This window comes from Carex rostrata, chromosome 11 (genome assembly GCF_964058835.1).
Source record: "Carex rostrata chromosome 11, lpCarRost1.2, whole genome shotgun sequence".
NCBI lineage: Eukaryota > Viridiplantae > Streptophyta > Magnoliopsida > Poales > Cyperaceae > Carex > Carex rostrata.
This window is the reverse complement of record NC_135928.1, coordinates 10,161,584-10,225,687: the sequence shown is the minus strand read 5'-3', so window position 1 is coordinate 10,225,687 and position 64,104 is coordinate 10,161,584. Positions and strand designations below refer to the sequence as shown.

Genomic DNA, 64,104 nt, shown 5'->3' with positions numbered 1-64,104 from the left:
TGGTTAATTCTTATTACGTACTATCGGTTCAAATGGTATATTCACATCTAGATTATCAAGAACAAACACCATTACCATGAATGCAAATGGCATTAAACCCTAATTCCAAAACTCAATTCAAACGGATGATTTAATCAAATAACATGAATTGAGATGTTCAAACGATTATAACTCGATATATTCATACCCAAATGGTGCATAATCCATGAAATTTAGCAAGTTTACACATCCCAAACCCTAATTCACCATTTCCAAATCTCACAAGTAAAATTGAACACAATTGAAACCAAATATCGAGTTATACCAATTCAATCAAACTTTAATTCGAATTTTCAACGAAATACCACAATCCAATCAAATTAGGGTTTTCAAAAGATTACAAGGAATGAAAATATACCAAATTGACGCTTTAGAATTGATCAACGATCGTCTATTCAGTTCGAATCTCCGATTTCCGACAATTCCGACCAGATTCCACGCTCGATTTCTCTCTTTCCCTCTCTTTCCCTTTTTTTTGGTTCGGCACCCTAATTCTCTCTTACGTAACTTAGACGGTAAATAATGAAAGGAAAGATTAAGAAGAAAGGTTTTAATTAATATTTGGAATTTTTGCAAATTAGCCCTCCAAGTTTGTAAATATTGCATAACTTTAAAATGTTTACAATTAGGCCCTTTTTCATATATTTTTATTTACGCAAAGATCATAATGTGACACTTAAAGTTAAATTATAGCTTAAAGTATTCATTGTTTGGTTAGAGTTGGTGGAGAACTAAAGTTTTGAAAGCTTAAATTGGTTAATTATTTATAATAAGATATTAATTATATAATATTTATATATTAATAATAACTATAATATATTATATTATTATTATAAAATTTATTTAATATATTAATAATATAAAATATTAATTATATAATTATATATTAATAATAATTAATAATAAAGTACTAATTATATAATTATAAATTAATAATAATTATTAATAAAAAGATACTAATTATATAATATTATTAAAATAATTATTTAATTTATTAACAATATAAAATATTAATTATATAATTAGAATAACACATGTTCCTGATAACCAGTGTTCTAAATAGCGCGCTATAGCGTTTTTGGACCCTAAACGCTAAGCTATGCATAATAACACGCTATTTGAGCTACGGACGCTATAGCGGTAATAGCGGTCCGCTATAGCGCATAGCGTATAGCGCAAATAGCGCATAGCGTATAGCGCAAATAGCGCCCGCTTTGCAACATTTGCTGTTTTTTTTCAATTTATATGAGCTTTAAAATAAATAAATGGTGAAGATATTTTTTAATTTTGATGAATATTACATTATATCAAATTCAGGTCCGCTATAATAATTTTTTTCATTTTGATCTTGGTTTTTTTTTAACTGATGATAAATCAAATAAATAATTGTTAAATTTTGGAAATTTTAGGGACTAACAAGAATTTCTTCAAGGATCATCTGTTTATTTTACTAGAAGTATGATTTTGTTTTTCTTTTCAATTTCTAGGTTAGTTTGAAATTTAAATAGAAAAAAGATAAATTATGTTATGATGTTGAAGATATTTTAAATAGAAAAAGATCGATAGTTTATGATATTAGTATTACTATAGATATTTTGAGTCGCAATTTGGACTTTGTATTGGTTCAATATGAATATTATAATTTTTTAATCAATTTGATATTATTTATTGTTCTATGAGACTAAATAATGTTGATATTTAATACAAATATATAATATAATTTTTATAAAAAAAAAAAAACACTATTTGGGATAGCTTTCTCTATAGTGTCGCTATTCGCTATAGCTTTTTTTAGATGCTCTCCGCTATGACGCGATAAACGCTATTTAGAACCTTGCTGATAACACATGTTATAGAATTAGGATAACACGTGTTTTTTATTTAGGATGGAGCCAAAACTTTATAATATAGAAATGGATCAAATTATATTTATTATTATCTTTGATCTCTCTTGCAAAATTTATGTTGTAAAATTTAAGTATCATGGATATAATTAATAGACACATCGTTTTTTAAAATTTTCATTCAAAAATAAAAGTGAAGTTTTCATAATATTTTTTCAACTGTTTTTGTATGTATAAAAAGTGATAAGTTTGGACATCTATGCCATAAAATAAAATTTATATGCTTTGGTCTATAAAGAAGTAATATAATAAGAAATAACTTTATATATCAATAAAGAATCATAGACCTAAATTAATTTTAAAATGATGATAATAGAACATCAATGTATTTACTTAAAAATGATGATTTATCCTGCCACTTTCTACAAAAAAAAAAAAAAAAAAATCATTGAACCAATGTATTGTATATCAATGAACAACTCGTACACAATCGTATATTTCATTTTGGGCTTATATTATTTTCTGGGGGAAGCAAAGAGACATAAAAAGAATGAGTGTAAAACTAAGGGAAGGGCAATGTTTATTTTAGTGGGTCCCACAAGGTTATTTTGACAAAGAATTTGAAGAGAGTATTTTGACAGACTTTTTTTTCAAAGTAGGTCATTCTGTAAAATTTCTCAGTTTTGATCGGTAATATTATGCAAAAAAAAATTATGATGATTGGATAGTAATGATCGTATACTTGATTTTTTTACAGAATGACCTACTTTGATTGGATAGTAATGACCTACTTAAAATTTCTCAGTTTTTCAAAATGAGAACAAGTCTTAGTAATGTTAGATTTCTGTTCTTGATTGGATAGTCATGCTAGAAAAAAAAAAAAAAAAGTATACGATCATTGAACATTGAGCAAAATAAGGATAGATTTGAGAATAGTTAAAGAAGTTGAATCATATGATCTTGATATATATATTTTTAAGAGCTAAGTGTTTGTTTTTACTATTATAAAAAGTTCATTTTGTATAGATGAAGAGATTGAAAATAAAATATTGTTTTTTGAAAGAGAAAATGAATTATTTTCATCCTTATATTTTTCAACAGATTTCGACCTGATGTTTTTTACACAAATTTTAAATATTTCAAAAGCTTGATTTGTGAAGTAAATCAAGATTAAATATTCAAATTCATCATTTCAAGTCGATGTGATGATTATTTTAGTATTCAGCTTGCATATTTTTTTAATAAACACAACCTCACACTAATTGTAATCTAAATTCTCAATTAAGAGGCAATCTTGGGATATTATATTAACACTTGAATCGACATATAATAAAATTTGAATCCGGCTATGCTACTTATATAAACATATGAAGACATATATATACTTATAAGTCATATATCCGTTTTCAAAATCTAAACGGTCAATTTGAATAGATTAACATGATCTCCATATTAAAATGGGCTTTGAAGCCCAATTTTACATTTTTTTGTAATTTTTTTTACCAATGTTTTAGAATTTATGAAGAATTTTGAGAAAAATGATGCATTAAGATGCGTCAAAAAACCTTTATTTTTTGACTACTTGACATGATACTGGATAAATAAAAAAATTAAAATTTTTAGAAATTCATGAAGTTCTCAAGAAGAAAATCGGTTTAAACGGTTTTAATTTATCATTTGAACTTTGAAAACGGGTATATGACTTATATAAGTAGCATAGGACTCATAAAATTTTATACATGTATAGTACATGAGTATTTAAAACCACCTATGAAGATTTTTTTAAATTGAATTGCATGCTGCATATATATGATAAAAGTGTTGAAATTGCTGTTTTTGGTAAAAGAAAAAAAAATATTAAATAGGTCAATTAGTCAAATAATTAGATGAATGTATTTGGAATTTCTAGATAGATTAATTGTTTATGTTTCAAGGGTCATGTTGGGGAGTGCAATTCATGCACTTGGTATTTGTGTTGTGTTTAATTATATTTATGTTTTTGATTTGTAAAAGATCACCACATGACCTATAAATAGGAAATATGTCATTTGTAAGAGTATCTCAACATAATAAAAAAAAATTTCTGCATAAGAGTTATATATTCTCTTTTCTATTTCTCTCTTTCACTAAATATAAAATATAAAACAAAATAACAAAAGGCCATGAATAGGCCAACAAAAAGAATTGCATGCTACAATATAATATACTTCAAATTTCAATAATCAAATTTCAACTCGGTACCCACATTCTTTTCAATTTTAGATCCCTTTAGAAAGTTGCTGTACCATTTAGCTGACAATCGAGGCGTTCTCTCTTGTGTCTTGTAATCCACATGATAAAGCCCAAATCTCAAAGTATAACCAAAAGCCCATTCAAAATTGTCAATGAGGGACCAAACAAAATAGCCCCTTACATCAGCTCCTTTTCTACAAGAAAAATAAGGTAGCATTGTATGTGCATTTCTTAGGAGCATTTTTAATTTCTGGTAATTACTTATCATAGAAAAAAAAGATGGTGTATAATATCTGTAATTTACCTTATAGCTGAGTTCAAGTAGGTGAGGTAGTCATGTATGAAGTTTACTCTTTCGATATCATTAGCGAAATCTTCGGCTGTCATGCTGCTATTGCTTGCTTGTGAGAAACCTGAATAGTAGTTTCAAAGTTTCAAATTAATTTTCAATCACTACCACTCAATTGAGGTGCATATAATAAAATTATGGTTACAGTTCTATCCTCTTTTTGCAATATGAAAATTTACCATTTTCGGTTATATACATCGGGGTGTTGTTGTATCTTTCCTTCATATGCATCACCACCTTTTCAATACCCCATGGTACCGAATAAAAATTCGGCAGTCCCGTCTGCAAAACTTATGGAAATTAATTTCATCCCTTAATTAAGTTCTAAAATTGTACGAAGGAAAAATCTTATGTTGAATTTATTCTCATACTGGTATTCCAATGAAATTTCCGTTGCGCTCTTCAGTTGTTCTTACAAGGGCATTTCCGTCATAAGTGTCTATTGGGCATGAAGAATGAATACAATCTTTTACATATTGGGCTGTATATTGATTGATGCCAATAAAGTCTAATTTGGTTTTCAAGAGGTTTTTCTCTTCTGATGTGAATGTCGGTAAATTTGGGCCTAAGATCTTGCGCATTTCTGAAGGATAATCTCCGAAGAATATTGGATCCAGGAACCTTCACGTTTGCAAAATGGGAACTGAATTATAATTTCGCATAAGCTAAACTGTACCTGTCAAGAAAGCTTAGCTTGATATTGAAGTGTGTGGCTAAGTCTGACCTGATCTCTGTCATACACTCATACTTAATCTAAGTTATGTAAATTAGCCTCAATCAAGATTACATTTAGCCGTAACTTCAATCCAATTTAGTTTCGTTCATCCTAACAAAACTTAATGATGGTACATGGTGGTTTGCTTACAGTAATGATGCAAAGTTAACAATATCTTAAACAACACCAAATGAATACAATCTCAAAAGCAAAAACCATACCAGTGATGATCAAAAGCCGATGCCCGTTTAACTGCCAAAGTATCGGCGATTGTGTTCCTCAGTGGCTCATACCATTTAGCAGCAATTACTATTCCAATAGTACCACCTTGTTTTGCCTAATAAGAATAGCAAAGATAGTACAAAAAATGCCCATTTAAACTGGAGTCAGAATTGGAATTCTAGAAAGTCTAATGCATGTTTGGTCATTTTCAGTACCCATTTATATAGGTTGTGTTTTGCATGGTCTTTTATTTACAAATTATGAGCTCTGTACTATACACATACCGGTATATTATTTCTCATGTATTTCTAAAAACATCCCTAAACTACACACTTTTCAGCGGACAACATCCAAATAATTAGCAATTACCTGATAAGATCTTCTGTAGATGTCAACTGCAGTTGCATGAGAAAGAATGACATTGTGAGCCGCAGTGTATGGCTCCGTGGAAGAGTTGCCATAGGTACAGTTCCCGAAAGGTAGTGAACAGCGGCCAGGTGGATATAACCCACTCATATAACAAAATTTTGTATACAGATTTGGCTCATTGAATGTTGTCCAGTATTTAACTCTATCTCCAAATGCCTTGAAGCATACCTCTGCAAAGTACCCAAAATCTTTCCTGCAACAATTGTGTTTTAATTTCAGAGTCAGTCCACTCTAAAATAAAAATTTATAAGGATTACTAATTTTGAGACCAGCAAATATATACTGTCTCTGGCATCAGCGGGTAGTAAAACTCATGCCTGATTTGTTCACAGAACCCATAATTTCATGAGAGAATAAAACTAGGAAAAATAATTGAGAATCTTTTTTTGGAGTTGTTAGCACTAATATGATATAGAGACCAGTATGGTTCTTAACAAATTGGACATTGTTAATTTGAAGAACTCCATAAATTTTTTTAACATATTATAAACTCACCAGTATTGACCAAATCAAAGTTTAATGAAAAAATAGATAACCGTACCTTATATCAGAACTTAGCCATGCACCGTATTGATCTAGCAATTCTTGTGGAATATCAAAATGATTTATTGTCACAAATGGTTCTATCCCTTTGTCTAAAATAGCATTAATAACCTTGTTGTAGAATGATATACCCTCCAGATTCACATCTCCGAAGCATCCCTCTAGAAAAGAGAAATTATTATAAGAGACACAAATTGTTTATTTCAAGAGAAAGCATTCAGAACTCACTTGGTAGGATTCTTGACCATGAAATGGAGAACCGGTATGAGTTGACCCCTAGCTTCTCCATTAGTTCAATATCTTTCTGTAATTATATAAGTTTTGGGATAAAAATAAACTTTTATAGCATGATAAGTTTATTTTTGCGTGATTGATTATCAAAATTTTGGCATTGGTTAGTTCTTTTCAACACTAGGTATTTGTATAGATACCTGACCTCACTGGTAAGATAAGGTACAATAATACAAGCATGTTAACACATGATTGATTTATTGGTCTTCTTAGTGTTTCTTAAACAAATACTAATAAATTAGAAGATTATAAGTTTACTTTACCATGTACATGTGATAATGGTCATCAGCAATGTCACCATTATCTCCATCCTTAATCTTCCCTGAAACATGACATCAAAATTTTAAGCTGATCAGTAGTGATAAAAAAATCTATTTTCACCAAATATACTGACATGGTAATTGTAGAATTTATCTGCTTGTACTTTTTGGAATTGGGGTGAAGTATGTTTACGGGTGAAAACGGAGCCAATACAGAGCAGATAGTGGTAAAATCATATCCATATCCTTTTTTCATTTTCTGGATACGGAACGGAGTGGATATCAGACGGATACAGATACGGGTCCGGATCAGATCGGATATTTATGAAAATAATATAAAAAATAATTAAAAACATTATAGTTCATAATATTTATCTAATTATAACGTTGAATACATAAATTTTTCATAATATATATTAAAATATATGATATAATGGTTCCAGAAATCGGCCAATTCAACTCGGAATCGGACCTGACCGGGCCGAGTTTTACCCGATTCTCGCGCCTGTGCCAGTTTCTCGGAAAAACTCGGATGAACAGTGCCGAGTCAGCCGAGTTTTGTCCGATTCTCACTAACCTGTGCAAGTTTTGTCCGATTCTCGTAGGCTGAGTTGTGCTGAGGAGAAGAGAAGAGGTCGGCCGGCTGAGGAGAAGAGAAGAGAAGAGATCGGCCGGCTGTGTCACGCAGGGAAACAAGCTGAGTCGCGCAGGGGTCAGTGCTGAGGAGAAGAGAAATCTCCATTGTCGCGCAGAGGTTAGTGCTGAGCTGAGTCGGAAGGGAAGAGAGAGTCGCGATGGGGGCATTGATTTTTGAGTCGGAAGTGAAGACAGAAATGAAGACAGAAAGAGAGAGGGGTTTTATTCAACTTGGCCCCTGGATGGCGGAGAAATTGCAACAAAAGAGATGGATGAAAGACAGGGACCTTTTTGCTTAGGGAATGGAGCTTTTTATTTTTGAGTAGTTAGCTTGTAGTGACTGCTTAATTTAGGAACTTACATGTCCGCAGTTAATCTAGACTTTTATTTTCAATTACTGCTTTTTAAGTAGGGATCGACTAACAGTCCCCTATCTGTCCCCCACACTAAAAGACAAAAAAAATAGTTAAAACGTGCTAACTACCACCAAAGAGCAAGATTAATGTTATTTTATTAATAGTCAAAACGTATAGTATTCATACATACGAATTTATAGTATTCATACTTATTATCAGAACCATTCGTCATATGTAAACACAAGCTGGAGGGGACCAGTAACGACCAGGGGACCACTGACGTCTTGTGACGGCCTGGATTGGGGACCGCAATCGTCTGAAAGCGACATTTGCCAAGATTGGGGACCACTACAGCGAATCTATATATTATTCATATCTAAATAAAGAAGTATTCATATCTAAACAAATGAAGTATTCATACTGACGATTACGAAGTATTCATACATGTTTGAAATAATTTATACAATTCAAAATTCAAAGTCAGATTCATCTCTCTCACCCCACCTCTTCCAAGAAGTATTCATACTGACGATTACGAAGTATTCATACATGTTCGAAATAATTTATACAATTCAAAATTCATTATCAAATTCATCTCTCTCACCCACCTCTTCCAAGAAGTATTCATATATAACATGAAGTATGCATATCTAACAAATGAAGTATTCATATCTAACTAATGAAGTACTCAATATCTAACAAATGAAATATTATTATATATAACTATTCATATCTAACAAATGAAGTATTCACACATGACACTAGCAATATTCATATCTGACACTAATAATATTCACACCTGCCCAGATTGGGACCAAGAAATATTCTCAACAGACTAGTATGCATATCTAAAACAATGAAGTATTTATATCTAACTAAAGAATTATTCATACTGACGATTACGAAGTATTCATACATGTTCGAAATAATTTATACAATTCAAAATTCAAAGTCAGATTCATCTCTCTCATCCCACCTCTTTCAAGAAGTATTCATATGTAACATGAAGTATGCATATCTAACAACTGAAGTATTCATATCTAACTAATAAAGTATTCATATGTTGCACTGTGACAACCTTCGCTGGGCTAGCATGGACCCCCTCCAATGGTGCACCACGCTCTCCTCGCCAAATCTCGACGGTGCACCACTCTCTCCTCGCTGGATCTCGACCGTGCACCAGGCTCTCCTCGTCGAATCTCGACGGTGCACCATGCTCTCCACGCCGGATCTCGACGGTGCACCACGCTCTACTCGCCGAATCTCGACGGTGCACCACGCTCCCCTCGTCGGATCTCAACCGCCATCACAACCATCGGCGTGGGTAGCTGGTGGCGAGCAGTAGAGGAGAAGAACATAGTGGGTTTTGAGTTGTGTTGAATTTTTTTTTTTTTTTTTTTTTAAGAGAAGATTGAAGAGGGTAGATTTTGACCATGTAGGGGAACAAAAAAGGAAAGTTGTTAGAGGGACAGATAGGGGACAGATTCAAGGGGGACAACATCTTTACTCTTTTAAGTATTGTAATTTGTTTATCATGTAAATCCTTTATTACTTCAATCAAAGCACCTACGGGTTTTTTTTCTTATTTTTTGGCTACAAAATAAGGTTTCTGTCAAAAATACCCGAGTTACCGATCCAATTCTTCTGATTCCGGCCGATTCATCCGATTCTAACTCGGTGGCCAAAAATCCAATTCCGATTCCGATTTCCAGAACCATGTGATATATCTACTATTCGGAGACATATAATTAAAATATAAAACCATATCAGTATCCTTATCCACACAGATATTCGGATATCTGATATTCACATCTAAGTTTTCGAATATGTATCCATATCCGTCTCATAAAATTTAGTTTACAAGTACATATTTATATAGAGACCATATTGAACGGTCTGAATTGATCGTTAGAACTTTCAAATCAAAGATTTGAATCCATATTGTAGACCAATATGCGCTATGCATACTACCATAGCCTCACTCTTTTATGTTTTCTCGTATATGCGCTATGCATACTACCATAGCCTCACTCTTTTATGTTTTCTCGTAATGTAAAGGATGCATTTTTTTTTCTTTAATTCCTTTGTACACTTCAAAGCCACTGTCAAGCTTTTATTACCAAAAAAAAAAAAAAACCCAGAGAGAGATAACTAACAGTGGAATGATAAAAGTTTTTGTCATAAAATAGAGTAGTAGGTATAATAAATTGAGGAGGGATCAGCTGACATCTTTTTTTGGAGACATCGGATGACACTGTGCGTTTTCAAAGTTCAAACAGTCGATTTAAATCATTCAATTTGATGGATATGTTAAAATGTTCTTGCAGATCAAATTTTATATTTTTCTGAATTTTTTTACTATTTATTAAAATAGGTAAAAAAATTCAACGATCTGAATATAATGATTTTGTTAAATGCTTAATAAATAGTAAAAAAAATTCCAAAAAATATAAAATTTGATCTGCAAGCACATTTTAACATATCCATTATGTTGAACGGTTTGTATCGACTGTTTAGACTTTAAAAACTTTGAAAATGCACGATGTTATCCGATGTCACCAAAAAAGAGTGTTATCCGATCCCTCTAATAAATTTTCAAGAAACAAGTCATTATCCCTTATGAAAATGACCCTTATGGTAAGCAATCATTCTCCATTTCAGATTTTTTTTTTTGCACATGTGGCTCTGTAAACCATCAATAGCAAACTGTTATTTCCAAATTAATAGGAAACCAGTTATTTCAGGTACAGAGCCACGTGTGCAAAAAAAAAAAATCTGAAATGGAGAATGATTGCTTACCACTTGGAGATAAGGGTCATTTTCATAAGTGTCTACTCTGTTTTTTCTCCATTTCAGATAAAAAAAACCCATGCTTTGGATTGCTAAGAGTCAATAACTTGATCCCTCCTCATATTTTAATATATATATTATATAAAAAACAATTTCACCATTATAATAAGATAAATATTATGAACTTCTGTAATATTTTATATTATTTTAATAAATATCCGATCTAGTTCGTATCCGTATCTGTATCCGACTGATATCCAATCCATATCGGTATCCGAAAAACATAAAAAGGGATATGGATATGATTTTATCACTATCCGCTCCGTATCCGCTCCATTTCACTCCTGACCTTTATCAATTTTTTTGGTTTCGCGTGTTCAGAGAGACATGTGGATGAAGTCCAGAAAAGTTACCTTGAATATGAGTGAAAACATCCCAATTGCTGAGACCTTTATTTCCTTCCAAGTATGCTCCTTCAATCTAGTAAAATTTCAGAATGGAATTAAAAAACCTAAGAGCTATCTTTACTTTCTCAAATGATTTATGAGTTCAATTATAATCTCATCACAAAAGTACCCAGATTTGATGAAATGCGCAAATTTAATGATACCAGGCAAATATTGGGATTAAGTTAGATGTGAAAAAAAAGGGTACCTGATAGGAAGAAGTACCAGTTCCAAAGAGAAAGGATGATTTGAATTGGCTTCTATGGAGGCAACAGACATTAGAGACAAAGAATTGCAAACAGAGAACAAAAATCAAGCCATTTCTCAAATCCATCCTTCTATGCTCCCTCTCTCTCTCTCTCTCAAAACCTTGGCATCCACTACCAGCTTACCAATAAGTGACTCTCTCTCTCTCCAGGCTCAACTCTGCTTCCAATGCGCTTTGTCCTTTAATGGGTATAGTACTAAAATTAGAAAGCCCAATCGAGTAAACCGGATTAGGCTTCTCTCTGTTTTCGGATTTAATTCGAAGGTCCCATGATGGGGATGTTAGTGATCAGTAGTGGGTAATGCTGTTGTGATAATTTACATTTTTTTCCCTCTAAAATTAATATTATTCGTACTCTACTGGTTAAGATTAACAGCTAATATGCATGTTACCTGGGAGTAGGTGTTGGAAAAATATTAACTAACCAATTAGTTTTTAAATCTGAAATCTGATTAATAAAATAAGGAAGCAGCTAACAGTTCCCCAAAAATCTCCGGACTAATTCTGTAAACATCAATACTAAATCCTGTAAACATCACTACTAAATTCTGTAAACTAATTCAATAAATCCTGTCAACATAAAACTTTTAATTATGTGTGGTCCCCAATAACTTTCACTTTAACTACCACTTTAACCACCACTTTAACCACTTTAACTACTTTGATTAGGACCACATTTAAACGTTTGACCAGGACCACATCTAGAAGATCTCTAACAGCTTTTTAAAACTAAAAACTAACCATGACTACATTAAACTTTGTAAACAAAAATATGTAAAAAATATTTGAGTTTTTTTTTCAAAACTATATTTTTGAACTTTTTATTCGGAATTTTTATTTTCCAAAAAAAAATTCCGAAATTTTTTTTTTCAAATTTTTTTTCCAAATTTTTTTTTTCCAAATTTTTTTTTCAAATTTTATTTTCAAATTTTTTTTAAAATTTTTTTAAAAAATTTTTTTTTAAAATTTTTTTGAATTTTTTTTTCAAACTTTTTCTTCAAAACTTTTTTCAAACTTTTTTCAAAATTTTTGTGTCACTTTCTACTACTTTTAATTATTTTGAATTTTGTAAACCTTACTACATAACTCTGTAAATAGTTTCGTTTAATCCTATAAATCAGTAAAAAAAAAAAAAAAATCAATTTTTAAAATTTTTCAATATTTTATTTTATTTTTTAAATTTTATTTTTTTAAAATGTAAAAAAGAATTCGAAAGTTTTTTTTTTCCAAATCTCCTTCTAAATACACATAGTATCATGTAAACATACACATATTATCTTGTGAACATACACATATTATCATGTCAACATACACATATTATCCTGTGAACATACACATATTATCATGTGAACATACACATAGTATCCTGTGAACATACACATAGTATCCTGTGAACATACACATATTATCCTGTAAACATACACATATTATTCTGTAAACATACATATTATAGTTGAAATTATGACAGTTGAAAGCGCGTCAGAACTGAGCTAAAAAGGGAAGGCTTTTATACACGGAGATTTTCGGAGGAATGTAGCCCGGGGGACGTTACCTTTCAAAGATCCCCCAACTCCAGTCCTCCAAAAATCCCCCAGATATTTTCAAAGATCATGTAAACTAATGGAGCAAATTCAGTAAACTTCAATACTAAATCCTGTAAACTAATTCAACGAATTCTGCAAACAAAATTTTTTTTCAAATTTTTTTTAAAAAACTTTTCTTCTAAATTTTTTTTGTCAAATCTCCTTCTAGATACTACTTTTAATTATTTTAAATTCTATAAACCTTACTATATAACTTTGTAAATAGTTCCGTTTAATCCTATAAACCGGTAAAAAAAAAATTAATTTTTACATTTTTTCAATATTTTTTTTTTAAATGTATAAAGGAATTCAATTTTTTTTTTTTTTTTGAAATCTCCTTCTAGATACTACTGCTAATTACCAATAGATAACATAAATATTTTTCATCAAACATAACATTTCATACAAATCAAAGCAATAATGAAGAAATATAACATAACACTACTTATAAAACATAAATGTTTTCAAATTTTCTCCCTCTTTAATTCTAAGATGGAGTGACCGATGAAGGTGACACAATTCCGCCCCTCTGGCATCAACACCATCACCTCCAAATAGCCATCAAGAAATTATGTAAACATAATACATGAATTATATTAAGTACATAAATATTTTTCACCAAACATAACATTTCATACAAATCAAAGCAATAATGAAGAAGTATAACATAACACTACTTATAACACAAATGTTTTCAAATTTTCTCCCTCTTTGATTCTAAGATGGAGTGACCGATGAAGGTGACACAATTCCGCCCCTCTGGCATCAACACCATCACCTCCAAATAGCCATCAAGAAATTATGTAAACATAATACATGAATTATATTAAGTACAAGGATCTTGTTGAGATTTGTATGTTTATGCATTTATAGAAGTTATAGGGACCTTTTGGTAAGAAAAGAAATACAGAATATTGTAAGGACTTGAATGTAAGATTGGTGCATATATATGCCCAATGTGAACAATGAAGAAATACAATTTATTTTACTCTGAAATTTCCACTTGGTATCAAGAGTTCGGTTAGGGTTTCTGGCCGTCTTTTTTTTCTCTACCGTTTTTACTGTAGCTGTTGCTACAGAACCGATCCGCCAAGCAAGCAAGGAGCTCCGCCCCGCCAGTCAGCCGGCGACGACCGCCTGAGCTCCGCCGTTCTTGGAGGCGGGTCGCCTGACCCCGTTGAGTGATGGCTGCGATGCTCCGTTCCTGACTGGCCAGCCTTACTGTTTTGTCGTTTTTTTTCTTTCTTTTGGTTGATCCATTAGCCAGATGGAGTATGGCTCATATCGCTGCTTTGTCGTTGTTTTTTTTAAGTTAGATCTGTTACTGTTCCTAAATTGGGTTAAGAGGGGGAGATGTGGATCTAAATTGGGTCGAGAACTCGATTTAGAAAAAGTGATTCGGACTTAGAACAATACGTGAGGCGTACATCTAAGTCCGATCGATGATGTCGGGAAAGGAAAAGGAGAAGGATGGTGAGTGTAGGTGGTATTGGTTGCCCAATTATTGAGAATTCGGCTGTAATTGAGCCAGAAAATGAGGATTCGGCTGTGGTCGAGCCGAGAATTGAGAGGAATGAGTCCGAAGGTGGTAGAACTCAGGCTCAGGGGGAGTCGAGATACCGTGAAGTGTATGTTAGGAGAACAAAGCAGAATGAGGGAGCTGTGCCTACAGTATCACCTATGCCAAGTCCCTTGTCCCTGCCTACTCCGACTCTTGAGACACTTTCACCATCCACCTCAGACCTAGAATACACAGGTGATATGATTCCTCTCTCTACTCCTCCCACTCCCTTACCGGTAAGGCGGACTAATTCTTCAATTGATTAAAATAAATAGTAACCGAAGAATGGTAACATAAAGGTCATGCACAGCTCAAATACCACATATATTTGATTCGATCTTTTGTGGCAATGGAATAGAGAGCTTTCGTATGGAAATATACATGTGTTTCACATGTATGTTTGATTCACATATAGCTCCATAATTCATAAAATTAAAACCATTAATATTAAAATAAATATTATTTAAATTTTGAGTTTTAAAATAAATTTCTAACAGTAGGGGTGCAAACGGGTCGGATATTATCCGATAGTATCTAAAAATTAGATACATATATTCTACATCCGAATATTTGTGCGGATACGGATACAAATACGTATTTGAATAATTATAATAATAATAAGTATCTAACTCAAAATTATTTCTTTTTTTAATTTATTATTGATGTGACTTAATATAAACTCTAAAATTAATTTAAAAAATGTGAGAGTTAGAAATTTTAGAGACCTTAATTTCTATAAAAAGTAGTTAACAATTATTTAAAAACTCAAATGTAGGGGTGCAAACAGATCGGATACGGATATGATAGTGGTAAAACCATATCCGTATCCGTTTTTATTTTTTGGATACAGATACGGATCGGATATTAGACGGATACAGATCTGATATTAGATATCCGTAGATATATACATAAATATTTTCATAATATATATATTAATCTATATGGTATATATCTACTATTCAGATACGGATAACTAAAATTTAAAACCATATATGTATCCGCACAGATATTCAGATATCGGATATCTGTATTTAATTTTCGGATACGGATACGGTCGGATATTATCCAATCCGTTTGCACCGCTACTCAAATGAGTTGCTGGGATGTAGATGCTCTAAATATCTAACTCAAAAAATATAACAAAAGATGATGATGTTGATGATAATGATAATGATGATGATGATAATAACAATAATAATAATAACAACAACAACAACAACAACAACAACAACAACAACAACAACAACAATAATAGCAGCAACAATAATAATAATAAGAATAATATAAGAGGGGAAGTTATTATTGTGAAAATTTTGATAATGAATTTTCCACACAAAAAAATCAAATAAAACTAAATATTACAAAGTATCTTTATAAATATATTATTGGATGTATGAATAGAGTAGAACTACCGAAATTTTTATTAATAGGAAAATAAATAAATAAATAAATATCGACAATTGGGAAGAAAATGACATAATTTTAACATCTAGGAAAAACATGATAGTTTATAACGTACAAATGACGTTATAAACAATCACAACTTAGAGAAATCTAATTACTCTCTAACTAAATAGCGGAATTTTTTTTTTTAGGGAAAATTTCTAGTGTGCCCATGTAAAATTCTGAAATAGCCAATATCCTCATTAAAACACCATAATATTCAATATCTCCATTAAAACTTAACATTCTATCCAATATCCCCCCTTTTATTTATTTAATATTTTGTTCAACTATTTTAAAAACTTTATTGACAAAATTACCCTTTATTTCAAATTATTCAAATGGCCTCTTCATTTCATTATTGAAATTAAGGATTTCCCCGTAATCATTGTCCAAAATGGCCTCTTCGTAGGCATTGTTAATTATAATCTTTTCATTCAAAAAAATCCTCATGATCATCAAACGCTTCGCGGTCTCTATTCGTACCTCTCTGCTTTGCAAGGAGAACAGGACAATACAAAATCTGTAAGCAAAGCTTGGAGTGATTTGTAAATTAAATGAATTATATTTTTTTTATGGTAATGAAGTACTACCAGCTGCTTTGTTGAATAAATTGCGATTTATCCAGAGAATGTAGCTTATGTCCAAAGGCTATTTATTTGAGATAGATAGTTCCCAATTGCATTGACCTGGGCAATTGTTTGTTTGATGGTCGACCTGTCGAAGTGAAGGTGGGATGCATTCGTGTAGCAGCAGATAGAGGCATCCATCCAACTGCAGTTCTCAAAGAACCAATAGACCACCAAACCCAAAAAAAGTAGCTAAATAAGGGGAGCTTCATCTCAATAAGAAAAGCTTGTTGATATCACCCATCAAAATCAAGTTAGCAAGAGAAAAAGAACTGTAGGAAAGTAAATAAGCTCTTTGCAGGAACTTAATTACCACTAGGTTTCTCAAAGAGAAAGAAAGATACTCGGGCATAAATCTGAGTGCAGTGCAATGTACCATTTTTAGAGTATCAAGAGAACTGAAATCGTGGTACACTTGGATAATTTCTGAAGTGATTGAAATCCACACTCCCTAGTTTGAATACAACCAGGAATTGAAATGAGAAGTAAGATTAAATTCAGCAAACTTATATTTCAGGCTATAGTTGTGCTTTTGGTTTTTATGTTAATGTGCCCCTTTCGTTGCAATTGAACTAGATAGAGCAAAGGAGATAGATGAGAGTTTAAAATGAAGGGTATTTTTGTCAATAAAGTTTTTAAAATAGTTAAACAAAATGTTAAATAAATAAAAGGGGATATTGGATAAAATGTCAAGTTTTAATGGTGATATTGGATATTATGGTGTTTTGATGGGAATATTGGCTATTTAAGAAGTTTACATGGGCACACTAGAAATTTTCCCTTTTTTTTATAGACTTCATAGTCAATCACCGACTAGAGAATACCTGAACTTCAAAGTCCATCACGACCAGGGAATACCTGAACTTCTGACCGTGATAGACTTCATAGTTTATAATGTCTTTTGGACGTTATAAACTATCACGTTTTTCCTAGATGTCAAATTTACGCAATTTCCTTCTTCATTATCGATATTTATTTATTTTTCTATTAATAAAAATTTCGGGTAGAACTAAGGTGTTCTTAAGTTCACTAAGGTGTTTGGTGAGCTTAACTCCAAAATCTACTAGATTGGCTTTAAACAATAAATTCAAACCATTGAAACCAATTTACTTTACTAGTGATGAATTTACATGTAAAGTTTTTAGAATTTTGAATTAATTTTGTATAAAGTCAAGTGGTCATAAAATGTTCAAAGATAAATGCACTAAAATTCATTTATAAACCTTCTAATTTTGACCAAAATTTTTATTAATATCCAAAAAAAAATATTCAATTTTAGAAACTACTCAGGTTTTTGCATTTTTTCGAAATCTACCGAAATCGTAATTTTTTTTACAGTAATTCAGTCTAAAACGGCAAAAAAAATTGGTTTTAGAATTCCAAAACTGCAAATTTTTTTTTTGCGGTTTTAAACTTTGAATTTCAAAACCTCAAATTTTTTTTGTGGTTTTATGTTTTTCAGATTATTTTTTAATTAACAGAAATATTTATATTTTTTTAATTTTTATTGAAATATTAGAAATATTTTATATACTTTTTTAAAAATATATGAAATACAATATAATTTGATTAGAAAGACTGCGACAAATAATCCATATCAACATTTTTCTGGCTGGATTTTTTGCGGCTGTAAAAAAATTAATATGTTTTTATGTGTTATTGAAAAAAAATAAAAATGCTTGGATTCTGAGTTATTGATTCTGGTTCAAAAGTTACTTCTAAGTAAATACAAAAAGTTTATTTTGTATAGATGAAGAGATTGAAAATGAATTATCGTTTTTTGAAAGAGGAAATGAATTATTTTCATATTTCTATTTTTCAACAGATTTTTGAAAGAGGAAATGAATTAAAATGAATTATCGTTTTTTGCGACCTGATGTTTTTTTAAACAAATTTTAATATTTCAAAAGCTTGATTTATGAAGTAAATCAAGATTAAATGTTCAAATCCATCATTTCAAGTCGATGTGATGATTTATTTTTATATTCAGCTTGCATTTTTTTTTAATGAACAACCTCACACTAATTGTAATCTAAATTCTTGATTAAGAGGCAATCATAGGATATTATATTGACACTTGAATCGACATAATAAAATTTGAATCTGGCTATGCTACTTATATAAGTATATAAAGACATGCTTATAAGTTATAAGTCATATATTTGTTTTCAAAATCTAAACGGTCAATTTGAATAGGTCAACATGATCTCAGCTCTAATAATTAGTGAAGGGTAAATTTGTTTAAAAGAAAATATTTAAATGTGTTGTGTTAATCAAATAATTAGTGTTGTTAATATCAGCTCTAATAAGTTTGAACTCTATTATCTATTTAAATTCAGTTCGATAATTTCTTGCCATACTGATCAAAATCCTACATCCACCCCTGATATTTGCCTTTATTGCCTTTCCATTTATATGCTCTCTTGATTTTTTTTTCCTATTTAATTCGTGTTTAATATAATTGAATTAATGGATTAAGTTAATTGATTGATGGCTTGTTACAATATTTGTTATTATTGCCTGAAATATATTTTTTTTCTAAGAAAAAAATCACGTGGAAATTGCAATAACTTCACAAATTAGTAGTTGAAACTCCAAAAAAAAAAATGGCTGTAACGTCTAAAGCATACATATCAATTAAGTACCGGATAAGATGCAAAGCTATATACGAAGCAGCTTACGATGAAATATTTTTCTTAAATAATTTAGGATCGATTCAAAAAGGAGAGTTCAAATGCCTCTATTTTTTTTTAGGAGGGTTCAAATATCTCTATTTTTTGTGTCTTCATAATGGCTCCATTTTTTAGAACTTTAATAACTCAAAATTTAAAACTTAAAAGTCAAAATAAAACCGTTAGATGTGACCTATACTATTTTCTCTGTGTTCATAAAAAAAATTATCATATTTCAATTTTATTTTTATGTGAATCAATAAGTTGAAAAATCAAGTATAGAAATTTTTCACATTAGTAAGTTTTTTACAATATTGACAAAACATATTTAGCAGATAAAAATTCATAACTAGCACAACTTAAAATAAATCTAAGCACAAAACAGTAAGGATGGCTGGGCATCGAATCTCCAGCCCTCATGTGAGTACGGGTGTTCATCGGTTCGGTTCGGTTAAAATCGAAACAAAATTGGCAAGCCAAAATTTTATTAGGTTTTCAAAAATATAACCGAACCAACTGAACTAAACTTATCAACCGATTAAAACCGAACCAAAATAAATTTCGGTTCATTGTTTAACCGAACAAAACAGAGTATATTCACATACGGGCAATCAGAAGTATCCCAAAAACTGAAATTTAACTCGATATGACAACTTAGAGAAGAATATAGATTAAAGAGGGTTCTGTATCTGTTTTGTATTGATCAATTTATAACACATCGATGTGTTTATATAGCTGAACTAGAAATGAAATCCTAAATGTAAAATTACACTATTGTAAAATTAATCCATAGTATGCTACTGGTAAACTATTGAGCTGCTGACAGGAGGCATCTTCTGAAGAAGACTTTGGAGATGAGTTATGAAAGCTCGCCATTTGTCTTGAGCCAGAGGTGTCCATTTCAATATTAACATGATATCAATAATTCAATAGTGAAATCGAATTTCATGACAGTGGCCAATTAAGACAGAAATCAAATAATCAAGGCCAACTATTAACTATGAAGAACAGTGGCCAATTAAGACATAAATTAATTCAGAACAATTAAATCAATTACTTTTAATTGATTCCTTTGTCTTAATTGGCCACTGTTCTCAATTGATTTATGTCTTAATTGGCCACTGTTCTTGATAGTTAGTAGTTGGCCTTGATTATTTGATTTCTGTCTTAATAGTTGGCCCCTGAACCCACTAACCACACTATTTTTGCCTTTTTCAGATATTACATTTTATAGATTAGCTCCCTATTTAAATTTTCTAGTTCCGCTCTTGGCCTTCTCCACTATGAGTCAGCCTCGAGATCTGCATGCCGGCAAACCACATGAGAACAATAAAAACCCTAACCAGGGTTGGGAGGTGGAAAAGAGGAACGGGGAGCAAAGGAGTTCAAAAGAGAAGGAAGAGTGAGAGAGTAACAGTGGGAGAGAAAGAGAGAATCAAGAGAGAGAGAGGAAATGTAATGACCCTCAATCCAAACACACACTCAGAATTCTAATTTGATTGATAAAACAATGAAATTTATTGAACTGAAGTTACAGTGGAAGAATAAGAAAGTGATTAACTGAGAAATTGTAAAGATCAAAACAATGGATTCATAATCGATATCCCTAGACTAATTCTATTTATATAGGTGACGTCTCCGGAGCTGGAATCAATCAAATCCATCGGTTGGAATGCTTGATTGATCCTCCGCTTGCCATCTCAGCGCTGATGTGGACGAGCTCATCGCTTCTCCCTTTGACACACGGGTCCCCCATTACAGCGACTGTTTAAATTGTTAAACGCTTCAACGGTCGTCTTTCCCTTATTAGGATCAGGCCCCACTGTCAGCGCTTCAGTAGAATTAATTACCCTGACCGTCGCTGCCTCCAACAAGCCCGTTCTGCCCAAATCTCCTCCTTGCCTTTTGCTTCGTTTGACTAAGTCAAAATTGGCGTGAATCCATCCCAATTCCGCCTCAGGTCGTAACAGGAAAACCGAGCATTATAAACCGAACCAAATTAAATATTATAAACCGAACCATTTAAACTGAATCATTTCGGTTCTATTAAAATTCAAATAAACCGGCACCAATGAACACCCCTACATGTGAGCAGGAAATTCCTGGCAACAAAGTTCATATGTTCATCCATTTATAATCTGAACGATTATAATTAAAATATAGTTATGTCTTTTTAAAACTCAAATGCTTTCCATATTTTAATTATAATCGTTTAGATTATGGATGGATGAACGAATGCATCATACTAGCCAGAATTTCTTGTCCACATGTGTCCAAATCGATACATCACATGTATCACAATATTAACCATCTCTATCACAGGGACGGATTTATGTATAGGTCAGGGAGTGCTAAGCCACCCTATTATACTTTAATTAAACTTTTGAATTTTTTTGAACTTTTATATACTCTAGCACCTCTCATAAATTAATAAGTGTTTGTTGGTAGTCTAGTGGTTTGAGTTATAGTTGTTATGTGTAAGATTTTTCGTTCAATTCTCACTAGCCACATTTTTTTTTTACATATTATATTTTATAGATTAGTCTTCCCTATTTAAATTTTCTAGTTCCGCCCCTGCTCTATCATATTGTAAAACCATATTTTTCTTTTGCAAGTTGTCCTTGAAATTAAGTAATTCAAGATTTTCATCTTCTTTTTAAAGGGAACTGTCAATTCATCAATATCTATTTATTAAACAAAAAATTCAAGAAAAAAAAATAAAATAGAAAATAGAAAATTTGTTGACTCCAATACTTGATATTAACTATTTTCGAGTATCGATATTTTTTGAAAATGTCTAATATAAAAAATGTTTGACTTCAATAGAAGAAATTATTTGAAAATTTGTGTTCGTTACTGTTCATGTCATACTGTAATTTAATCTAGTCGAAATAATTTAAAAATAAAGACAATTAAAAAAATTATTTGAGAAAAAACTAACACTGTAATTTTTTAATTTTCAAAACTTTCTCGCACTGAATGAGTCAAAATGATGGCTTGGATATATCCAACCCGAACATATATACTTTGTAGCCTCTGAGGTATCCGATAATACAACTGGAAAAGAATGCTCTGGATTTAATTAATCCAAGCTGGGTTAAAAAAAATTTGGTATCTATTTAGATATTAAAAAAATCCGCTTTAAATTTAACAATTCTATCCTCACTCCTCAGATTACATGAGAGGATATGTATTTCTCCTAACAAGAGAGTTCAGATCTTCTGAAGTAACACAATTTTTTAGTTTAAATATTTGAACCGGACTGTCAGATTAAAGGAGCCTGTGCACAGTATTTTGGATTAAATTTTGAATTGGACTGTCAGTATAAAGGAACTTGTGCACTGCACCTCCGATCAAATTGATCCGGATTCAAATCGGACGGTTCGGACATAAAAAACAGAAATTAAATAATCAGACGGTTCGGATCCAAACCCCTAACAAGGTGTTGTTCAGCAAGGACCTTCTTAAGGCTAAATGAGTCTCTTTAGTTTTCTTAGCCACTTAATTTTGTCGAACATCGATTCCTCAGTGCAGATTAAGACAACCTTCTTTAACCTCATTTTATCTAGATTTTAATCATCTGTCCCTTAAGACATCTCTCTTCTTCCTTCAGCTCTCTTAATTTTTTGTCTTTTCATTTATGTTGTGCTCCACAAAACAGGAGTAAAAGCTCACTAATGAAAAGGTAAGGAAGAGTTCCATGGGTGAGCTTTTCCTCCAAACAGTGAATTTATCCTTTATTCTGGAACTAGACTGGCCACTAGGAGTGCAAACGGATCGGATATTATCCGAATCTGTATTCGAAAATTTGATATGGATATCCGTACGGATACAGATACAGACATGGTTTTAAATTTTAATTATCCATATCCGAATAATAGATATATACTATATAGTTTAATATATATTATGAAAAAATTTATGTTATTTACTATTATAAAAAACAAATATTTGTATCCATATCCAGAAAATAAAAACGGATAAAATGTCATTTCGGTCTGAAATTTTTTTCTTTCGGAACCGAAATGTCATTTCAGTCAGAGGTATTTTCACAAGTTTTACTATTATATCTTTATCGAAATCTGTGAAAATATCTCCGACCGAAATGATATTTCTGTTCTTATGATTTTTGTAAAAACCAAAGCAATCTAGTTGGTTTGATAAAATATTATTTTTTATTTATATTTTAAAAAAAATCACCTGCATTCTGTTTGTATTGGCATCGCTGGCCTTCTTTCTTTTCTTTTTCTTTTTTAAAATTTTGGCGCGCCTGTTTCTCTATTTTTCTTCTCGCAGTTTCCCTGTTTCCCTATTTATTGTATTTTACCAATTCCATACACCAATTCTTCTGGCACATATTATGAATAATAATAATAAGGTTAGATTCCTAAATAATCACATTGAAGATATTTGGATCTTCTGACTTACACATGTCACAATTTTATATTAACATGTCTACCACTAGTTTCATTATTGTTTTCAGTAATGAAGATATTATTAATATTATATTATTCTTAAAAAGTGGAATAGAGAGAAATGTAAAGTATTAAATAGAGAATAAGTCTTTGTTTTATGAGTAACAATATTCTTTTTCCACAAATTCATATGTTTAAAGTTCAATTGAAGTATCTCTCGTGAATATATAATTAAAATGAAAATTCTTGATCCCATTCCACCTCAATAAATAAATAAATAAAGTAATAATTACTAACTATCCCCATAAAAATATGCCAAAAGATAGCGTTCATGTGTACGGAAGCATACATTTTTTTTATTTTTTTTTATTTTGATGATGACGGCAATCTCTCGATAGAGTCCGGCTAATGAACCGGCTAATGAATACTCTTAAAAATTATATGTTAATAAAACTTTCAAAAAAGAGATCGGTTTAAATGGTTTGAATTTGTCATTTAAATTTTGAAAACGGATATATAACTTAGATAAGTATTATAACTGGACTCATAAAATTTTATACATGTATAGTACAAGAGTATTAAAAACCACCTATGAAGATATTCATCAATTGAATTGCATGCTGCAAGTGATAAAAGAATTGCATGCTCCAATAAAATATACTTCAAATTTCAATAATCCAATTTCAACTCGGTACCCACATTCTTTTCAATTTTATATCCCTTTAGAAAGTTGCTGAACCAATTAGCTGACAATCGAGGCGTTCTCTCTTGTGTCTTGTAATCCACATGATAAAGCCCAAATCTCAAAGTATAACCAAAAGCCCATTCAAAATTGTCAATGAGGGACCAAACAAAATAGCCCCTTACATCAGCTCCTTTCCTACGAGAAAAATAAGGTAACATTGTATGTGCATTTCTAAGGAGCATTTTTAATCTGTGCTAAATACTTATCATATAAAAAAAAATAAGGTTCTAAATAGCACGCTATAACAACGAAGCTATTTTGTAATTATAATTTTTTATCAATCAAAATGTCGGCTATGTCGACCTTCATAAAAAAAAAAAAAAAACGAAGCTATAGCAGCATTATATGGGCAGAGTGCTATCGGCATTATAGCACGCTATAGTGGCTCTATATGGGCATGCATTATTTTTCTAACTGTTCCGCTATAACGCGACAAACACCATTTAAATCTTTGAAAAAAAAATGGTGTGTAATATCTATAATTACCTTATAGCCGAGTGTAAGTAGGTGAGGTAGTCATGTATGAAGTTTACTCTTTCAATATCATTGGCGAAATCTTCGGCTGTCATGCTGCTATTGCTTGCTTGTGAGCAACCTGAATAGTAGTTTCACAGTTTAAATCACTACTAGTCGGTTGGGGTGCATATAATAAAACTAGAGTGAGGGTATGGTACTATGCATAGCGCAGATTGTCCGTACTACAGATCAATATTTTTATTTTCAAAATTCTAACGGTTCATCCGAACCATTCAACATAGTGTTCATATAAATATGTACTTGTAAACTAAATTTTATATTTTTTATATATTTTTTTTTTACTTTTTTTTTGGTACAAAATTTTCAGATCAAGTGATTTTTTACCCATCTAAAAAACAATAAAAAAAATTCTAAAGAATGTCAAATTTAGTTTACAAGTACATAGTCATATGGAGACCATTTTGAATGGTTCGAATCGACTGTTAGGACTTTGAAATAGAAGATTTGAGTCCATAGCGCGGGTCATTATGCGCTATGCATAGTACCATAGCCACACTCATATAACTATGGTCAAAAGTTCTCTCTTCTTTTTGCAATATGAAAATTTACCATTTTCAGCTATGTACATCGGGGTGTTGTTGTATCTTTCCTTCATATGCATCACCACCTTTTCAATACCCCATGGTACCGAATAATAATTCGACAGTCCCGTCTGCAAAACTTATGAAAATTAATTTCATCCCTTAATTAAGTTCTAAAATTGTACGGAGGAAAAATCTTATGTTGAATTTATTCTCATACTGGTATTCCAATGAAATTTCCGTTGCGCTCTCCAGTTGTGCTTACAAGGGCATTTCCGTCATAAGTGTCTATTGGGCATGAAGAATGAATACAATCTTTTGCATATTGGGTTGTATATTGATTGATGCCAATAAAGTCTAATTTGGTTTTCAAGAGGTTTTTCTCTTCTGACGTGAATGTTGGTAAATTTGAGCCTAAGATCTGGCGCATTTCTGTAGGATAATCTCCGAAGAATATTGGATCTAGGAACCTTCACATTTGCAAAATGAGAACAGAATTATAATTTTGCTATATTGGATCAAGAAAGCTTAGCTTGATATTGAAGTGTATGCTTAAGTCTGGCCTGATCTCTGTCATACTTAACCTAAGTTATGTGATTTTGCCTCAATGGTTTGCTTACATGCAGCAATGATGCAAAGTCAACAATATCTTAAACAACACCAAATGAATACCATCTCAAAAGCAAAAACCATACCAGTGATGATCAAAAGCCAATGCCCGTTTAACTGCCAAAGTATCATCAATTGTGTTTGTCAGTGGCTCATACCATTTAGCAGCAATTACTATTCCAATAGTACCACCTTGTTTTTCCTTATAAGAATAGCAAAGATAGTACAAAAAATGCCCATTTAAACTGGAGTCAGAAGTGGAATTCTAGAAAGTCTAATGCATGTTTGGTCATTTTCAGTACTCTTTATTAGGTTATGTACATGGTCTTTTTATTTACAAATTATGAGCTCTGTACTATACACATACCAGTATATTATTTATCATGTATTTGTAAAAACATCCCTAAACTACACACTTTTCCGCAGACAACATCCAAATCATTAGCAATTACCTGATAAGATCTTCTGTAGATGTCAACTGCGGTTGCATGAGAGAGAATGATATTGTGAGCCGCAGTGTACGGCTCCATGGAAGAGTTGCCGTAAGTACAGTTCCCGAAAGGTAGGGAACAGTGGCCTGGTGGATATCTCCCATTCATATAACCAAATTTTGTAAACAGATTTGGCTCATTGAATGTTGTCCAGTATTTAACTCTATCTCCAAATGCCTTGAAGCATACCTCCGCAAAGTACCCAAAATCTTTCCTGCAACAATTACGTTTTAATTTTAGAGTCAGTCCACTCTAAAAACATTATAAGGATTACTAATTATGAGACCCGTATATATATACTGTCTCTGGCATCAGCAGGTAGTAAAACTCATGCCTGATTTGTTCACAGAACCCATAATTTCATGAGAGACTAAAACTAAGAAAAAAAATTGAGAATCTTTTTTTGGAGTTGTTAGCACTAATATGATATCGAGACCAGTATGGTTCTACATAACAAATTGGACGTTGTTAATTTGAAGAACTCCATAAATTTAATTAACATATATAAACTTACCAGTATTGACCAAATCAGAGATTAAGGAAAAAATTAGATAACCATACCTTATATCAGAACTTAACCATGCACCGTATTGATCTAGCAATTCTTGTGGAATATCAAAATGATGTATTGTCACAAATGGTTCTATCCCTTTGGCTAAAATAGCATTAATAACTTTATTGTAGAATTCTATGCCCTCCAGATTCACTTCTCCGAAGCGTCCCTCTACAAAAGAGAAATTATTATAAGAGACACCAATTGTTTATTTGAAGAGAAAGCATTCAGAACTCACTTGGTAGGATTCTTGACCATGAAATGGAGAACCGGTACGAGTTGACCCCAAGCTTCACCATTAGTTCAATATCTTCCTGTAATTATATAAGTTTTGGGATAAAAATAAACTTTTATAGCATATTAGTTTATTTTTGTGTGATTGGTTGTCAAAATGTTGGAATTGGTTAATTCTTTTCAATACTAGGTATTTGTACAGATACATGACCTGACTGGTAAGATAAGGTACAATAATACAAGCATCTTAACACATGATTGATTTATTGGTCTTCTTAGTGTTTCTTAAACAAATACTAATAAATTAGAAGATTATAATTTTAAGTTTACTTTACCATGTACAGGTGATAATGGTCATCAGCAATGTCACCATTACCTCCATCCTTAATCTTCCCTGAAACATGCCATCAAAATTTTAAGTTGATCAGTATTCAGTAGTGATAAAAAAGAAGAAGTGTATTTTCACCAAATATACTGACATGGTAATTGTAGAATTTAGCTGCTTGTACTTTTGGGATGAAGTATGTCAAATTATTTCATTTTCAAAAAAATTGGAATTCTACTTAATTTCCTGGGATAACTTCATATACTAAATCTGATAATTATCTAGTGATTATGTCATATTTTTTTTGTCCCTCTAAAGAACACATTTTTTTGGAATAATTTGAAAAATTGGGCAGCCACTAAGTTCCATTGCTCATGAATGGGAAACTAGCTAGTACAAGGTAATTAAATTACAAAACAAAAAAAAAATCAACGAGTACAAGGCATACTTATAATCAGGAAATTTCAACGACCTCACATGTCCATAATTTTCAGATCAAGTGTTTTCTACTAATCTAAAATAAGAGTAAAAAAATTCTAAAAAAATATAAAATTTAGGTTACAAGTACATATTTATATGGTGACCATGTTGAATAGTTCGGATCGATCGTTAGAACTTTCAAACCGAAAATTTGAGCCCATAGCGCAGACCAATATGCGCTATGCATAGTACCATAGCCTCACTCTTTTATGTTTTCTCGTAATGTAAAGGATGCATTTTTTCTTTAATTCCTTTGTACACTTGACACCCACTATCAAGGTTTTACGGAAAAAAAAAGAAAAAAAAAAGAAAAAGAAAAAAAAAAGAAAACACAGAGAGAACTAAAAGTGGCATGATAAAAGTTTTTGTCATAAAAGAGAGTAGTAGGTATAATAAATATTTGAGGAACAGGTCACTATCCCTTCTGAAAATGACCCTTATGTTTGGTTGGTAAGCAAACATGCTCCCTTCCAGATTTTTTTTTTTTTTTTTTTTTGCACAGGTGGCTCTGTACCTGAAATAACTAGTTTCCTATTGATTTGGAGAGAACAGTTTGCTATTGATGGTTTACCGACCTTATCTATTTTGGTTGCTATTGACTCTTAGCCCAATGCATGGATTTTTTTTCATCGATTATTTCAATTCAATCATCTCCCATTTTCAAATAGGAAACAAACCAAAGAGCCTAATTAATGATGAAGGGTATATTGTACCATCTTAATCCTGTACAATTAGAGTTTTTATTTTCAAAATTTTTATTTACAGCATAATAAAAAATAAAATAAACCCAATCTCTCTGATTTTGGGACAATTCCACATCTACCCGGGTCACCAAAAACTAAAAAAAAATACAATGTAATATTATATATATTTAAATTTTGAGGAACCTCTAAACCAATATGCAGGCCCCCATGAATGGTGCCGCAGATTGGCTTGGTGGCTCGGGTGGATGTGGAATTTCCAATAATTTGAGGTGTTTTGGTTAATTCTTTTTAGTATATATAAAAATTGCGGTCTTTATTTTGATAAATCTTTTTTTTGCGTGTCAACATATCAACAATTTTTAAAGTCAACCACAAAAAACAATGATTGAAAAGTAAGAGCCGAGTCCTTATCTATTTTATTTTTGTTTTGCGTGTTCAGAGAGAAATGTGGATGAAGTCCCAGAAAAGTTACCTGATTGACTATGAGTGAAAACATCCCAATTGCTGAGGCCTTTATTTCCTTCTAAGTATGCTCCTTCAATCTAGTAAAATTTCATAATGGAATTAAAAAACCTAAGAGCTATCTTTACTTTCTCAAATGATTTATGAGTTCAATTATAATCTCATCACAAAAGTACCCAGATTTAATGAAATGCGCAAATTTAATGATACCAGGCAAATATTGGGATTAAGTTAGATGTGAAAAAAAAGGGTACCTGATAGGAAGAAGTACCAGTTCCAAAGAGAAATGATGGTTTGAATTGGCTTCTATGGAGGCAACAGACATTAGAGACAAAGAATTGCAAACAGAGAACAAAAATCAAGCCATTTCTCAAATCCATCCTTCTATGCTCCCTCTCTCTCTCTCTCTCTCTCTCTCTCTCTCTCTCAAAACCTTGGCATCCACTACCAGCTTACCAAGTGACTCTCTTTCTCTTTCTCGCTCTGTCAAGGCTTAATTCTGCTTCCAATTAGCTTTGTCCTTTCAGGGGTGAAATAGTAAAAATAAACAGCCCAATCAAATAAACCGGATTAGGCTTCTCTCTGTTTTCGGAATAAATTCGAAGGTCCCATGATGGGGATGTTAGGTAATAGTGGGTAATACCGTTGAGATAATTTACATTTTTATCCCTCTAAAATTAATATTATTCGTACTTTAGCTGTTAACTAATATACATGTTAATTGGAAGAGACTTTTTTTTTTTTAGTAAAGGTTGGAGGCCAAGCTATCCAACTATTTAATACCCATGTAATACAACAAAAGATTTTCCCCATCTTAATTTCAAACTCATGACCTCTCACATAAAAACGATGTGTTTTTGCCACTAGATCAAATACTAGTTCTTAATTAGAAGAGACTTAAGAACTAGCTTTTGATTTAGTGGCACAGACGCATAGTCTCTATGTGAGAGGTTATGGATTCGAAATTCAAATTGAAAAAATCTTTCATAATAACAATGGTATTAAATAATTGGATGACTTCATCTCCAACTTTTACTCAACAAAAAAAAAAAATAGAAGAGACTCAATGAGGGCCCTTAATTGGAGCCAACTGTGATTTACTTGATTTTTGTTTGCTGGTCTTTGAACTTGTTATTTTGTTACTATATCTGGATGTGAGCAGGTTCTAGTTTAGTCCCTTTTTGGTGTTGAGGGCTTGAGGTTATGGTAGCTCAGGTCTTATAGATGCAGGTTTTGGTAGTCTGATTTGACTATATAGATGAACTGGTATGTTACAAGTTATAACTACAGTTGTGTCTAAGCATCTGCTTTAGATACTTATTCATAGTTTTCTGATTTATAATGGAAATTGGTGGATTTATCCACTATTTAAAAAAAAAAAAAAAGATTAACAGCTGATAATGTATATATAGTAGGTAAATTGATAGTTTATATGGCCTAAGTATCTAACTCAAAAAATATAACAAAAGATGATAATAATAATAATAATAGTAATAATAGTTTTTTATTTTTATTATTATTATTATTATTATTATTATTATTATTATTATTATTATTATAATAGGGGGATTTAACGTATACCCCTCAAAAACTTCAAAATTACGTATTTTTTCTCTAAAATTTGAAATTACGTATTCCCCCTCTGAAGTTCAAAAATTCACATATTTATCCATTTTATTGTCTTTTTATATTAAAACACATTTTAAATTTATAAAATACCTATTTTATCCTTCTATTAAAAAACATAAAACGTCCATCTGACTCCAATTAGAATCCGAAGGTTCCTCTACCGGCCGAATTGCTTTATGATTCGTGCACTCCAGATCAGCATGAATCTTGAAGCGAACACGCACACATATTGAAGCAACGTACGAATTTGTTACTATGTACGTTGTGGTGTTGAGTCTTTTACTGTCAAACAGATCTTTAATTACATCGGCATCTTTTTTTTTTTTTTTTTTTGAAGGACAGTTGGCTAGTTGCCTGCTGTCGATATATTAATTAAAGAAAATTTATTTACACCCTCCCAACGGGAGGTTACACTATACACATTTTAAATCTCAGCTATTAAATAAAACACTAATTAGGGCTACAAATACTCTAGCTTGGTCGTCAGTGCCCATTCTCGCCCTGACAAACCTTTTACTAACAATTTGCTTTCCAAAGGGCGGTATCTTCAATTGTTTCATTAATTAATCTTTGCACCGTCTTATGCTCCTGTGAAAAGATCCTCCTGTTTCTTTCTCTCCACAGAGTTCATACTCCAGCCGCCCAGGCAGTATCCCAGCTCCCTCTACCTTGCCCTATTAAGGTCTGCCTGTGATCCCTCCATGCATCCGTAATGGTTAATTTGTCTCGCGGTCCTATTACGTTGATTGATGCCAGAAAAGCCCTCCAGAATCCTTTTGCCATTCGGCATCTCCAAAATAGAATTACATCAGCATCAAATTTGGGATGCAATTGATCTGAGATTTCCATCAAAAGATACGCCGGTTTGATAAATATTAGAGGATTTGGATTTCAATAATTAGATGTTGGCGTGTTGCGTTGTTGTCATGAGACCCATAGTGACAAGGTACCCGAATTATATCTGAATTATATCCGTTTAATTCTTTTTTGGGGTGATGCCGAACCGAACACCGAATTATTCGGTTGACCGAACTTTGACCGAATTAAACCCTAATAATTCCCGAATTTTACGAACTTTTCCTGAATTTTACGAATTATTCACTAATTTTTCCTGAATTTTTCTAAGAACAATTATTTTTTTGCTCCCTTGCAGGACTGAGATTTCTGATCCGGATAATTCCGAATCATTCCTGAATTATACCCGAATTATACCCGAATTATACCCGAATCACGAATTTTTGATCTCGCCGAACCGAACCCAAATAATTCATTTGTCACTATGATGAGACCCACGTGGTCCACACACTTAATGAATAAAAAGTTGTCGCATAGGGTGGCATTAAGTATGCTATTCATTGTTCACTAACAATTACCAATTTTTCCAATTATATTTTTCTATTCCAATTGTTTAAAAAATTGTCATAAGACCCACGTTGATTTTTTTTTGGTCTATTTCAATTTTTTTAAATGTTTGACAGTAAAAAGAAATTTCCTAATTTTTTTAAAAAATAATATGTCTATTTTTTTAATATTGCGTTCAGTAATTATGACTGAACCCATGCTTCAGACTCAGAGTTCAGACAGTAAACAAAAAACGTTAAAAAAAATTCCAAGTATCAAAATAAACAAACTGAACGTAGGAATATATGGTTCATTCAACTCAGCATTTTGAAATATATATTCAACAATGTTATGTTAATTTTCTGATTCTGAACGCATGTGTATTATTGTCAGTTAGTCACATGTATTGTTTTTCATAAAACAAACGGACGAAAAGTAAGCACGTGAATGCAAGCACTTCACAAATTAGTAGTTGAAACTAAAAAAAATGGCTGTAACGTCTAAACCATACATATCAATTAAGTATTGGATAAGATGCAAAGCTACGAACACCTAACAATGAAATATTTTTCTTAAATAATTTAGGAATGGAGGAATTTCACGTATACCCCTCAAAAACTTCAAAATTACATATCCCCCTCTAAACTTCAAATATTCACAAATTTATCCATTTTATTGTCATTTATATTAAAACTCATTGTAAATTTATAAAATACTCATTTTACCCTTTATTAAAAGCATATAAAGCCAATCAAACTCAAATTTGAATATGAATAGTTTTTCTACCGTCCAAACTGCTTTTAAATATGTGTGTGGAAGATCAGCACGAATCTTGATGTGAACAAGCACGTATATTGAAGCGATATGCACAGATCTTAATGCGATGTGCATGAATCAATATTATTTCAAGATCCGTGCATGCTAGATCAGCATGAATATTGAAGCACTATGCACATATCTTAATGCGATGCACGCAGATCGAATGGTAGAGTAACCCTTTAGATTTAAATTTGAGTTTGATGGGCTTTATATGTTTTTAAAAATGATAAACTAGGTATTTTAAAATTTTAGAATGAGTTTTAATATAAAATATAATAAAATGGGTAAATTTGTGAGTTTTTAAAGTTTAGAGGGGGAATATGTAATTTTGAAGTTTTTGAGGAGTATACGTGAAATTCTCCCTTTAGGATTCACCTTCATTATAAAAAGTACATTTAGTCATTTACCCAATTATAGTAAAAAGTACATTTACTCGTGACATTATAATATATGATAAGATATACATACAACTATATATGTAGAGGAGAGATCCAATTATATCATTTTATGGTGACACATCTTGACATCATATTTTTATAAGTTATTTTTTGTGATTTTAAAATTTAAATAGTCGATCCGAACTGTTCAACGTAATGTCCATATTAAAATGTGCTTGGAGACCAAATTTTATATTTTTTTGAAAATTTATTACTATTTATTTAGAATTTTTTAAAATTGTTGTTTTTCAATAGTTCAAAATTGCATGAAAACAATAATTTTGTATACAACTTAATAAATACTAAAAAAGTTTCAAAAAATGTAAAATTTGGTCTCCAACCACATTTTAATATGGAGATCATGTTGAACAGTTTGGTCGAAATGAGAAATTCCACATCTATCAGAGCCTCCAAATCAATCTGCAGCTTCATTTTTGGAACTTCCAAGTTGGAAGGCTGCAGATTGGTTTCAAGGCCCCTCAAAACTTAAATATATTTAATATTACCAGTGTTCTAAATAGCGCGCTATAGCGGCGCTATAGCGTTTTTGGACTCTAAACGCTAAGCTATAGATACGAATCGGATAGTCTCGGATACGGATCGGATATTAAATGTCATAGATACGAATCAGATATCGGACGGATACATATATTTTTCATAATTAGCTTGTAAGTTACAAAACATTTATTATATTATTAAAATATTAGTCACTAATTATGTCATAGTGTCATATTGTTCATAAATATATATATATAGGAATATGCTAGCATGCTATGCATAGCATAGAGCCCCTCCATGCAACGCCTTGGATTTCGACTTTTCAAAATCCTAACGGTCGATCCGAACCGTTCATCTTGTTCTCCATATTAATATGTATTTGGAGACCAAATTTTACATTTTTTGGAATTTTTTTACTATTTCTTTAGATTTATTGAAAATCGCTGTTTTTTTATGGTCCAGATTTGCTGAAAACAACGATTTTCAATAAATCTAAAGAAATAGTAAAAAAATTTCAAAAAATGTAAAATTTGGTCTCCAAACACATATTAATATGGAGAACAAGATGAACGGTTCGGATCGACCGTTAGAATTTTGAAAAGTCAAATATTGAGCCGTATTACGGGCCAAATCGTAATATCATAGTACCATAGACTCACTCATTATATTTTGTACGAACTATATTATTATCTTTTATATTCTATTAAGAATGATGAATTGTCCGTAAAAGTAAAAGTCCGATTAATCAGTCTGAATGTATTCGTTTAGTGCCTATATTTAGTCTATTTATTTCTCTACTTAAAAATATTTTCCAACATTTGTCAACTGTATAAACATACAAGTTCAGTCAAAATGGTTGAACATATGTGTTCAGAAAATAGACATAAAATAATAAAACCTAAAAAATTAAGCATGTTGTCATTAAAAAATTTAAAAATCAGAATACACACTAAATATTCATGCAGAAAAATCTGGGTTGTGCTAAAACTCTACTGTTAACTTGTGTTGAGCATTGAGATTTCTAATTACAGAAGCATTCTAAATAAGATACATAATTGTTCCCGCACCTCTATCCCTCCATTTATCTCCGCACTTAACTACCATAATTGCTTTGGAGATCACAAAAGCTCCAGTATTGATTTTTTTTTCTAAAGTATTCATCTCCATTTACAGAAATATTTATACCTAAAAACGAAAGTATTTATACCTATAAGGTAAATAATTTTTACATAAATAATTATCTCTTCAATCAAATCTCAAATTACATGAGGAGCCATACACTGTACATATATTATTTCCCATATGTTCATAATTACACTGTACATAGATGATAAAAAATAAAAAACCAAGCAATTTACAAAATAGCATCCAACTACATATAAATCTCATTTTTTTTAAATGTAGGGTTTGCCTCCTATGAAAAAAAATCCTTATTGGATTATTCAAAAGAGGTAGCTAACTTTTAAAATTCATTTGCCTCTTTTTTTTATCTAAAAGAATTGATAATTTTGAAATTACATACAATTGTTTTACTTCAATTTAATCTTCTTTCAACAGTGAATCTGACCCTTGAAGAAACTTTTTGTACCACATGGCAGATAGCTTAGGTGTCCTTGCTTGTGTGGTGAAGTCAACATGGTAAAGCCCAAATCTGAGAGTATAGCCATAGAGCCACTCAAAGTTGTCCATCATGGACCATATGAAGTAGCCTCTTACATCTGCTCCATTCCTATAAAAACAAAGGTAAACTAATAAGTTCACTATATTAAGAGGGTTCACATTGATTACTTTCAAGAATCAATTAAGTTGCAACTAACATAATAGTAATAATCTTCAAAGCCTTTATTCCCAAACAAGTTGGGATAGGCTAGAAATAAAACCTAATAGGAATTAGTAACAATTTGTAAGGGTTGCAACGAACCCTCCTCCTTTTTCCTAACTTGGGACATGCTGTGTAGAAACTACACCTAAACCTTAAACCCTTGAACCCTGAATCTTGAACCCGAAAACCTAAACCCTAACATAGTACATAAAAAAGATATATGACATAAAAAAGTACATATAGAAACTAAAATGTACTAGGATTGTTGACATTAGGAAAAGAGACTTAATTTGTAGCAAAAATCAATACCCTAACTCTTTAATGTAACTAATTAAGGGCAGAGAGATGTTTTACCTGATGGTTTTAAGCAACATTCCAAGATACTGGTTCAGATAATCCACCCGGTCCATGTCATTGACGAAATCCTTCACCGTGGTGTAGTTGCTTACACCTTGTGCATAACCTTGTTTAGGAAAATTGTAAGACTCGTGATGACTTAAAAAGGAGCAAAAAGGTCACAAATATGATATGTACCATTTTCAGTGAGAAACATAGGCATGTTGTTGTATCTTTCCTTGATGTAATTGACCATCATTTCTAGACCACGAGGAACAACATAGAATGTGTCCATTGCAGTCTGTAAAAACATGAAAAATATGAAGTTTGAATTAGGAGGTCCCCCTATATATGATTATTAGAACTAATATTAATTGGGTTCCGACCAAATATGAATTGGATCTGAACAGACCCAGTACCACAATGGACAGGGTATGGTTCAATTTATTAATTAACCATCCTATTTGCCTTGAAAGAAAGTGTGCATGGGCTTAATTACCGATATACCCAGACACTTCAATATTTGTGTTATAATTACCCATATACCCAGAACAGAACCTTTATTAAAATGTGTGCATGCGCAAAATTTCAGAACAACCAAATTCAGAGGATATGGAACTATACTGGACCTGATATACTATCACCTCAACTTGTTCAATCAAATTGGCAAAACAGCAGAATGTCCTAAAACTTTCTTGCCCTAAAAAGTAACACCTACACAAACAGACACACCTTAACTAATTTCTGGGTTTCATTTATCTAGGATCAGTACCAGCGTGGTACCAATTCTAAGTTGCATAATGCAGATTGATGTATTTGTAAGAACACTTTATATTCAATACAAACACTTGGTAGCATCTACCAACTTTCTCAAAAAAAAAAAAAAAAACTAATTTCTTGGTTTCAATCAAGAGCCTGAGGTTCTGGGTGAAGTTATTATTAACATAAAATTGTCAGATGAAATTAGAGAAACCACATTATCTGGTTTTTGAACTTACAGGGGTTCCAATGGGGATGCCATTTCTCTCGCCAGTAGTGTATGTGAAGGCATTTTCATTAAAAAAATCCATTACCTCACAGAGAGAATACAAGCAGTCCCTCACATATAGAGTAGTGTAGTGGTTTACACCAATGAAGTCTATCTTGTACCTTAGTTTTTTCTTATCCTCGGATGAGAATGTTGGCAGATTGGAACCTAATATCTGCCGCATTTCTGAAGGATAATCTCCCAAAATGATTGGATCGAGAAACCTGTATTCAGTAAGAGAGTAAAATCAGACAAATAAATGGTGTTCTTTGAAATTTTCAGATTTTATTATGCTATTCTTTATGTTGGTCATGTTTTAAGGAGAATGTTATGACTGACTGTATAACTATCTTATTAACATCATATGTCAAAATCTAATTTTCTATTTAAATTGATACTATAGTAAAAAGTTTCTGAAATCAAGTGCGATAAAGATTCTATACAGACATGGACATATATGCATTTATATATCACTAGTTAATTTGCAAATAAAATGTTCGATAGAAAATATAACATCTTAAACAAACAAGTATAGTAAGTCAATACTAACTTTGTAGTGAGTAATACAAATTAATTGAACTTTGCTGTAGAGAATTATATAGAATAAATTCCACTTTTTCACTAATTACAGAGTTAACCAGTGGTACCATAATACTTCAGTCTTTTGTTTTTCAAACTAGAGCTATGAAGCAGGTTTGTGCCCTATATGTGAACCTAGTTCATTGTGGTACTAAAAAATATAGTTAAAAACGAATTTTACTTTAGTTTAATATCGTACATTATTATTTTTCCAATTAATTTAAATTTTTGATGAAAATTAATCATTATGATTTGTCTGAAATTACCATGGCACATCAAATGCAAGAAGTCGCTTAGTGGCCACCCAATCATTTGTCAAGTTCGTTAGCGGTTCGTACCAGGTTGTAGACATTACAATACCAATTATACCACCTTGTTTTGCCTATGAATTTAACATACATGCATCAATTTTATGTAAAGCACCAGAATTAGAATACACATATACCTGATATTCATTTAATACTATGTAAATCATCCAAGCATACTTGAATTTCATTGAACTTCATGCAAAGATGCAAAGCATCAGAGTTGCTGACTGGTAACGTACCAAGATTAACGACTTCACATAATATGCAACTACATACCTGATATTTTTTCTTATATATTTCAACAACAATTCCATGTGATAGTATGACGTTATGAGCAGCAACATATGGTTCCACAGATGAATTTCCGCTGAGGCACTCACCAAAGGGTGCTGAACAGCGAAGAGGTGGATATGTACCAGTCAAATATCCCTTTTTAACCATGATATTGGGCTCATTAAATGTTGCCCAGTATTTCACTCGGTCACCGAATTCCCTGAAACATACTTCTGCAAAGTACCCAAAATCCTTCCTGTAAACCAAAAAAAATTGAGTAGCATTTTATTTGTTTCCTTTTTTTGTGATCACTTGGGTTTTTCTTGTAGAAATAAGCATTACTTATGTGCCTTGTTTTGGTGGTTTCTATTCATTAGCTCTATTTTTACCAGTATGTTAGTGAGCTAACAAAGACAAATTGGCTTAATGCATCATGGTTTGTAATTTATCCAGTTCACGACATAAAATAAAAATAAACAAAAATAAGCAAGAAATAAAAAAAAAAAAAGAAGTATATGTACTGAATCTCTGGATTAAGCCATGCTCCATATTTATCTTCCAGATATTGAGGAATATCATTGTGATTGAGAGTAACAAATGGCTCTATTCCTGATTGACCATAAAACATCAATGAACAAATTAAGTTAGCCACAGGGACATTCTCTAGAATAGAAGATATAATAAGATAAAATTTGTATAGGTTGTAATGAAAAATAAGTACCTTTAAGCAATAGTGCATTTATAAGATTGTTGTAGAATTGAATACCATCTTGATTTACCCCTTGAAATCTATCTCCTGTCAATGATTGAAATACTTTGTAATACCAAATTTCCATTAAATGTACTTTATGCATAGTGTCTGGTTTTCTGCTTTGTTGACCTAGCTAACTTATTTAATGTGTGTTTTCAACTTTTTTAGGGTGAATTTCTTCAGAAGTCACTGAACATCCCCTCAGAAAAGTTAACAAACTTGATTTATTCAACTTAAATCACTGAACTTTGGTGGTTATTCAAATTTAGTCACTTCACAAATATCTTGGTTTAACTCTTTTCCCTTCTTTTATCTCTTTCTTTCTGCTTGAATACTGTCCCTCTTCCTGATCTCACAAGTGTCCTTTCATTTTAATTATTGAAGCACCAATTGTAAAATGCTTTAAGGCAATGAAAGGTTTGTCCATTTACCAAGAAAATTTAGTTCTCAACTAATACCTGGTACTATATATTTTACCTGCTAGAGAGGAGATAGTAATTTAAAATAAATCAGCCAAAAAATAATACTAGCTTACTAGGAAGAATTCTGGACCAAGAAATTGAGAAACGATAAGAATTGATCCCAAGAGAATGCATCAACTCGATATCATCCTATAAAAAATCAGCATTGAACTCTATTTCAATTACATCGATGAAATTATGTAAATGATATGAAAATTTTAAGAACTATTGAAAAAATATATATATTCTTCCCAGTAAATTCTACAAGTGTATTAAAAAGATGTATTCTGCACCAAAATTTCAGGACGGAGTTAGACATTTGAGAATTATTGGAATTATTTGTGAAGAATATTATTTTTGGTTCCTTTACTTTTCAGTTTTTTCTCAACTCACCATGTAGAGATGGTAGTGGTCATCCGCAATATCTCCATTGCTACTATCGTCAATTTTTCCTAATTCAAAAGAAATAAAAAGTTGCTTATATTACAAATCACTTGTTATTACAAAACCGAAAAACCTTATGGTTTCAGTAGATACAAGAGGGGTCTTATATGCTTGTTTTTCACATCTTGAAAAGAAACAACTGATGTCTTATATGGGTTTTTTTCAATCCTGGCCCCATTTTTGGGAACTGATGTTGAAATGTATGATCCAAATTGCAAGATCCAAAACTCTGAACTATTCTGCTGCTATTCATTGATGAATAGCAACAATCACCCTATATATATATATATATATAGAGTACGGCTAACGCGCTTCCTCTAGCATATGGGCCGAAATGTTTCTGGTGAAAAGTTGAAATTTCAAAATCCAAAAAGTCGATCTGAACCGTTCATTTTCTTCTCCATATTAATATCTGCTTGGAGACCAAATTTTACATTTTTATGAAATTTTTTACTATTTATTAAGCCATTTTGAAAATCACTGATTCAACGGTGGCTTACCAAACAGTAAAAATCAGAAGCTACCGTTGGATCAGCGATTTTCAAAATGGCTTAATAAATAGTAAAAAATTTCAGAAAAATGTAAAATTTGGTCTCCAAGCAGATATTAATATGGAGAAGAAGATGAATGGTTCAGATCGACTTTTTGGATTTTGAAATTTCAACTTTTCATCAGAAGCATTTCGGCCCATATGCTAGAGGAAGCGCGTTAGCCGTACTCTATATATATATATATATATATATATATATATATATAGGAGATATCATGGGAATTGATATTTCCACAAGTACTGGCTTAATTATTCTTTACAACCCTGATCTGTTAATTCAACAGTTGCTTAATCCATTGTTTATGCAACTGATGACTTAATTATTCTTTGGAATTGATAAAAACAAACCCGGTATATGGGACAAAACATCCCAATTGCTTAGTCCTTTGTTTCCTTGCAAATAAGCGCCTTCAATCTGCGAATGAAGAAAGCAAAGGCTGACTACACATGTATATTTGTACTAAAATATACAAAATATTGTCTTGCAAAATTATTTGAAATATTTCTAGTTTTTAATTAAATAGTGCATTTATTAGATATGTCAACAGTTGAGACAGATTAATTAATAATATTTAATACTAACGGTTCCAAAATATTACGTGTACTGGGCCAGAAGGTATTTGGCAGTGGTCAGGTTTCGCTATTATAATTAATTGACATAATTATGTAAACTATCCTATTCATGTAGGAGAACAATTTGGTACCTACTAACCAAAATCTGGACCATCTGATCAAGATTCGGACCAATTATGTCCAGATGGAATGCACGAGGCCTCTTTAATACTCGTGCAGATTATGATCAGATTGTCAGAATCTAAACAGAAATATTATATTCACCTATGTTTAGGTCTTTTATTATACCACTTCAGTACTGTAGTCCACAACAATATTTAAGAATAAACTTGGACTAAATAACTACTTTTAGCTAGAGACAAATCTTGGGAAATGGCAGCACATGCTCCCTAATAGCATTAAAAAAACAAACAAAAACAACAAAACACCTCCAAAATGGGATAATTTTACGTTTACCTGAATCGCTAAGTTAATCTGCGGCTCATTTATGGGGATGGTGCAGATTGGATTGGCGGCCCTCAAAAGCCCAAAAAAAAAACTGTAATATTGAATATATTACAGTTTTAAGAGAACTCTAAGCCAATTTGGGACCTCTCATAAATAGACTGCAGATTAGCTTAGCGATTCACTTAAATGTTGAATTCTCCTATTTTGAAAGTGTTTTGATTTATTTATTTTTTTAAAAGGTATAAATAAAAATTTCGGACATGCTCCTCCGAACAATATTGGAACTTATCAGATAACATCCGTGAATGTTTCATGTCATATTTTTTTTATATAATTTAAATTAATATTGGATATGTTTCTATACCCGTGCCCCTTGATAGAAATGCTTACAAGATCACGCTAAATATTTTTGTATATGTCAATATCAAGCCATAAAGCATGCTAAACATTTTTTGTACATGTCAATATCAAGCAATAAAGACATGCTAAATATTATATTATATGTCAATATCAAGCCGTATGCTAAATATATATTTTCTTTTATTTAATTAGATGCTCTTCTTCTTAATACCAAATGTGGATAATCATATAATTGCCTAACTCCATTTTTGGTCTTAGTAGCAAATATTGGAAATTTGAAATGCAATTGGTAATTGCTCTGTATTTTTTCTTTTAAGTGATGCAATTGCTCTGTTAGGGCGAAACGCAGGGATGTTATGTGGCTCTACCTATATGATCTTATATGTTGCTTTTGATTCTTGCAATTTTTTCAAAAAGAAAGAGAGGAGAGAGGGAGAGAGAACCTGATAAGAAGAGGTGGCAGTGCCAAAGAGGAAGGAATCAGGGAATTCGCTTCGGTCGAATCCCTCGACAAGCAAGGAGAGGAAGCAGAGAAGATAAAAGGCTGCGGCCATGAAGGTTTTCTTCTTGATCCCCATAATCTCTGCACTTTAACCAAATGTAGATCGATCACTTGCGCTTTTTCATGGATAATTGAGAATTGATACCTTTTAGGTGGGTGGCTTCCCAATCGTTTTTGTACAATAGATTAGAACAAGTGGCTTGGTACTTGTAAATATTTATATATGGAGCACCGATATGAATTTTTGTTCTCTCCATTTGTAAGTCACTGGAAACCACCATTCAGCATTCGGAGAATTTTGACTTTTGAGAATGCAGGAGTGGAATGGACGGAAATATTGAAGGAGCATTTGGAGAATTTTTTTTTATGAATAATTATATGAATCCTTCCACTCCCATCTCCCATCATCTTCCATTTTTTAAACTCTCCATACATATTTTTAAAGGTGTGTTTTTTTTTCTTTTTTTCAATGTCGTCCACATTTCTCACGATCTATGAGGAATTTTGTGAATTTAAAACCACGAACGTATTCTACGCAATTTTATCTTTTAAATGAGATTTAGGATGACATATTTTCAGGCTCATCGTCACACAAGTATTTATACCTATACTTATAAGTATTTATCTTCCCCAATCGTGTTTAATTTCCATAAACTAACTTAATTAACTAGTTTAATTAAATTTATTCAAAACAATGTGCTCTTCCAAATTTAATTAAATTTATAGGTATAAATACTTGAAAGATAATTAATTAATACTTACAAACTAAGATATTAATACTAACATGTCTAACTTGATACGACTATATGGAGGACCACTCAAACTACATGGGAAGAAAAATCATACACATTTTTAGAGGTGGTTTTTTTCTTTTTCTTTTTTCAATGTCGTCCACATTTCTAACGATCTATAAAGAGTTTTGCGAATCTAAAACTACGAACGTATTCTACGCAATTTTATCTTTCAAATGAGATTCATGATGACATACTTTCGGGCTCATCGCCACACAAGCAAAAAATATGACATGAAAAATGTTCATTCGGATTATTTGTGGTAGTCTTTCTAATAAATCAAATTATATAGTATTTCATCTATTTTATATATAAAAAATTCTAATATTTCAATACAAAAGATAAATAAATTATAAATATTTTTATTTAATTAAAAAATATTAAAAATGAATAACCGCAAAAAAATTTTGAGGTTTTACAATTTCTATTTTCAAACCGCAAAATTTTTCCAAAACTGCAAATTTGTTTGCGATAATTCTATCTAAAACTGCAAAAAGAAATTGCGGTTTGGGTAGATTTAAAAAAAACACGAAAATCTGGGTAATTTCTGAAATTTAATGTTTTTTGGATATTAATAATTTTTTTGACAATTAGTTAATGAGTTTAAGTCCAATTAATTATTTTTTTGTCCTGACAAAAATTATGAATCCGCCTCAAACTACGGCTATTGGTCACTGGATAATTCTGTAACAATTCAATTTTTTTTACAATTACAACAAAGGAGTCGTTTTGATAGAGTCTGATGCGCAGTTATGTCAATTTGTAGCGTCAAATTATCTGTCTAATACGTAAAGCTTCATGTTAACGGTTTATTAGTCAAACCGATAGTTCAACCAGTTCAATTGCTAGTTTATTTAACTACCTATGTGTCACACCCCAAATCCCGGGTCTGACAGCCTGCCGTGTATATTTATTAAGACATATATATACGCAAGGCAGTGGATCTTTTATATGCATTAGCAATATCCTCATTTGCTGTATCCGTGTAATAAACCTGAAAATGACCCAAAGGGAGGGGGTGAGAATAAATTCTCAGTGCGTATTTGCCACAGTTAGATTATTGGACTTGCAATCAAACTCCATATTCAAAAATGAAACCCATTCAATAGCAATTCAAACAAATACATATTCATAATAAAAAGGAATGCATATGCTCGACAACAAATAATAAATCGAATCACAGTTTACGGAATTTCCACGATGAATTTCAAAACCTAACATATATTTGGCTTAACTTAATTCATTAGGGCTTGTAGCAACTATAGATGTTCTTTCGAGCTGGATCGTTATCAAACCCACATCTGTAGGGTTACAGGCGCCTACAGATGGCCAACCAAGCTGGACCCTTTATCTGACACCCATCTGTAGCTGTTTGGCTTAACCATTTCTTAAGATCTGGTTACAAGTCACCTATACAGGTCAACTTGACAAAAATGCAATCACGCGGAATCAAAGTCAGCCATACTGCTCAACTTTGCAATTTCATTCAAATAGAACCAAAGTCGGCTATCAGCCTTGCAAAATTCAGTAAACAGATTAACGGATAGGTCACCGTCACCTGATCCAGCCACCTAAACAGGTCGCCCTGGCAAATTCAGAAACAGATCAACGGATAGGTCACCATCACCTGATCCAGCCACCTAAACAGGTCGGCCTGGAAAATTCAGAAACAGAACAACGGATAGGTCACCGTCACCTGATCCAGCCACCTAAACAGGTCGGCCTGGCAAATTCAGAAACAGATCAACGGATAGGTCACCGTCACCTGATCCAGCCACCTAAACAGGTCGGCCTGACAGATCCATTCACGTATAGAACAATTAATAGAACTAATCAAATAATAACCATACCAACATGCCAATTTACCTTAACCGAACAATTCAATCATTCTCATTTATGCGAGAATCAATATGCAACATGAATTTCAAAGTATGCAACAATTAAGCATTCAACATGACAAACGAATAAACAGTTTAATTCCTGAAAATAAAGTATCAAACAAGTCCAAGAATCCCGCACCTGATTACGACGAGCGTACCGCTTAGTTATGGATCAGGCGTCTCGAAATGTCCTGCAAAGTCTTGCTCGACCGAGCCTACACCTATATTACATGTACCCTTGGTTTAACCTTTGTTCGAGTGCTTGCTTGAGTTGTATTAATCTCTTTATACTTTCCTTAACGAAATTCATATATTTTAGTGTCAACCCTTTCTTCATTGGTCTTAATTACTTAACATCTCTTATCAATTCTCATTTTTACGTTTGGGTCCTCTAGACCATACACAATTTGAATTGGGTAACAATTCCTCTCACTATTTTGGTTCTCGTAACAATTCAATTTGCCGATTAATTAAACCCTAATTTGGTTGAAAATTGAATTAATTGCTCTATGTCAAAGTTGAGAGAGAGGTTTACCGATTACAAGTCTATTTGGTCGGATTAGCCTAATCGATCAACAACATTTCCAAATTTTGGATTTGGTACCAAAAACCCTAGAAATGGGAATCTAAAATCGAGGTGAAATCGGGAAAAGAATCGACACATAAACAACCAATGAGGCTCAAGGAGCTAGTCTACAAGTAATTCAACCACAAATCTCGGGTTTAAAACGAAAAACCCTAACAATGGTGAAATTCGGATTTTGAGAGAGAAGATGAGAGAAGGGATTACCAAATGGGAGGGCTAGATGAGAGAAGCAACCAATTTCTCGCTCCTTCCTTCGATTTCACGGGAGTTTTGGTGAGTTTTGGAGGGAAGGGAAGCTCTCTCTCTCTTTTCTTCTTTCTTTGGCGGAACACCCAAGAGGCAAGGAGAAGGGACGAAGTGAGAGAGGAAGAGACACAAAATTTTGCTAATAGACCCTCACATTGTCGGATAAAACGTTATAACGTTTTGGTAAATCGTTATAACGATTCAGCTGGTGAGAAACACATAAAATAGTGTATAAAATGCAGAATTTAGTGTATAAAACGTTATAACGTTTTCTGAAAACGTTATGACGTTTTAATTGAATCTAGCCTTCGTAAAATTGCTATTTTTCTCAAGTTTTACAGCGAAAAACGTTATAACGTTTTACGATTTTTTTTATTTATTTATTTTTTTTTTTTTTTATTTACAGATGTAACACTATGTATATGAGATATGAGAATTATTATAAAATAATCAAATCTTTTTACATATTATTTGTAAAAATTCATACAAATATAATATAGTATAATAAGATTTAAGAATGTATTTATAAATATATATCAAAATTTAACATTTAAATAAAACAATAATACTGATTTTATAAAAAAAAAATTGAATATTTTTAAGGTGGATAAAGCTTCTATTTCGTTTGATACTTTGTAAAAATAATAAATTATATCTTAATAAAAATAGAGCACATCAACAAAAATAAATGAAAATTAGAATAAAAATAAAATAGTGATCATTGTTACTTTGAAGATAATTAAATATAAAAAATAAATGTATTTTGAATTAAACACAACGTATTTCCTAAGACGTTTTATCATATATATAATTTATTCTCTTGGAATATCTAATACTTTGACGTCTTGGCAAATTTCAAAGAAACAAACGTTCCATTTTGAATATATGCACGCCACAAATTAATTCAACTGTCTCATAAGAGGAATTAAGAAGACAGATCAAATTGAGAATGAGGTGGAGATTTGTTCATCTTTAGCGTGCAACCTCTTTTTTTCCCCAAAAGGATAAAATTAGTCAATTTTGTGTCAAGAATATTTACTCTAAATAAATTTGCTAATGTAATTTGAAACAATTTTCAGAGGGCCGAGCTATTGTTTACCAAAAGAGAAAAAGATATCGGAATGTAAATAAGAATCTAAAATGTCGGCCCGTATCAACCCAAAATTGAAATAAAAAATCTCTCGAGATAAACTAAAAAGATATTTTCATAAAAAAAAACCCTTTATTTTAATAAGATATGGTATAAATATTTTCTTAAAAAACATAAACCAATCTAAAGTATATATAAAAGTTGCAGACAAGAAATACAATTTGTTGGGGTTAAATCTAGAAATGCGGAATACCGGTACACTCCGTATCAACTACAAAAAACCCGCAATAGACCCAAAAAATTGTATACCAATAAGAACCGAGAAGTTAGAAACAAATGCAATCTTGCATACAAGCAAATATATCAAAGTGGATGAAATATGTTACCGGGAGATAGATCGACTCCAAAAAGTATACAAGAGAGCAAACATAGAGATTATGTGACTCGGTCGAGCCTACTCTACCGAAAGACAAACGACCGACAAATTTCACTATCAAACAAGAGATAACAAGAGTATTCCAAATATTAATACAAACAATCACTCTATCTCACTATCTCTTCCTCTCTCTCTCTCTCTCTCTATTTAGCACAAAGAGCCGCCAAGCATCAGCCACATTAAACGTAGGTTAGCAGGAACACGTATCCTCTACATTAACTCAAAAGGGAATCTTTTGAGTTAATGCATCTCAGCTGTTTGATTTTAAATGAAGACAATCTGGCTATCTGATTTTAACACAGGATCTCTTTAACATTAGTGCGGATCTAGTCCGCACGGATCTTAAAGCCAATCAAATGATTGATATGCATTAACTCAAAAGATTAGTGAGGATCTAGTCTACACAGATCTTTAATGTTAGTGCAGATCTAGTCCACATAGATCTTAAAGCCAATAAAATAGTTGAGATACATTAACTCAAAATATTCTCTTTTGAGTTAATGCAGAGGATATGAATCCCGGCAAAGAAATAGAGGAGAACAAGGCAATTATTAGGCTGAGCTTATTTGGGCCTAAAACCCAACACTATTTATCACTCCTTTATTTAAAAGAACAAAAAGTACCCTTTCAAACTTTCTTTTTGCAAATATGAAGACTGGACTTGGAAAGTTGCAGCACGAAACCGTTCGAACACTTCACTGTTAAATTAAAAGGAGATTTCGTTGCGTCGTTATCATGTAGATAACATTTGTGTCAATGTCCAACGCAGCACCGTATCAGAGGCTATAATATAATAAGAAGATAACCATCCTTGTCATGCCAATCTTCAACTTACCAGCAATTTCCATTCCACGACTACATAATTAACTAATTAATCTTATTTAATAATTTTCTTGCTTAGTTGTGTACGCTACCTGAAGCACTAGAAACATACATGTATTTAAAAATTAAAACACTGATACTGATAACTATTCATATCAGTAGTCATATCTGCTTTCGAAATTAAAATCATACTTGTATCCATATCTGACAATTATTCGTATTCAAATATATATTTGAATCCGCGAAACTTAGGGGTGTAAACGGATCGGATAATATCCAATTTCATCCGGATTCGAATCCGGAAAAACACTAAAATTATCCGACCGTATCCGTATCCGTATCCGAAAAATTATAACGGATACGGTAAGACCTTTAACTATCCGTATCCGACTGTTTACACTTTTAAATCACAACAAATGTGATATATGTTTTTAAATTGATTTTTTAAATTGCATACTAAATGAATAATTTATTAAATTGCATATATATATATATATATAGAGAGAGAGAGAGAGAGAGTGGCTAATATCAAAACGTTTGCACCAACCCTCCCGTGCAACCGAGTCAGTTTCCAATTTTTAAAGTTCAAATAATAAATCTAAACCGTTAGATGTGTTCTCCATATTAAAATGTGCTTGGAGACCAAATTTTACATTTTTTGGAATTTTTTTACTATTTATTAAGCCACTTTGAAAATCGCTGATCCAACGGTGGCTGTTTGGAACAGTAAAATCAGAAGCCACCGTTGGATCAGCGATTTTCAAAGTGGCTTAATAAATAGTAAAAAAATTCCAAAAAATGTAAAATTTGGTCTCCAAGCACATTTTAATATGGAGAACACATCTAACGGTTTAGATTTATCATTTAGACTTTAAAAATCGGAAACTAACTCGGTTGCACGGGAGGGTTGGTGCAAACGTTTTGATATTAGCCACTAAGGACCTATTTGTAAAATGAATATCTTTTTATTTTCAAAGTTCAAACAGTCGATCCGAACCGTTCATCTTGTTCTCCATATTAATATGTGTTTGGAGACCAAAGTTTACATTTTTCTGATTTTTTTTACTATTTATTAAGATGGGTACAAAATTCAATGGTCTGAATTTGATATTTTTTGTACCCATCTTAATAAATAGTAAAAAAAATTCAGAAAAATGTAAAATTTGGTCTCCAACCACATATTAATATGGAGAACAAGATGAACGGTTCGGATCGACTGTTTGAACTTTGAAAATAAAAATATGTTCATTTTACAAATAGGTCCTTATGTCCATAGAAGCATCACTATATATATATAGGAATATGCTAGCATGCTATGCATAGCATAGAGCCCCTCCATGCAACGCATTGGATTTTGACTTTTCAAAATCCTAACGGTCGATCCGAACCGTTCATCTTGTTCTCCATATTAATATGTGTTTTCAGCAAATCTGGACCATAAAAAACAGCGATTTTCAATAAATCTAAAGAAATAGTAAAAAAATTCCAAAAAATGTAAAATTTGGTCTCTAAATACATATTAATATGGAGAACAAGATGAACGGTTCGGATCGACCGTTAGAATTTTGAAAAGTCGAAATCCAAGGCGTTGCATGGAGGGGCTCTATGCTATGCATAGCATGCTAGCATATTCCAATATATATATATGAACAATATGACACTATGACATAATTAGTGACTAATATTTTAATAATATAATAAATGTTTTGTAACTTACAAGCTAATTATGAAAAATATCCGTATCCGTCCGATATTATCTGTGACATTTAATATCCGATCTGTATCCGTATCCGAGACTATCTGTATCCGTATCCCAGAGCTCTGGCGTTGTAGCATTGATGAAAGTTTCAGCCGCCATGCCATGTGGAAAACAATGAGGAACTTATCCCTCTGTAGCCTGCCAATGAAGACCTCAGCAGGTTGGATCAGCTCAGTCCTCATGGCAAAGCCCATAACACCTTGCAACGAGAAGCCATATTCCCTGCCATGGGTGTCAAAGACCACAGCAGAGCTGAGCTTCATGAGCTCTGATTTGGTAGTTGAGTCCCTAGTTATGTGATATGACAACCTCTTGGGACGGTTGTTGGGGAAGGCTTCAATAGCCCCCTGACATGGCTTGAGCAACTCATCAAAAGGCGATGCTTGCTTTGGAGGAGAAGCTAGGCGCCTGGGCTTGCCGGCCCAGTATGGCATGACTGCCAGATTGAGGGTTTTTGTGTTGCATCTTGATCTCATGTGACCTTCGCCCCAGCACTTGCCGCAACACATTGGATTTCAGCAAGAGGCAGCCGTGTGGCCCGTGCGGCAGCACCTAAAACAACGGTCATGCCATTCGGTGAAGTGAGCAGAGGGGGGAAATTGGAGCTGAGTGGGGCTGTGCGGCAAGAAGTAGTAGGTTGGGTTGGCCGGCGGGGGTGAATGGGGAGGAGAGGGAGTGGCCATGGGAGCTTGATTGGGGGTGGTTTTGGAGAGCTGCTGAGGAAGGAGAGGGGTAGTGACTACTTGGGAGAACAGTGGCATGTTGTTATATGGGGTGTAGAGAGGTTAATCGACGCAGGTTGCTGGGAGGTGGTAGGGTTTCCTTTCCGTCGGCTAACAGTAGTCCATGCGCTCTCCATCTCCTCTCCCAAGTTCTCGCAAATGAAGCTAGTTGAAAGTGATCAACCCGTTCACTAATGAGGCGATACTACTTGTACATTTTCCACTAGTGTATAATTTAAAATATGAGAGAACTAGCCTTTAATTTAGTAACAAAAGACAATAATCTATGTTGTTGGTTCGAATTGGAATATGAATCTTTTATGAATATAGAAATTTAAAAAGCTAGATTTTTGTTTGAATAATTATAAATAATGATGGTTGATCATTCACAAATGTTAGTTCGTATAATTAATGTTTAGTGTTGTAAATTTTATTATATTTTGTACGAACTATATTATTATCTCTTATATATATTCTATTAATAATGATGAATTGTCCGTAAAAGTAAAAGTCGGATGGATTAATCAGTCTGAATGTATTCGTTTGGTGCCTGTATTTAGTCTATTTATTTCTGTACTTGGAAATATTTTCCAACATTTGTCAACTGTATAAAATACAAGTTCAGTCAAAATTGTCGAACATATGTGTTCAGAAAATAGACATAAAATTATAAAACCTAAAAAAATTAAGGATGTTGTCATTAAAAAGAAATTTAAAAATCAGAATACACAGTAAATATTCATGCAGAAAAATCTGGGTTGTGCTAAAATTGTACTGTTAACTTGTGTTGAGCATTGAGATTTCTAATTACAGAAGCATTCTAAATAAGGAGGCATATATACCCATATGTTAATAATTACACTGTACATATGTTATTTCCCATATGTTCATAATTACACTGTACATATATGATAAAAACTAAAAAATAAAAAAACCAAGCAAGTCCATTTACAAAATAGCATCCAACTATAAATCTCATTATTCTTTTTTTAATGTAGGGTTTGCCTCATATGGAAAAAAATCCTTATTGGCTTATTCAAAAGAGGTAGCTAATTTTTAAAATTCATTTGCCTCTTTTTTTTTTTAATCTAAAAGAACTGTAATTTTGAAATTACATACAATTGTTTTACTATAATTTAATCTGCTTTCAACAGTGAATCTGACCCTTGAAGAAACTCTTTGTACCACATGGCAGATAGCTTAGGTGTCCTTACTTGTGTGGTGAAGTCAACATGGTAAAGCCCAAATCTGAGAGTATAGCCATACAGCCACTCAAAGTTGTCCATTATGGACCATATGAAGTAGCCTCTTACATCTGCTCCATTCCTATAAAAACAAAGGTAAACTAATAAGTTCACTATATTAAGAGGGCACACATTGATTAATTTCAAGAATTAATTAAGTTGCAACTAACATAATAATAATAATATTCAAAGTCTTTATTACCAAACAAGTTCGGATAGGCTAGAAATGAAATTCAACCAAAATCAGCAACAATTTGTGAGGGTTTCATTTTCATAAAGAAGTTTTTTTTACCGCTCGCTCGCCAAACCTATCACGAACCCCCATTTTTTGAACTTGGAACATGCTGTTTAGAAACTACTCCTAAACCTTAAACCCTGAAACCTGAACCCCTAAACTCCAAACCATAAACCCTAACATAGTACATAAAAAAGATATATGACATAAAAAAGTACATATAAAAACTAAAATGTATTAGGATTGTTGACATTAGGAAAAGAGACTTAATTAATTTGTAGCAAAAATCAATACCCTAACTCTTTAATGTAACTAATTAAGTGCAGAGATATGTTTTACCGGATGGTTTTAAGCAGCATTCCAAGATACTTGTTCAGATAATCCACCCGGTCCAAGTCATTGACGAAATCCTTCACCGTGGTGTAGTTGCTTACGCCTTGTGCATAACCTTGTTTAGGAAAATTGTAAGACCCATGATGACTTGAAAAGGAGTAAAAAGGTCATAAATATGATATATATGATGTACCATTTTCAGTGAGAAACATAGGCATGTTGTTGTATCTTTCCTTGATGTAATTGACCATCATTTCTAGACCATGAGGAACAACATAGAATGTTGGCATTGCAGTCTGTAAAAACATGAAAAATATGAAGTTTGAATTAGGAGGCCCCCCTATATATGATTACTAGAACCCGACCAAATATGAATTGGATCTGAACAGACCCAGTACCTCAATGGGCTGGGTATGGTTCAATTTATTAATTTTCCAGCAGGACCAACAGATCAGATAGTGGCACTAAAGAGTAATTTTTCAAATATCCACCCCATTTTCCTTGAAAGAAAATTAAATGTGCATGGCCGGGCTTCATTACCCATATACCCAGACACCTCAATATTTGTGTTATAATTACCCATATACCCAGAACAGAAATTTAATTAAAATGTGTGCATGCGCAAAATTTCAGAACAACCAAATTCAGAGGATATGCAACTATACTGGACCTGATATACTGTCAACTCAACTTGTTCAATCAAATTGGCAAAACAACAGAAGGTCCTAAAACTTTGTTGACCTAAAAATTAACACCGACACAAACAGACACACCTTAACTAATTCTTCATTTCAATCAAGAGCCTGAGGTTCTGGGTGAAGCTATTAACATAAAATTGTCAGATGAAATCAGAGAAACCATTATTTGCATTTTGCACTTACAGGGGTTCCAATGGGGATGCCATTTCTCTCGCCTGTAGTGTATGTAAAGGCATTTCCATTAAAATCCGCTACCTCGCAGGGAGAATACAAGCAGTCCCTCACATATAGAGTAGTGTAGTGGTTTACACCAATGAAGTCCATCTTGTACCTTAGTTTTTTCTTATCCTTAGATGAGAATATTGGCAGATTGGAGCCTAATATTTGCCGCATTTCTGAAGGGTAATCTCCAAAAATGATTGGATCGAGAAACCTGTACTCAGTAAGAGAGTAAAATCAGACAAATATATGGTGTTCTTTGAAATTTTCAAATTTTATTATGATATTCTCTATGTTGGTCATGTTTTAAAGGATAATGTTATGACTGAATGTATAACTATCTTATTAACATCATATGTCAAAATCTAATTTTCTATTTGAATTGATACTATAGTAAAAAGTTTCTGAAATCAATTGTGATAAAAATTCTATACAGACATGGACATATATGCATTTATATACCACTAATTAATTTGCCAATAAAATGTTCGATAGAAAATATAACATCTTAAACAAACAAGTATAGTAAGTCAATACGAACTTTGTAGTGAGTAATACAAATCAAATGAACTTTGCTGTAGAGAATTATATAGAATAAGTTCCTCTTTTTCAGTAATTACAGAGTTAACCAGCAGTACCACAATACTGCAGCCTTTTGTTTTTCAAATTAGAGCTATGCAGCAGTTTGAGTGCCCTATATGTGAACCTAGTTCATTGTGGTACTATATTAAAAAAGAATTTTACTTTAGTTTAATATCGTACATTATTATTTTTCTAATTAATTTAAATTTTTGATGAAAATTAATCATTATGATTTGTCTCAAATTACCATGGCACATCAAATGCAAGAAGTCGCTTAGTGGCCACCCAATCATTTGTCAAGTTCCTTAGCGGTTCATACCAGGTTGCAGACATTACAATACCAATTCTACCACCTTGTTTTGCCTATGAATTTAACATACATTAATCAATTTTATGTAAAGCACCAGAATCAGAATACACATATACCTGATATTGATTTAATACTATGTAAATCAATCAAGCATACTTGAATTTCATTGAACTTCATGCAATGATGCAAAGCATCAGAGTTGCTGACTGGTAAAGTACCAAGATCCACGACTTTACATAATATGCATCTACATACCTGATATTTTTTCTTATATATTTGAACCGCAATTCCATGTGATAGTATGACATTATGAGCAGCAACATATGGTTCCACAGATGAATTTCCGCTGAGGCACTCACCAAATGGTGCTGAACAGTGAAGAGGGGGATATGTACCAACCAAATATCCCCTTTTAATCATGACATTGGGCTCATTAAATGTTTCCCAGTATTTCACTCGGTCGCCAAATTCTCTGAAACATACTTCTGCAAAGTACCCAAAATCCTTCCTGTAAACCAAAAAAAATTGAGTAACATTTTATTTGTTTTCTTTTTTGTGATCACTTGTGTTTTTTCTTGTAGAAATAAGGATTACTTATGTGCCTTGTTTTGGTGGTTTCTATTCATTAGCTCTATTTTTACGAGTATGTAAGCAAGCAAGCAAAGACAAATTGGCTTAATGCATCATGCTCTGTAATTTATCCAGTTCACGACATAAAATAAAACTAAACAAAAATAAAAAAAGAAATAAAAAAGAAAAAAAAAATATTTGTACTGAATCTCTGGATTAAGCCATCCTCCATATTTGTACTTTATGCATAGTGTCTGGTTTTTTGCTCTGTGGACCTAGCTACCTTATTTAATCTGTGTTTTTCAACTTTTTTAGGGTGAATTTCTTGGAATCACGAACTTCACCTCAGAAAAGTTAACAAACTTGATTTATTCAACTTAAGTCACTGAACTTTGATAGTTATTCAAATTTAGTCACTTCACGAATATCTCGGTTTAACTCTTTTCCCTTCTTTTATCTTTTCCTGATCTTTCAAGTGTCCTTTTAGTTTAATTATTGAAGCACCAATTGTCAAATGCTTTAAGGCAATCAAAGGTTTATCCATTTACCATGAAAATTTAGTTCTCAACTAATATCTGGTACTATTTATTTTACCTGCTAGAGAGATATAGAAATTTAAAATAAATCAGCCAAAAATAATACTAGCTTACCAGCAAGAATTCTGGACCAAGAAATTGAGAATCGATAAGAATTGACCCCAAGAGAATGCATCAACTCGATATCATCCTATAAAAAATCAACATCGAATTCTATTTCAATTACATCGATGAAATTATGTAAATGATATGAAAAATATAACAACTATCGAAAAAATATATTCTTCCCATTATATTCTACAAGTGTATTAAAAAGATGTATTCTGCACCAAAATTTCAGGACTGAGTTAGACATTTGAGAATTATTGGAATTATTTGTGAAGAATATTATTTTTGGTTCCTTTACTTTTCAGTTTTTTCTCAACTCACCATGTAGAGATGGTAGTGGTCATCCGCAATATCTCCATTGCTACTATCGTCAATTTTTCCTAATTCAAAAGAAATAAAAAGTTGCTTATATTACAAATCACTTGTTATTACAAAACCGAAAAACCTTATGGTTTCAGTAGATACAAGAGGGGTCTTATATGCTTGTTTTTCACATCTTGAAAAGAAACAACTGATGTCTTATAATGGTTTTTTTCAATCCTGGCCCCATTTTTGGGAACTGATGTTGAAATGTATGATCCAAATTGCAAGATCCAAAACTCTGAACTATTCTGCTGCTATTCATTGATGAATAGAAACAATCACCCTATATATATATATATATGAGATATCATGGGAATTGATATTTCCACAAGTACTGGCTTAATTATTCTTTACAACCCTGATCTGTTAATTCAACAGTTGCTTAATCCATTGTTTATGCAACTGATGACTTAATTATTCTTTGGAATTGATAAAAACAAACCCGGTATATGGGACAAAACATCCCAATTGCTTAGTTCTTTGTTTCCTTGCAAATAAGCACCTTCAATCTGCGAATGAAAAAAGCAAAGGCTGACTACACATGTATATTTGTACTAAAATATACAAAATATTGTCTTGCAAAATTATTTGAAATATTTGTAGTTTTTAATTAAATAGTACATTTATTAGATATGTCAACAGTTGAGACAGATTAATTAATAATATTTAATACTAACGGTTCCAAAATATTACGTGTACTGGGCCAGAAGGTATTTGGCAGTGGTTAGGTTTCGCTATCAGAATTAATTGACATAATTATGTAAACTATCCTATTCATGTAGGAGAACAATTTGGTACCTACCAACCAAAATCTGGACCGAATTTTTTAAATATCGAAATAGGGGATAGTTTTTTATTTTTGTCGAGAAATAGGTAGAACGAGTTCGTTTATCTCGTCCAGCGGACGGGACTAATTATCCCGTCCGACTTAATTTAATTAATAATCAAATTAATCAAACTCAGAGGAGAGGAAAGAAAAAACTGGACGGTATAATCTGACCTGTTCGGAGTAAAAAATATATATATATATGGAACGATATGGTTAAACCCGTCCGGGCTCTGAGGTAAAAAAAAAAAAAAGACGGATTAAGGGATCCCGTCCCCAGCGAAAATACCCGGATAAAAAGGATCAATGAAAACACACGTTCAACTAATCCTCAACAGCTAACTATACTATAATTATAGTATAGTAGTGCACTTGAAATGAAAGATGCCAAAATGAATTTTTCTTTTTAAAAAAAGGAGCACGCCATTCCTCGTTATCAGAAGCATACTGGTGCAGCATTAGATCAAGTCAATATATATATATATATATATATATATAGAGGAGGGTTCAAATGCATCCAAATTTTTGTGCACTCAAATGCATCCTATCTTTCAAATTCTTTTTCTCCATTTTCAAAGTCCGAATAGTCAATCCGAACCGTTAGATGCGATCTATATATTAAGATGTGGTTGGAGACCAAATTTTACATTTTTTGGAATTTTTTTACTATTTATTAAGCCACTTTGAAAATCGCTGATTTTACATTTTCTGGACCATTGGATCAGCGATTTTCAAAGTGTTTAATAAATAGTAAAAAAATTCCAAAAAAATGTAAAATTTGGTCTCCAAGCACATCTTAATATATAGATCGCATCTAACGGTTCGGATTGACTATTCGGACTTTGAAAACGGAGAAAAAGGATTTGAAAGATAGAGTACATTTGGGTGCACAAAAATTTGGGTGCATTTGAACCCTCCTCATATATATATATATCTATGTTGCATGGATACGGGTACGGGTATCGTGTCGGACACGACACGGGTACGGCGATACGGCAATTCTCAAAAATAGAGGATACGACACGGCTATTATATATATTATTTTTCTATTTTAATTATGATATTTAGATTAATATTAAATTTAAACTAAACTTGTACAAAGACTTACTCAAGTATGAATTAAATACCATACCTACTATAATGTAACACATAACATAGTCTATTACAGTGAGAAAGTATTTTGGCTCTTAACAGGAAAGCTTGGGTTCGAATCACGCCCAGAGCAAAAAATAGTCTAATTATTACTTTGTTGGCGGGGTGTATTGGACCAGGTCCAGGAGAAAAAAATAATTATATATGCTGTGAAAGCTTAGGACAGGACTCCATGAGCAATCTGCGGAGATAAAAAAAAAATTAGAAGTGTCCCGACCGTGTCCAACCGTATCAGCGCATTCAACGAGGTGTCGGAGACTGTATCAAGAGGGTAGGGACGCGCCAGCTCATCTGACACGCCAGCTGGCGTACCTGACACGTATCGTGGCCGTGTCAGAGGAGTGTCGGTGTCGGATACGTGTCGGACACGGGTACGGTGACCTTCTAGGAGTGTCAGGGTAGCATAGATATATATATACACACACCAGTGGTTTAAATAACGGTATGCGGTTGTCAGACGGACAGAGTACCGTCAAGCGATTAATTGGTATGTGGCCAATTAATCAGAATTATGCGGACAATTTAACGTTTTTATTAAATTTATTTATATATATCATAATTTATTAAAAATAATTTATTTAACTCATTAAACTTATCAAATAAACTTAATTTAACTTAATTTAACTTAATTTCATTATTATAACATGACATTGCACTTTTTTTTTTAACGCACAAGCACTTTACATGTGTCAGTAACACATTTATTTAATGAAAAAATAAATTCAAGAGTTAAAACTTTTTTCAAATACTAATAACATATTATGTGAAAGAAATGAAGCATTCCAACATAAAATCACTAAATTTAGTTTATAATAATAACTTAGTTTCATAAATGAATATGTCGTACTAATTGAAAAAATTACATCAGTAATTAGTAAGAAAAATATATGATAAATAAATAGAAGAAGAATTAATAAATTTTAAAGTAAGTAAGAAGAAAAAACATATACAAAAAATATTGAATGTATGTCCAAGCATAAACAAAACCGCAATACATGATTTATAAAACTTATTATCACACACTATCACATAAAAAAAATCAATGTGAAAAAAATTACTGAAATAAATTAGAATAAACTGCAATAAACGGGAATAATCGGTCGATTAATCAGTAAAACGGCCGATTAATCGGGAAAAACAGCCGATTAAACGTTTTTCACCGCAAACATGCCTCCGTTAAAGATATGCGTGACGGTTTGGCCACCGTCACCGATTAATCAGCCGACACTAACAGCCTTTGAATGTACATACTTAAATAGTACATAAACAAAGATTTGCACTGGTATATATATATCTGAATGCATTTGTTAATTAAGCATATATAAACCGTGTATTATAAAACTATTGATGCTTGACTTGTTACCATACAAGTAAAAATAAAATATATTATAAATGATCCATTAATCAAGGTAATAAGGTCATCTGGTTATAAATCAAGGATTGACTAACCACAAAGTCAATATAATGAATGTCTCCAAACGAAGTGCAGCTGTTACATAGGTTGAAATCGGCACCAGGCTAATTAAATTAATGTATAAATTAAATGGTACTTAAAAAGTATTTGTTGTCGCAGATTATTATTTGGATATGCCTTAACCGCATTTTTTTTTCTTAACCCGGAGTCCGGACGGGTTTAACTATACTGTCCCATTTTTTTTTTTAAAACCCCAGACACGGATTATACCGTTCGGATTTTTTTTTCTTTTCTCTCCGCTGAGTTTGATTAATTTGATTGTTAATTAAATTAAGCTGGATGGGATAATTAGTCCCGTCCGCTGGACCGCTGGACGGAATAAACGGACCCGGTCTACTTATTTTTCAACAAAAATCAAAAGCTATCCCCTATTTCGATATTTTATTTATTTATTTTCTATTAATAAAAAATTCGGAAATCTGGACCATCTGATCAAGATTCGGATCAATTATGTCCAGATGAAATGCACGAGACCTCTTTAATATTCGTGCAGATTATGATCAGATGGTCAGAATCTAAACAGAAATATTATATTCACCTATGTTTAAGTCTTTTATTATACCACTTCAGTACTATAGTCCACAACAATATTTAAGAATAAACTTGGACTAAATAACTACTTTTAGCTAGAGACAAATCTTGGGAAATGTAAGCACATGCTCCCTAATAGCATTAAAAAATAAATAAAAAAACAAAACAAAACACCTCCAAAATGGAAGAATTCCACGTTTATCTGGATCGCTAAGTTAATCTGCAGCTCATTTATGGGGATGGCGCAGATTGAATTAGCGGCTCCCAAAAGCCCAAAAAATACACTGTAATGTTAAATATATTACGGTTTTAAGAGAACTCTAAGCTAATCTGGGACCTCCCATAAATGGACTACTGATTGGCTTAGCAATTCACTTAAATGTTGAATTCTTCTATTTTGAAAGTGTTTTGATTTATTTATTTTTTTGATTTATTTATTTTTTTAAAAGGGTATAAATAAAAATTTCGGAAATGCTCCTCCGAACAATATTGGAACTTATCAGGTAACATCCGTGAATGTTTTATGTCATATTTTTTTTATATAATTTAAATTAATATTGGATATGTTTCTATACCCGTGCCCCTTGATAGAAATGCTTACAAGATGACGCTAAATATTTTTGTATATGTCAATATCAAGCCATAAAGCATGCTAAACATTTTTTGTACATGTCAATATCAAGCAATAAAGACATGCTAAATATTATATTATATGTCAATATCAAGCCGTATGCTAAATATATATTTTCTTTTATTTAATTAGATGCTCTTCTTCTTAATACCAAATGTGGATAATCATATAATTGCCTAACTCCATTTTTGGTCTTAGTAGCAAATATTGGAAATTTGAAATGCAATTGGTAATTGCTCTGTATTTTTTTCTTTTAAGTGATGCAATTGCTCTGTTAGGGCGAAACGCAGGGATGTTATGTGGCTCTACCTATATGATCTTATATGGTGCTTATGATTCTTGCAATCTTTTCAAAAAGAAAGAGAGGAGAGAGGGAGAGAGAACCTGATAAGAAGAGGTGGCAGTGCCAAAGAGGAAGGAATCAGGGAAGTCGCTTCGGTCGAATCCCTCGACAAGCAAGGAGAGGAAGCAGAGAAGATAAAAGGCTGCGGCCATGAAGGTTTTCTTCTTGATCCCCATAATCTCTGCACTTTAACCAAATGTAGATCGATCACTTGCGCTTTTTCATGGATAATTGAGAATTGATACCTTTTAGGTGGGTGGCTTCCCAATCGTTTTTGTACAATAGATTAGAACAAGTGGCTTGGTACTTGTAAATATTTATATATGGAGCACCGATATGAATTTTTGTTCTCTCCATTTGAAAGTCACTGGAAACCACCATTCAGCATTCGGAGAATTTTGACTTTTGAGAATGCAGGAGTGGAATGGACGGAAATATTGAAGGAGCATTTGGAGAATTTTTTTTTATGAATAATTATATGAATCCTTCCACTCCCATCTTCCATCATCTTCCATTTTTTAAACTCTCCATACATATTTTTAAAAGTGTGTTTTTTTTCTTTTTTTCAATGTCGTCCACATTTCTCACGATCTATGAGGAATTTTGTGAATTTAAAACCACGAACGTATTCTACGCAATTTTATATTTTAAATGAGATTTAGGATGACATATTTTCAGGCTCATCGTCACACAAGTATTTATACCTATACTTATAAGTATTTATCTTCCCCAATCGTGTTTAATTTCCATAAACTAACTTAATTAACTAGTTTAATTAAATTTATTCAAAACAATGTGCTCTTCCAAATTTAATTAAATTTATAGGTATAAATACTTGAAAGATAATTAATTAATACTTACAAACTAAGATATTAATAATTACATGTCTAACTTGATACGACTATATGGGGGACCACTCAAACTACATGGGAAGAAAAATCATACACATTTTTAGAGGTGGTTTTTTTCTTTTTCTTTTTTCAATGTCGTCCACATTTCTAACGATCTATAAAGAGTTTTGCGAATCTAAAACTACGAACGTATTCTACGCAATTTTATCTTTCAAATGAGATTCATGATGACATACTTTCGGGCTCATCGCCACACAAGCAAAAAATATGACATGAAAAATGTTCATTCGGATTATTTGTGGTAGTCTTTCTAATAAATCAAATTATATAGTATTTCATCTATTTTATATATAAAAAATTCTAATATTTCAATACAAAAGATAAATAAATTATAAATATTTTTATTTAATTAAAAAATATTAAAAATGAATAACCGCAAAATTTTTTTGAGGTTTTACAATTTCTATTTTCAAACCGCAAAATTTTTCCAAAACTGCAAATTTGTTTGCGATAATTCTATCTAAAACTGCAAAAAGAAATTGCGGTTTGGGTAGATTTAAAAAAAACACGAAAATCTGGGTAATTTCTGAAATTTAATGTTTTTTGGATATTAATAATTTTTTTGACAATTAGTTAATGAGTTTAAGTCCAATTAATTATTTTTTTGTCCTAACAAAAATTATGAATCCGCCTCAAACTACGGCTATTGGTCACTGGATAATTCTGTAACAATTCAATTTTTTTTACAATTACAACAAAGGAGTCGTTTTGATAGAGTCTGATGCGCAGTTATGTCAATTTGTGTCACACCCCGGAACAGGGGGTCGCGCAGTTTTGTTTTAAAATGCGGTTTCGTTCATGCAGATCTATATATATATATATATATAAAACGTTATGTTTATGTGTGTGGGCCCGATTCTATTGGTATGCGGGGGGTGGCAGGGGGGCGGCAGCCCCCTGCGAGCGTTGTTTGAGGTTACGAAGCACCGCTCAATAGAGCCCGGAAAATTTGATTTTGGAGAAGTCAAATGGTATGAAAATCCTTTAACCGACGGTCCAGATTAGTCAAATTATCATATGATTTGATTTAAAACAAGTTTGGTTCAAAACCGATTTAATTTGGCTAAGTTATACCCAAAACAGTATTTTTGGGAACCCATTGCGGCCCGCAATAGGGCTGTTGCGGCCCGCAACACTTCCCAAAATTTCCAGCCTTTGAAATTTGCCTCTGTCTCCATTCATTTCGGCCCGCAATGAATTTATTGCGGCCCGCAACAAATTCCAAAATTCCCAGCCTCTGCAAAGCGCTTCTGCCTCCATTCATTGCGGCCCGCAATGACCTGGTTGGCTTGTTAAGCTGCGAATTTTTTTGTCTACTCTCATTGCGGCCCGCAATAGGGTTATTGCGGCCCGCAATAAGGGTACTGATTTTCATTCCTTTGCCCATTTTCGTGAAATTTCACCCCGTTTTCAAACCCGATCAAATCCCCGTATAACTAAACAATTATTCCCCATTCACTAGCAATTTTAATGACATTTAAAATGCAATTTCAACATTTAAATCATAACAACCATTTAAAACATACCGTTAGGGTTTTATAACATAATACGGTTCGATAACAACCTATACATCAAAATAACCGACTACGGGTTCAACTACACATTCAAAATGGACATAAAAGGGTTTGGCATAACCTATTAGCCCGGCCTAAACTCACGTGTCGAGCCCGAGTCCCACTTCACTCGCGTTTACCTGCACATATCAATTCAAAGGGAAAAATTCCCCGAGGGGAGGGGGTGAGAAAACCTGTCATCCGTTTTCTCAGTGCGGAATTTAAAGGGCTACTGGATTTGTGCGAAATCCATCACCAGAACTAAATACACTAGCAATAGGGCATCTATTTATTTATTCACCAATAATCATAAATGCACATGTACCGGGAATAGATTCAAACGGATTTCAATTCACATAAAATCAACATCAATCAACGAATTTCCAGAAAGATTTGGTTTCACAGATATAATATATATAAGTCTGGTTATGAGGTACAGATATCAACTATCGGTCACCTCCGGCTTAACCGTTCTATTTTCTGGTTTCAAGTCATACAATCTCATCAATTCATCACTTAAAATATACACGGGCATATTCCTCGAATATGCAACAAAATATCACTTTTCTCAAAAAGAAATCACTGATACTTTCACTGAATCACTGAACCACA

At 32.2% G+C, this 64,104-nt stretch overlaps 4 protein-coding genes across 6 annotated transcripts; all 4 read right to left on the bottom strand.

The window, feature by feature from the left end:
* Window positions 1-3,905: 3,905 nt before the first annotated feature.
* Window positions 3,906-11,610, bottom strand: LOC144561508 (putative inactive beta-glucosidase 14). 3 transcript variants are annotated; one of them, XM_078310473.1, is made up of 11 exons: window positions 11,361-11,610; window positions 11,120-11,186; window positions 6,928-6,986; window positions 6,602-6,677; window positions 6,372-6,534; window positions 5,771-6,023; window positions 5,401-5,516; window positions 4,836-5,085; window positions 4,644-4,746; window positions 4,420-4,528; window positions 3,906-4,309 (listed from the first exon to the last, which is right to left on the bottom strand). In XM_078310473.1, exons 1-11 carry the CDS (start codon window positions 11,484-11,486, stop codon window positions 4,099-4,101), a joined length of 1,533 nt encoding a protein of 510 aa, XP_078166599.1. In that variant the 5' UTR covers window positions 11,487-11,610; the 3' UTR covers window positions 3,906-4,098. The 3 variants fall into 3 exon arrangements, with proteins under 3 accessions (XP_078166599.1, XP_078166601.1, XP_078166600.1); XM_078310475.1 differs by lacking the exon at window positions 11,120-11,186 and having other exon boundaries at window positions 11,361-11,505; XM_078310474.1 differs by lacking the exons at window positions 11,120-11,186; window positions 11,361-11,610 and adding an exon at window positions 7,502-7,722.
* Window positions 11,611-24,261: 12,651 nt separating this feature from the next.
* Window positions 24,262-29,880, bottom strand: LOC144561507 (beta-glucosidase 16-like). The gene is made up of 11 exons (XM_078310472.1): window positions 29,639-29,880; window positions 29,395-29,464; window positions 27,749-27,807; window positions 27,418-27,493; window positions 27,188-27,350; window positions 26,588-26,840; window positions 26,222-26,337; window positions 25,747-25,996; window positions 25,555-25,657; window positions 24,955-25,063; window positions 24,262-24,603 (listed from the first exon to the last, which is right to left on the bottom strand). The coding sequence occupies exons 1-11, from the start codon at window positions 29,762-29,764 to the stop codon at window positions 24,393-24,395; spliced, it is 1,536 nt and encodes a 511-aa protein (XP_078166598.1). The 5' UTR covers window positions 29,765-29,880; the 3' UTR covers window positions 24,262-24,392.
* A 5,503-nt stretch (window positions 29,881-35,383) lies between these two features.
* Window positions 35,384-42,683, bottom strand: LOC144562285 (beta-glucosidase 18-like). The gene is made up of 12 exons (XM_078311487.1): window positions 42,483-42,683; window positions 41,008-41,074; window positions 40,059-40,117; window positions 39,740-39,815; window positions 39,175-39,249; window positions 38,975-39,062; window positions 38,457-38,709; window positions 38,139-38,254; window positions 37,265-37,517; window positions 36,465-36,567; window positions 36,285-36,393; window positions 35,384-35,837 (listed from the first exon to the last, which is right to left on the bottom strand). Exons 1-12 carry the CDS (start codon window positions 42,615-42,617, stop codon window positions 35,648-35,650), a joined length of 1,524 nt encoding a protein of 507 aa, XP_078167613.1. The 5' UTR covers window positions 42,618-42,683; the 3' UTR covers window positions 35,384-35,647.
* A 9,053-nt stretch (window positions 42,684-51,736) lies between these two features.
* Window positions 51,737-61,295, bottom strand: LOC144561412 (beta-glucosidase 18-like). The gene is made up of 10 exons (XM_078310375.1): window positions 61,070-61,295; window positions 56,514-56,580; window positions 56,030-56,088; window positions 55,683-55,790; window positions 54,750-55,013; window positions 54,432-54,547; window positions 53,567-53,816; window positions 52,879-52,981; window positions 52,692-52,800; window positions 51,737-52,199 (listed from the first exon to the last, which is right to left on the bottom strand). The coding sequence occupies exons 1-10, from the start codon at window positions 61,202-61,204 to the stop codon at window positions 52,010-52,012; spliced, it is 1,401 nt and encodes a 466-aa protein (XP_078166501.1). The 5' UTR covers window positions 61,205-61,295; the 3' UTR covers window positions 51,737-52,009.
* Window positions 61,296-64,104: the final 2,809 nt, after the last annotated feature.

Coding starts and splice junctions, on each gene's coding strand:
- LOC144562285 (XM_078311487.1), bottom strand. CDS start 42,617: ATGGGGATCAAGAAGAAAACCTTCATGGCCGCAGCCTTTTATCTTCTC. Junction 39,063..39,174: donor AAATGCACTATTGCTTAAAG/GTACTTATTTTT, acceptor ATGGTCAATCAG/GAATAGAGCCATTTGTTACT. Junction 37,518..38,138: donor CTTGCATTTGATGTGCCATG/GTAATTTCAGAC, acceptor TACTGAATACAG/GTTTCTCGATCCAATCATTT.
- LOC144561412 (XM_078310375.1), bottom strand. CDS start 61,204: ATGGGGATCAAGAAGAAAACCTTCATGGCCGCAGCCTTTTATCTTCTC. Junction 56,089..56,513: donor TGTTTTGTCCCATATACCGG/GTTTGTTTTTAT, acceptor CTTTTGAATTAG/GAAAAATTGACGATAGTAGC. Junction 52,982..53,566: donor GCATCCCCATTGGAACCCCT/GTAAGTGCAAAA, acceptor ATGTTTTTACAG/ACTGCAATGCCAACATTCTA.
- LOC144561508 (XM_078310473.1), bottom strand. CDS start 11,486: ATGGATTTGAGAAATGGCTTGATTTTTGTTCTCTGTTTGCAATTCTTT. Junction 6,987..11,119: donor TGTTTTCACTCATATTCAAG/GTAACTTTTCTG, acceptor GTCATGTTTCAG/GGAAGATTAAGGATGGAGAT. Junction 4,529..4,643: donor GATGTATATAACCGAAAATG/GTAAATTTTCAT, acceptor ACTACTATTCAG/GTTTCTCACAAGCAAGCAAT.
- LOC144561507 (XM_078310472.1), bottom strand. CDS start 29,764: ATGGATTTGAGAAATGGCTTGATTTTTGTTCTCTGTTTGCAATTCTTT. Junction 27,808..29,394: donor TTTCACTCATAGTCAATCAG/GTAACTTTTCTG, acceptor GGCATGTTTCAG/GGAAGATTAAGGATGGAGGT. Junction 25,997..26,221: donor TTGGCTTTTGATCATCACTG/GTATGGTTTTTG, acceptor GCAAATGTGAAG/GTTCCTAGATCCAATATTCT.